This window comes from Taurulus bubalis (genome assembly GCF_910589615.1).
Source record: "Taurulus bubalis genome assembly, chromosome: 4".
Classification (NCBI taxonomy): Eukaryota; Metazoa; Chordata; class Actinopteri; order Perciformes; family Cottidae; genus Taurulus; species Taurulus bubalis.
In genome coordinates, this window is record NC_136592.1 from 31,208,671 (window position 1) to 31,278,531 (window position 69,861).

The 69,861-nt window shown below is 44.7% G+C and overlaps 7 protein-coding genes across 9 annotated transcripts in view; 5 read left to right on the top strand and 2 right to left on the bottom strand.

Moving 5' to 3' along the window:
- Positions 1-21,683: 21,683 nt before the first annotated feature.
- On the top strand, positions 21,684-26,093 carry syf2 (SYF2 pre-mRNA-splicing factor). The gene is made up of 7 exons (XM_079216499.1): positions 21,684-21,714; positions 21,953-22,048; positions 22,195-22,320; positions 22,509-22,626; positions 23,932-24,022; positions 24,607-24,705; positions 25,688-26,093. Exons 1-7 carry the CDS (start codon positions 21,697-21,699, stop codon positions 25,851-25,853), a joined length of 714 nt encoding a protein of 237 aa, XP_079072625.1. The 5' UTR covers positions 21,684-21,696; the 3' UTR covers positions 25,854-26,093.
- A 2,415-nt stretch (positions 26,094-28,508) lies between these two features.
- rsrp1 (arginine/serine-rich protein 1) lies at positions 28,509-31,671 on the bottom strand. The gene is made up of 5 exons (XM_079217584.1): positions 31,464-31,671; positions 30,496-31,012; positions 30,229-30,401; positions 28,966-29,043; positions 28,509-28,856 (listed from the first exon to the last, which is right to left on the bottom strand). The coding sequence occupies exons 2-5, from the start codon at positions 30,989-30,991 to the stop codon at positions 28,698-28,700; spliced, it is 906 nt and encodes a 301-aa protein (XP_079073710.1). The 5' UTR covers positions 30,992-31,012; positions 31,464-31,671; the 3' UTR covers positions 28,509-28,697.
- On the top strand, positions 30,929-34,790 carry mgst3b (microsomal glutathione S-transferase 3b). The gene is made up of 5 exons (XM_079217585.1): positions 30,929-30,967; positions 32,842-32,986; positions 33,121-33,243; positions 33,500-33,572; positions 34,129-34,790. Exons 2-5 carry the CDS (start codon positions 32,861-32,863, stop codon positions 34,227-34,229), a joined length of 423 nt encoding a protein of 140 aa, XP_079073711.1. The 5' UTR covers positions 30,929-30,967; positions 32,842-32,860; the 3' UTR covers positions 34,230-34,790.
- A 611-nt stretch (positions 34,791-35,401) lies between these two features.
- On the top strand, positions 35,402-38,176 carry tmem50a (transmembrane protein 50A). 2 transcript variants are annotated; one of them, XM_079216934.1, is made up of 7 exons: positions 35,402-35,450; positions 35,995-36,100; positions 36,271-36,383; positions 36,784-36,851; positions 37,044-37,136; positions 37,684-37,744; positions 37,857-38,176. In XM_079216934.1, exons 2-7 carry the CDS (start codon positions 35,999-36,001, stop codon positions 37,900-37,902), a joined length of 483 nt encoding a protein of 160 aa, XP_079073060.1. In that variant the 5' UTR covers positions 35,402-35,450; positions 35,995-35,998; the 3' UTR covers positions 37,903-38,176. The 2 variants fall into 2 exon arrangements, with proteins under 2 accessions (XP_079073060.1, XP_079073061.1); XM_079216935.1 differs by having other exon boundaries at positions 35,429-35,450; positions 35,935-36,100.
- A 626-nt stretch (positions 38,177-38,802) lies between these two features.
- Positions 38,803-41,556, bottom strand: rhd (Rh blood group, D antigen; the record flags this gene model as incomplete). The annotated part of the gene is made up of 10 exons (XM_079216830.1): positions 38,803-38,829; positions 39,025-39,098; positions 39,354-39,433; positions 39,509-39,636; positions 39,721-39,858; positions 39,990-40,162; positions 40,320-40,467; positions 40,546-40,696; positions 40,911-41,097; positions 41,406-41,556. The coding sequence occupies 10 exons, from the start codon at positions 41,554-41,556 to the stop codon at positions 38,803-38,805; spliced, it is 1,257 nt and encodes a 418-aa protein (XP_079072956.1).
- A 4,962-nt stretch (positions 41,557-46,518) lies between these two features.
- Positions 46,519-56,113, top strand: maco1b (macoilin 1b; the record flags this gene model as incomplete). The annotated part of the gene is given in 9 exon segments (XM_079216390.1): positions 46,519-46,598; positions 47,984-48,125; positions 49,424-49,550; positions 50,226-50,347; positions 53,545-53,702; positions 54,635-54,817; positions 54,969-55,089; positions 55,643-55,817; positions 55,911-56,113. Coding segments are annotated over 9 exon segments (1,311 nt in total).
- A 4,830-nt stretch (positions 56,114-60,943) lies between these two features.
- ldlrap1b (low density lipoprotein receptor adaptor protein 1b) overlaps positions 60,944-69,861 on the top strand; it is a 27,283-nt gene continuing 18,365 nt past the window's right edge. For both annotated transcript variants that reach the window (XM_079217422.1, XM_079217423.1), the window contains exon 1: positions 60,944-61,160. In XM_079217422.1, coding sequence (XP_079073548.1) covers positions 61,076-61,160 — 85 coding nt within the window. In that variant the 5' untranslated portion in view covers positions 60,944-61,075. The remainder of the gene's footprint in view (positions 61,161-69,861) is intronic.

Consider the following 69,861-nt stretch of genomic DNA (forward strand, 5'->3'; position numbering starts at 1 on the left):
TTTTAAATGTATTTGATGAAATTATTTGGTGGTAAAGGAAGCAATACATTTTTAACCAGCTGACTGGAAGTTATTGGGGAAGTATAAAGCTTTATATTTGTCACAGTTTATTGATGCATTTAATTTTTTTTTGTCAGATAAACTTGAATTTGAAGTGGAGTTTGGGGCTCCTGAGGCATCCGTCTGAGGCGTGGGGCCTGTTTTACGGAGCTCAGGTTTAATCAACACGTAAACTCATAAATCTTTCCACCGCCTCCAATATTGTCGAGTGTATGAGACGCAGCATCGATGCAGCATCGTGCCGAACGATAAGCCTTGTTTACGTTTGACAATCAGACGTCTTGGTTCATGCCCATAAAGAACCCGCATGTCTTCATGTGTGGGAGGACTCCCAGGCCTGCACTCATACCTCTGGTTAACCATTATCTTACATCAGGTTTAGCATGTAGGCCGCAACCCCAGATCAGGGCCGAACTGGGCGGATCGCCGTTAGCTGCGGCGGCAGCGGCACCGCTAGTCCTGCTCGGGGGTATTTTTAACTGTCAGCACTAAATGCCTCATTCAGCCCCGGCATACCCCCCCACCCACCTCGTAACCTCAGCCAGAATACCTTCACTTCTGTTTACACAGCACCACAGTCAGGCGTGCCAGCTGTTTACACACTCAGACACGCGCACACACACGAACGCACGCCCGCGCGCGCCCTTACGCGTACTTAAAAAACACAAATATGCAGCATGCTTTTTCTCTGCTACACACACAGACAAACACTCAAGCACAGAACACATCTATATAAACGCAGCCTCCGTGAAAACATATTCATATTCGCAAACAGACACGCAAATATGCTCCTCCACTCACACTGCACACACATCATGGGACTTGGCCCGGGCCTGTCCCGTCTGTTGGCGAGTTGGAGGAACGGAATGCGTAAGAAACGGTGCCCACACATGGAGCAGCCGCCCCCAAAAACGCTGGAGCTGGCATCGCACACACTGGGGAAGTGTGCGGCGTGGACTGCGAGGAATGCAGACAAAGAACTTTGTTTAACAATGCCGCTGCAATTAAACACGCTCTTTCTCACCTTGTCTCACTCTCCCTATCATCAGATCAGGGAGATAATGGGTGGCACTATGCGATGAGACGATGGTTATCTGCAGGGAGAGCCAGCCCGAGGCCAATCACTCAGTTTGTCCGTGACAGCTTTATGACTTCTAATGAATTTCTCCCACGCCACCACCAACGCTCGTTATTCCATGACAGCCCAGAAGACGCTTTTTGGTCTCCGGGCTGAAATCGTCACGCATTTATCTGCCGCTTTCTGAAGTTGAGCTTTTTTTTCCCCAAGTCGTCTCCTAGTCGGCAGCCATTCGTTTGCCTCACCTACCGGTCTGTTTTTGACATTGCATCACCCACCCCCCCCCCGCGGGCCCCGGCGCTTCTTTCCCTTCGTTAGCCCCCGAGTCCGTTCAGCGCTAATTAATGAACGAGGGGAGCTGTGGCTGAGCTGCTCTGTATTTTTAGGGCTGTGTGCCTGTGGTCTGTGTGGCCTGTCCCATTCAGAGGAGCCATAGGGGGATATTTTTGGCCACGGGCTGAGTTGAGTCCAGGCCCACACAGAATCGCTGACAGACGCAGGCAAGGAGGAAAGAGGGATGTTTTCCTATTGGGAGGAAACCAGGCCTGATTATGGAGGGGAGAGAGAAACCAAGAGAAAAGGCAGATGACTCTGTGTGTCTGCGTGTGTCTATGTGTCTATGTGTCTATGTGTCTATGTGTGTGTGTGTCTATGTGTCTATGTGTGTGTGTCTATGTGTCTATGTGTGTGTGTGTGTGTGTGTCTATGTGTCTATGTGTCTATGTGTGAGTGTGTCTATGTGTCTATGTGTCTATGTGTGTCTATGTGTCTATGTGTGTGTGTGTCTATGTGTCTATGTGTGTGTGTGTCTATGTGTCTATGTGTGTGTCTACGTGTGCTTGTGTCTATGTGTCTATGTGTCTATGTGTGCTTGTGTCTATGTGTGCGTGTGTCTATGTGTGCGTGTGTCTATGTGTGTGTGTGAGTGTGTCTGTGTGTGTGTGTCTATGTGTGCGTGTGTCTATGTGTGTGTGTGAGTGTGTCTATGTGTGCGTGTGTCTATGTGTGCGTGTGTCTGTGTGTGCGTGTGTCTATGTGTGTGTGTGAGTGTGTCTATGTGTGCGTGTGTCTATGTGTGCGTGTGTCTGTGTGTGCGTGTGTCTATGTGTGCGTGTGTCTGTGTGTGCGTGTGTCTATGTGTGTGTGTGAGTGTGTCTATGTGTGCGTGTGTCTATGTGTGTGTGTGTCTGTGTGTGCGTGTGTCTATGTGTGCGTGTGTCTATGTGTGCGTGTGTCTATGTGTGAGTGTGTCTGTGTGTGTGTGTGTCTATGTGTGCGTGTGTCTATGTGTGCGTGTGTCTATGTGTGAGTGTGTCTGTGTGTGTGTGTGCGTGTGTCTATGTGTGTGTGTGAGTGTGTCTATGTGTGCGTGTGTCTATGTGTGTGTGTGTCTGTGTGTGCGTGTGTCTATGTGTGAGTGTGTCTATGTGTGCGTGTGTCTATGTGTGAGTGTGTCTATGTGTGCGTGTGTCTATGTGTGCGTGTGTCTATGTGTGTGTGTGTGTCTATGTGTGAGTGTGTCTGTGTGTGTGTGTGTCTATGTGTGAGTGTGTCTATGTGTGCGTGTGTCTATGTGTGCGTGTGTCTATGTGTGTGTGTGTCTGTGTGTGCGTGTGTCTATGTGTGAGTGTGTCTATGTGTGCGTGTGTCTATGTGTGCGTGTGTCTATGTGTGTGTGTGAGTATGTCTGTGTGTGTGTGTCTATGTGTGCGTGTGTCTATGTGTGTGTGTGAGTGTGTCTATGTGTGCGTGTGTCTATGTGTGCGTGTGTCTGTGTGTGCGTGTGTCTATGTGTTTGTGTGAGTGTGTCTATGTGTGCGTGTGTCTATGTGTGCGTGTGTCTGTGTGTGCGTGTGTCTATGTGTGCGTGTGTCTGTGTGTGCGTGTGTCTATGTGTGTGTGTGAGTGTGTCTATGTGTGCGTGTGTCTATGTGTGCGTGTGTCTATGTGTGCGTGTGTCTATGTGTGTGTGTGTCTGTGTGTGCGTGTGTCTATGTGTGCGTGTGTCTATGTGTGTGTGTGTCTGTGTGTGCGTGTGTCTATGTGTGCGTGTGTCTATGTGTGCGTGTGTCTATGTGTGTGTGTGTCTATGTGTGTGTGTGAGTGTGTCTGTGTGTGTGTGTCTATGTGTGCGTGTGTCTATGTGTGTGTGTGAGTGTGTCTATGTGTGCGTGTGTCTATGTGTGCGTGTGTCTGTGTGTGCGTGTGTCTATGTGTGCGTGTGTCTGTGTGTGCGTGTGTCTATGTGTGTGTGTGAGTGTGTCTATGTGTGCGTGTGTCTATGTGTGTGTGTGTCTGTGTGTGCGTGTGTCTATGTGTGCGTGTGTCTATGTGTGCGTGTGTCTATGTGTGTGTGTGAGTGTGTCTATGTGTGCGTGTGTCTATGTGTGCGTGTGTCTATGTGTGTGTGTGTCTATGTGTGTGTGTGAGTGTGTGTGTGTGAGTGTGTCTATGTGTGCGTGTGTCTATGTGTGCGTGTGTCTGTGTGTGCGTGTGTCTATGTGTGTGTGTGAGTGTGTCTATGTGTGCGTGTGTCTATGTGTGCGTGTGTCTGTGTGTGCGTGTGTCTATGTGTGCGTGTGTCTGTGTGTGCGTGTGTCTATGTGTGTGTGTGAGTGTGTCTATGTGTGCGTGTGTCTATGTGTGTGTGTGTCTGTGTGTGCGTGTGTCTATGTGTGCGTGTGTCTATGTGTGCGTGTGTCTATGTGTGAGTGTGTCTGTGTGTGTGTGTGTCTATGTGTGAGTGTGTCTATGTGTGCGTGTGTCTATGTGTGCGTGTGTCTATGTGTGAGTGTGTCTGTGTGTGTGTGTGCGTGTGTCTATGTGTGTGTGTGAGTGTGTCTATGTGTGCGTGTGTCTATGTGTGTGTGTGTCTGTGTGTGCGTGTGTCTATGTGTGAGTGTGTCTATGTGTGCGTGTGTCTATGTGTGAGTGTGTCTATGTGTGCGTGTGTCTATGTGTGCGTGTGTCTATGTGTGTGTGTGTCTATGTGTGAGTGTGTCTGTGTGTGTGTGTGTGTCTATGTGTGAGTGTGTCTATGTGTGCGTGTGTCTATGTGTGCGTGTGTCTATGTGTGTGTGTGTCTGTGTGTGCGTGTGTCTATGTGTGAGTGTGTCTATGTGTGCGTGTGTCTATGTGTGCGTGTGTCTATGTGTGTGTGTGAGTATGTCTGTGTGTGTGTGTCTATGTGTGCGTGTGTCTATGTGTGTGTGTGAGTGTGTCTATGTGTGCGTGTGTCTATGTGTGCGTGTGTCTGTGTGTGCGTGTGTCTATGTGTTTGTGTGAGTGTGTCTATGTGTGCGTGTGTCTATGTGTGCGTGTGTCTGTGTGTGCGTGTGTCTATGTGTGCGTGTGTCTGTGTGTGCGTGTGTCTATGTCTATGTGTGAGTGTGTCTATGTGTGCGTGTGTCTATGTGTGCGTGTGTCTATGTGTGCGTGTGTCTATGTGTGTGTGTGTCTGTGTGTGCGTGTGTCTATGTGTGCGTGTGTCTATGTGTGTGTGTGTCTGTGTGTGCGTGTGTCTATGTGTGCGTGTGTCTATGTGTGCGTGTGTCTATGTGTGTGTGTGAGTGTGTCTATGTGTGCGTGTGTCTATGTGTGCGTGTGTCTATGTGTGTGTGTGTCTATGTGTGTGTGTGAGTGTGTCTGTGTGTGTGTGTCTATGTGTGCGTGTGTCTATGTGTGTGTGTGAGTGTGTCTATGTGTGCGTGTGTCTATGTGTGCGTGTGTCTGTGTGTGCGTGTGTCTATGTGTGCGTGTGTCTGTGTGTGCGTGTGTCTATGTGTGTGTGTGAGTGTGTCTATGTGTGCGTGTGTCTATGTGTGCGTGTGTCTGTGTGTGCGTGTGTCTATGTGTGCGTGTGTCTATGTGTGTGTGTGTCTGTGTGTGCGTGTGTCTATGTGTGCGTGTGTCTATGTGTGCGTGTGTCTATGTGTGCGTGTGTCTATGTGTGTGTGTGAGTGTGTCTATGTGTGCGTGTGTCTATGTGTGCGTGTGTCTATGTGTGCGTGTGTCTATGTGTGCGTGTGTCTATGTGTGCGTGTGTCTGTGTGTGCGTGTGTCTATGTGTGCGTGTGTCTATGTGTGCGTGTGTGGGGACAATAAAGAAGTCGTGCAAAAAGGCTTTTAATTTGACATTTAGGTCTAATGGTGACAACAAAAGGCACCTCTATTATTATTAGCTTTTAATAGTAATTCATAATTGTTACAATTATTCGGTGTGACACACCTAGGTGTGACACACACCTTGTGACACACGCCGAGGCCGAAGCAACCACACACCACAGCATGTTCGTATGCAAATTAAAACAAAATAATGATAATTACAGGTATTGCTTCCCAGTTTTATATTGTTTTGTTTTTTTCCCTCCGCAGTTGGTTTAGTCGGAATTAATGATATTAAAGATACCCAAAGTCTTATTTATACAGCTCTCCAGATGCTATTTCAGTTGGCTCACTGATTGGAGCGATTTGCATGCTCCGTGTAATGTGGATACAGCTCTCAGGCTATGATTCCCCGTATTAATATTTAATTGCCATCAAAGTGTGTTTTCAAAGTATAGAGTGACGCTCCGGTCTCTCGGCCCAGGCACGATGGAGCTGAATCCGGAGCGTGGTGTGGTTCCAAAGAGACGAGGTCTCGGTCATCTTATCCCTCCCTCCTCGGGCGCTGGCACCTGTAGCGCCTCTCCGGCAACAGTAAATCACGTGACCATTTCCTCGCCGAAGAAATCCTAATCCTCGAGCCAGATCCGTCCGGGTGCGAGCAGCTGCCTCGGCCCAAGACATGTTGAAACCCGAGGCGACGGCATTAAGAATTAAAAACGCTAGAAAGTGGTCCCTGTGCGCGCCTTGTTTTGTCATCAATGCTCCATTAGTGTCACTTTATTCCGCGCCTCCCCTCCTTCTCCCCTCGCTGCGTTTGAGTCAATATCGGGAAAGCCGGCCCGTTTCTCCCCAAATGGTTACAATACACCTTCTTCACGCCTAAAGAGCTGACAAAGGTTATTAAGCTGATCTGTGAGCTGAGCAGCGGACAGCGGCCCAGCAGATAAACCAGAGCTGCTGCAGATATGTTATCTCAACTCGGGGGATTTGCTCAGAGAGAGAGGGAGAGTGTGAGGGGAGCTGTAATGAAGCAGCAAACTGAAACCGTCTTCACATAGAATAAGTCAAACGCACATTGAGACGCCATCCGAGTCATCCTTTCCTCTGTCGTCCCCGTTGGACGTCTTGGTTTCAGAGCGTGGAACCGGACTTCCTGGACCGTGGCCTCTGTGTTTGGAGCGTTTGTCCTGCAGCAGGAAGTCTCCCTGGATATAATACCTATGTGCGGCTCCAGCCAGTGGCCAGTGTGGTGATGTTGATACAGAAGCAGACCTGAGGCACAGCTGTTGTTTATGATGTGGCTAGCCCAGGTGGACGGGCCACGGCCACAAGCCAACCTGACCCCGAATCCACAGATCTATAGTGCCAACCAGAGTTGCTTTTAAGTCTTTTTGGTGGAAGACGAGTCCGTCGGCTCCGTCCCAGCAAGTCTCAAGCAAAGTCCTGAATCCTTTCAAGCAATTCCAAGGCGTATCACAGCTACAACGCGGGTCTTGCAGCTGTTAATGGAGTTCAACCTTTGCTTTTAAAGCTCCTAATACTGTCAGTGGTTGAAACCAAAGTCCCTCAACCCAGGGAGGTTTTTAAAAATAAAGAACATTCTACAAATATGTGAGAATAAAGAAGAGGTGTTCTGATTTTTACAGACTTGATGTACCCTTTACTCTTCCAGAGAGAAGGGCTCAATAAAGTATCCTGATTATGGTGAATTAAGATATATGAATTTATATTGAGAACATCTTCTCTCTTTGTCTTACATTGTGCATGACAAGATAAAAAAAACTTAAATTTCACAGGTTACGTTTCCTATTTATTTAATAAAAGAGATTATACTATATGTAACTAGTAATCTACGAAGAGATTTTCTGGAACCAATTGAAAATTGAGTAAATGGTCAAGGTCAACCATCTCATTTAACTTTCTAAGAATGTTTCCACTAATTATACAGTCCTTGAGCTAGATAGAGATCAGAAGATGCTGTTAAAGTCAAAAATACAATTCCTGGAAAGAGCTGTCACGATGCTGGATTCATAATTGGAAGAACTGAGGCAGAGATCCATTGGGGGATCCATGTTGGTGAATTAAGTTTGTTTAAATGCTGAAGCACCTTTCTAGAGCGAGCATCACAAGTTATTGATAAAAAAAACAGCCATTGATGCAACAATATTAATGACAGGTCGGTCTGAACACGCAGGTCTTCAGAGGCTGTTCATGTCTAGAAAGGCTGTGCCAGAGGCCCAAAGCCTCAATGGGAAACGCTTTGTCACCCTTATTGTAGAATTACTTGCTGAAAAGAAGACCAATACACACTATTCACTCTGTACTGAAAAAAATGGCGGTAGAACCAGGTGACAATTAGCTACGTTTAGCTTAGCATAAAGACTGGAAGCTTGCCTGGCTCTGGGTTAAACAAACAAGAGGTATTGAAGAGTGCATGTAAGAGGTGCTGGGAATAATTATTTGGTACTTTATACTGAGCCAGGCTAGCTGTTACCAGTCCTTATGCTAAGCTAAGCTAAGCTACCCAGCTATAAGCCGTAACCTAATTGACCAAATGTTTGTTTTTTATGTTGACTAAAATTAGCACAAAATGCCAATAAATGTCTTAAAATGTTACCATTTACAAATAAACTAATTTATTGGCAGTTACTAAGAAACTCAGGAAATAAAGATGATTAACTGTTTTTAAGAGAAGCTTTCAACAAAACAACCCTTTTTTATTTATATATATATATATACATACAGTATATATACACCGTATACATACATACATTCCGTATAAATACAGTATATATATATATATATGTGTGTATCGTTTTCTCCTCGTGATATATGAGATTTGTGAAACCATATACGACAAACATCATAAAACATTGTTAAAGCCTGACGTACAGTGAATGCATTCAATTGTAGTGATGTGCATCTGCACACACAGACACACACACACACACACACACACACACACACACACACACACACACACACAAACACAAAGGCACTAAAAGAACTCTCTGCTGCCTGTCCTTCGAGTCATCTCACTGCATCAATAAATACAGCAAAATAGCATTAGCAATAACTTCAACTTTATGACCAGGCTCTAATATGATAGAATTAGTATCAGTGTTTTAAGGTTTGGCCATTTAGGTGAAATCCTAAGCCGGGCAGGGAGTAATTTGGACACAGGGAAAATTGATTTTGACCATCAGCACTTTCTCATTTTCAAACAGCGCCTGCGGCTAAATGGGTTAGCCTGTTAAGCACATTACACAGGTAGCTTCTCCTTTCCTCCCCAATGATTATGTGTCCGCCTTGAGCAATTGATATTTCTTGCAAATAAGAAAATTATCATATTCCATGACTGGAAAGAGAAATTAGGGCCTGCTGTTATGGAGTGGAGTCTCAAGACTGAGAGAGGCAGACCGAGGTACATTTTTCTCTTCTTTTTTCGTTTTTTAAGGGTGGGGTGCACGTATCAAATGTCCCAAGCTATATTGGAATTGGGGGCGCTGTCAGGTCTCATCAATAAAAATATACCGTGTTAGGCTATAAGTGGTGGAGGGGGGACAATGAGGGTTGGAGGGACGCTGGGAGAGAAGTACAGGCTTTTACTCTGTGCTGAGGCAGAAAGAGCTGGGAGCATATAGAGCCGGGTGTGTCACAAGAAAGCTGTAGCTTCACCACCAAGTGTGCATCGGTCTCATAAATCATAACTCATAACTGAATTGTTGTCTGAATAAAGAAAGAAACTGCATTTTCATCCAAATCAGATGTAGTTTTTTATTATTATTTAATTTATATATACAATCAAAATAATAACCATACTGGCTTTATTTTTCCTATCTTGTTATTCTAAGTAACGGTCAGTGGAAATATTCACCCAAAGAGGCCAGGAGGCACCGGTTGCTAGCGATGAGGTGTGTGCCGCAATGTGGGTTATTGAGCCTGATCCAGTCAGTGGGCCCGTCCCCTCACCGCTCCCGCCCTGTAGCCCGAGAGGCTGTCTGCAGACTGGAGCTGGAGCCCCTGGCGGTCTAAGTGGAACCACATGGGGGAACCTGATAGTGGCGCTTGGCCCGAGGAGAAGTCAACCTGGGCGGCTGCCGGCCCGGTGAGAGGGATGGTCACTGCCGGCGGGCTTGACCCGTTCACGCGCAGCATCATCGCGCAATGCCGTCCTAGTTGCACACATATACGTATATGTGTGTGTGTGTGTGTGTGTGTACGCCTCGTTGCATCCCTGCACAGGCACTTTCTCTCACTTGCCCTGATGTATACATCTCATCCATCCTACACCCTCTCAGGGGTTTCTGCGGCTGCGGTGCCCTCATGAGTGGCCGACCGATAAGCAGCATTTACCGTAGGGCCAGTCGGTATGCGAACAAACACCAAACACACTAATGGGGGCGGGGGGAGACAAAGCCACAGGCCACAGACATCCAGTAAACAGAAGACCACAGTCCACGAGATGTATACTCCATTTCACCATGCAGGTACATCTTCCAGAGTTGTGACTTCCACAAGTCTTCTGTGCGTTACCGCTTGCAGGGTAAGCCGAGTAACTGCCTACAGTCGGCTTGTACGTGTCATCAAAGGCCGAGCTACTGCGGGATAACAGTGTCATTAGGTCGGACGCCGTCTTGCACCTCGGCACCGTGAAGGATCTTTAATTGGCGGGTCGGTTGATAGGGATACTCAGTCTCTCTCCCCGCCTCTCTCCCTCCGTCGAAGCGCTCAGCAGCCATGTGCTTCCAGTTAAGTTGGCTCGCAGCCCTGAGCAGAGGTTAAGTGAAACTACCTGCTCCTCTGTGTCTGGCGATTATTTGCTTTGTCCGCGGCGCTGCCAGATCATAAAACACTTGCGTCCACTTTCCTCCCGCTCTCAAGAGTCCCCGAGGTTCATTATTGTTACGCCTGGACGTGTCGCTGTACAAGGCCGCCCTTTTAATGTCCCGCTGTGACAGCCCACTGAGGGGTCCGCTAACAACACGGACCGCGGGCCAATATTTCAGCAGCAAAATGCACTTCAAACCCTTTCCAAAAAGATTTCGCCGCCCCCTCCCCTCCCCACCTCCCTTAATTTACAGAATATTGATGATCATCAGTCTGGAAGTGATACAGTAAATAATGAAAAATGAGGTTTCTGCAGGCAAATGGGATGAGGCATGAAAGCAGACTGGAGTGCTGGCTCTGGTTTCCTGTCTGAATGGCTGTTAATTAATGGAGCAGACGGAGGCCATAATTCTTCACTGGCCCAAGACTGCCACAGCGCCTCGTGCTTACATTGTTTTAGTGTTGCATATGTTTTCATGTTGAAGAATCCATGTGTAGGAAACCCCAGACATGCTCTCTCTTTCCCTTTTTTTTTCATGTTTTACCCCCCACACACTTGCAGAAAGACAGGGCCCTATCTCTCCTCCCTGTGAAGCGGCATATCTAGCAAAGATCAAACCTTTTTCACCCCCTATCAGTTTGGAAAGCCAGTCCATTCTAAGTGATTTCCAAAACCGCAGGTGATTCGTCTCTGTCTCTCCCCTTGACTTCATTTGCAGGATTCCAAGATCAAAAGGGCACGCAGCTCCTCCAGGATGAGCTCTAATCGCCTGAACTCCAGCGCGGTCATTAAATACAGTAGTATGGATGTCTCTGCCCAAGTGCCAGCCGAAAACGGCCCGCTCTGAACTTCTACTCTCTTTAGCAGACGCCACTCATGGGGAAACATTGGCGCCTCCCATAGACTGTGATTAAAGTACATGGATGAAATAAGATACAAGGAAATTGAAATGATTAGTTTTTATAGCAACCACGACGACTGGCAAGGCCCCGCCGCCTCGGCACAGGAACAACTGAACCAATAAAGCTTTTGCATTCAACTGTAAACGAGGCGGCGAGAGCGCATAGCAGAGAAAGACCAAAATTACATTGATTGTGTATTCCAAACCATGGCTTTCTCCATGAAATATGGTCGTCTTTCAAACATGAAACCTGAACTTTAATTTCAGAGGGACAACCAGAAATCCCCGAAACAATGTCTGGTTTCAATCACTGACGGACACTAACATTTCCGTCACTCATGTTATTCCCTCCGAAACACAACATCAAGTGTTTTGGGATTGTGCAGATTTGAAACCTGCAGTAATTCCTGTTTGGCCACCTGGGGGCGGCAGAAACCTTTTAAGTTGATGTATTGTTCGTAAATAGTTGCATTTTTGTGAAAATATACATCTAGAAGATACGGTGCTCCACTGTGTTCGCTAGCTAGTCGCTAACTTTGTCTCCCTCTTGGTGCTGGGAACGTCGGGTCGGTACGTTGCTCGTTGCTTTTTCTCTGGAAACACGTACAATTGTAGTTGAGGGAAAATGCAGAGTTGGGTCATAATTCTCTATAACTTCATATTTTGAGTGACCCTTTCAAACTGAAGGCCACATAATAATGCGATCCATTGTTTATCTACAAATATTGATAAGAGCGGCTTTAATGTTTGAACTTCTTCAGGCAAAATTATTGCCATAATTCATCTTTGACCTCTTGTAGGAATCTTTGAACTGACTTAATGGTTAATTTTTATTAGTTGAGGATGTAATAAAGCTGAATTCCTCTCCACCATAATCCAATCTGTCACTGTCATAATCCATTCCCACAAGATGACGTCTCTTTTCATAGACTGAATTTATGCATATTTTAGTCAGGCTCTTCTGTCAGCTTCCCTCTTCTTGGCTGTATTTCTTACTAATTTATGTATTTTTACACCTCATTCTCCTCCTTTATGTCCTGAGGCATGGGCGCAAAAGACAGCTGGGACAGTTAAGTCCCTCGTTAGTAAGCATTCAGACCCAAACCTCCAAATGACGAGTGTCATCTCCTTCCCTCCCCATCCGGCCGGAGCCTGTGAGTGGTGGTTGGTTTGTCCCATCCTCACCGCTGCCTCTGGGCCGGGGTTCCCCGCCGAGAAGCCACACGAGAAGGGCTCGGATAATGAGACGCTACGGGGACAACAAATGCATCTGCCCCCGCTCTTAGTCACAATACAAGTATGTATGTGAAATTCCCAACCTCAAGCACAGTATGCAGAATCATAGTTTGGACAGTGACGCTGGTGACGGGCAAATTACAGACGTTGGTCATGCCGAAAAAGCGGTGTATTTCATAGAATGTCCTTCGCTAGCTGGAGTAGCTCTTTAAAACACAACTGACTATAAATACCTCACGTTAACAAGCGTCTTCCGTTTAGGAGAAGCAGCGCGGGATATATTTTCCCTTTCAGATGTTGCTTGTCATTTTGAGTGGAAATGAAACACAGCATCAAACATTTTAATAGCCTCAGTAATAATCCAAAAGCAGAGCTGTTGAACACTAACTGAGGGATGTGATTCATTACATTCATATGTAATGAATCACATATGAATTAAAACCGTCCAGTTAATTGACCCTCACACAACCCCCACCCTCTGCTGTTTGATCCCAGGCCTTTGTCCACCCACCAGCCTCCCAGTGCCCTCTTTCATCCCCCGCCCACCTGGCACGGGAAGAAAGAAAGGCCGCCTCTAAACACAGTGCAGAGTGGGCCGGGCCCAGCGGGCATCGTGCCATGCGTACATTTCCACATTCTCTCATCGCCTGCGCTGTGTTTCCTCTCCAGAAGCCATACATCAGCCACCGCTGGGCCTGCGCCTGGCCCTGCCCGGCTCCTTTCCGCCTCGCAACACCACTACAAAGCCACGGGGTAAATGACAGGAGTGGAGACCATGTACAGCGTGACGGAAAGAGGACCGACTGGGGGGAGGGAGGATATTCAACATGGAAGCATTAAAGTGAGCCCAAGTAGAAATAAAGACACAGCATACACAACACACGGCTGCATCAGAGGGTGTCTTGCTCTGAAACTGAGAGAGGGTGTGGATGTGGTGGCCGGTTGCCAAGTTGGAAGCTTCAGGGCTTCCTAGTAGGGCACAAGTTGTCACATGCACCAGTGGCCAAACCCAAACCACTGTGACCGAGGGTGGAAGTGACATCATTCTCTATGGCTTGGCAGGCAGGGATGATGGCATTATAATAGCGATGGCGTCGCACTGGAGGAACGAGCCAAGAGTCGGTTAACCGCAGAGGAAAAGACATGGGGATGCAATGAATGACAAGAAAGGGAAGGGAGGATGTGTCCTGTTTATCAGGTGAAGGTTAATCGACCTCGTTTTAGGCCACGCTTCTCGTGTGGGCGGTAACATCAGCATGGGGGCCGGCCCTGAAATGTCTGTCGGACGGATTGCCATGAAACGTTGTGCGGACGTTGATTAGGATGATCTCTAATGACTCTCTGGAAATCTGGAAAACAAATTTCACGCGCCGCTCAGGATGAATTCGCTTCTCATGTATAGTGCCGTCATTTGAAGGAAATTATCATGATTTCTTCTTGTCATAAACCTTTAATATTTCCATTCGAGAGTCTTCTTCACAAATCTAAATATTGAAGTATTACATGTCTTGGTGTCGCACTAACAAATAAAACGTATGAACGTTTTATCAATCCCATAACCCGATTGATACAGAGCTCCAGGGGGAATGTCTGCCTATCCATACCCAGCTGTTTTTGTTCGCCCAATACATTTTAGAAGCAGCCGTGTCAAACACCCCTTCTCGGGTTTGCTCTCAGGAACGCCGACGCCCCCGTGCTTCAAACGAATGATGCTCCCGAAGCATCCGGACTGTGTGTTTATAAACAAGACTCAATATTATTGTGATGTCTGAGCTGAATTCGATAGATTCCTCCTCTGTCAGTTGTGCTTCCGCTGCAATACGATCCGAAATTACATTCAACAGCAACAGGAGACGGGCACCGGCTCGTTCTCTCCCTCTGCTGTAGCGCTGCCTGCTGCCGCTCTAACTTCATCATGGGGGCTCGCGAGGGGCCATGGGAGTCTGCAAACACCCCGGTCCATTACTCAGAGTGAGAGGCTAACCTGGAGTTAGAGTGTCTTGGCTACCTCCATCAGAGCTCCGTGTCTGGCGAGAAAGCGTTCCCTCAGAGGCTTTTGGCTTTAATGGACTCTGCTAAACGCATTCTCTCTGTATATTACCTTCAGGATTGGCCATATCTGGTTTCTATGCTCTGTTTACACACGGCTGAAGCTTGTTCCGCCTAATGCGCTCCGTTTCTTTCCTTTTCATTCGTCTGTTTCTCCAAATCCCTTTTTTTACTCCTTCACTTCATTCCCGTGTTTTTATTCATTGTATGGACAAGATTTAGAAAGGGACCCCCCCGGTCTGAATTCACGCCGGACATTTTCCGCAGCACTCCTGCCTGCTCCTCCGTCCCGAGAGGGTCAGATTATGGCCCACACTAGGGGAAAACACCTCATTCATTCACACACATGACCCTACATCACTGCTGATTGTCTGGCCGGGACAGTTCATCGACTCTGGAATATCCGTCATTGTTTTCCCCGTGCCGCTCAGCACTCCCACGTGTGCGTCTGCTTTTAATGACTGCGAGTCGCCCACAGACGACTCCATGGGCCAAATGGTGCCAATACCACACTGGAAAATGTCGACACTTACTTCTTTTTGTTCAGCCTGTTCTCGCACCAGCAAATTGTCATTAATTGGGTTTGGTTGTCATGGTTTGGTTGCATGCCATCGCGCCGTCCTCCTCTCTTTCCTCCTCTGCCTCTTGATCTGATTCATCTTTTCTTCGTGCGGCGTTAACCTCTCTCGTCGTCTCCGGCCTGCGTTTCCTCACCTGTCCACCAGCCGTCACTGTTTGGAGACTCCTCCCCTTCCTGTGCAAGGTGACCGAATGCATTTGTGCACGAATTAGGTGATGCAATGGCTTCCTCCTCCTCCGTTCTTTTTTTTATATATATTTTTTCATTGGCTAAAACACGACACAAGACAACATCTACACACCTGGCCACGTTTGAGTATAGCTCACATATAATCAGACAAACTAAAACACACAAAGTATACAAACAGGATGCCAACGTAACTGAAATATCCTCAAGGACCTTTGACCTACTTCATTCCCCTTTCTCTCTCCCCATGTGCCCTGTCTATCTTGTCGAAAGCCAAAAATGTAAAAAAGTGACAGCTCATTTTCACAGTAAGACATTGCAGAAATATGTGCTTCCTATTAAATGTTTTAATTATATAAATTAATAAATAATTATTAGTATGAGTCATTGCAATCAGTGACTCAAAGGAAGATATTCATTTGAACGTTTCAGTTTTTTGGGGATTACACTTCCATTGCTAATGTGCCATTTTCAACTTTAAGTGGTGTATAATATTATCCTATTAGTGTGTTGTGTTCACCAAAGTGTAATTCCACATGATTCATCCATGGATAGCGGTGACTACATTCAGAGAAGGATTCTGTTTTTTTTAACCAAATACCAGATGTCAAAGCTGGACCAATGTTCTATCAAGATATTCTCGTTCTGGACCTTTTTGATGTGATCTTCATCATGTTCATGGACTTATTCCCAGTTGATTTGAAATGTCCTTTTATATATGATATGTACAGTAATAATTATTTGTATGTATGAGGGAAAGCTCTAAATGGTGAGTTTTCTGTGTCTCAGCTGTTTTTAATCTTCAAGAAGGAACTTTGAACCTCAATTTTAGATTTTGTTGTGTTTGCAAATTTGTTTGCAAACTACAAATGTTACGACATGATTTAATCGTTTCATTTTCTTACATTGCAAATCGTGCTTTGACACAATTCCCAGGGGAAAATTCTGAACGACTAAATTGCAATTTTCTGCTTAAAAAATAAATAAGATGAGTTAACGACGAATATAAAAGCAGCCTTTAAGCCTTAAGGATTCAGAGAATAAACCATGCTGACCACAAAGAAAGTTTTATCTCTGCATTTCCGTGGTGTTGTTGTTGTTGACACTTGTTTTAGATATTTGGCACAGGGGGTTTCATCATCTGATTTGGAATTAGATCCATTGCTTTGAACTGGAGATAAAAGGAGCCGTTTTTTTCCATCGTGTAAATTCTCAGAGCACAACATTGGGTGGGAATGGGATTCACTTTGCATGTGTGTGTGTGCGTGCCAACATGAATTTGGAAACGTGTGTGTGTGTGTCTGTGTGAGGTTATTTGATCTTGCAACTGATTTTGCGTGTCAGGTCGGGGACAGATAAGAAAGACTGTTGGCCCAAACAGCTGCATGGCCGGAAGCTGTTGACTGGCCACTTCTTATCTCAAGCCCTCTACAACAGCGTATTGTTTGGCCAAGTGAGAACTTCACTCTCTCATTTAGGTCACTGGGAAGGAGGATGGGAACTCAGAAGCAGAAACCCATGATGCTTTTGGGCCACGCTCAGGGGAAGGCACTCGGGTTGAACTTGTGTGTGTGGGCATGGTGGTGAGGAGATGCTTTGCAGCAGATACGGAGCCCAGCGCTTTCATCTGTGGTGAGAACTCAAATCTGTTGGTGACTGTGGCTGTGGAATACGGAAACACAAGTGTATAAGTAAGAATACACTTTTTATTAATATACCCACTCTGGTTCTGTAGGACCGGGTCATTTCTGGTGAACTATCAGGGAAATGTCTCCCTCTTGTGGTAAATGAGAGTTTAAAGGCCTGGAGGAGAATGGCTTCAGTCACTCAGTTTACTTTCATACTATATCTCAGGATGAACATCTCACAAACACATCCTCTCTGATAGTCCCACTTGGCTCGTTTTACCGGAATCTCTCAGACTTTTTTTTATTTTTTTATTGCGTCCTCCGAGTTTATATTGTTGTTGCACTTTAATTCTGATCAGTAATTATGATCATAAAGTTCGTGGATCAGTCTGAGTTCCTTTGGATGGCAACACAGGAGACATCTGTGTGCCCGCAATGTACGAACCGTGGAGCTGCTCTCCCTGTGGTTGCTGCTAGTGGAAAACCCATAATGGCCTTTAATTGGGACTTTAATTGTGTGTGGTGGAGCAAAAGCATTGACAACAAAACTGGTGGTATTTGAGTGCACACATGCGTCTTCAGTGCAAGTATACGTGTCGCTCACCGAATCCTCTTCCTCTCCGAATGGCTTCCGTTGAAAATCAGACCAGCTAGTAGCGTGTCAAATCATATTCTTCACAATCTGTGCAATATTGGCGTTATTCTGCCTCCAGGGGAAGCGCATACACGGCCATTTGTGTCCACGCAGAGATGCTGGGTGTCAGGCGTCTTTACGAGGACTCCCATCCAAATAATAGCTCTATGTTAACTCCATTCATCCATGCCCTTTGGATATGTCTTGAGCAGCAAATCAATGGGACACATTTTGACTGCAAGGGACGGCGGGTAATGATGGACTGTGAGGAATGCCTCAGCTGGAAATTAGCTTGATGACATATGACTCTGCAAGAGATTGTAATTACTCATTTAGGGCATACCAAGTATTTTGGCAACATTACAGAAGGATGGTACTTAATATGTCCCATTAACAAGCCTGCTATCCATGGACGGGACCAGCTTTTGGAGGAGAACAAAGGAGAGAATGGATGTAGGGGAAGAGTGGTATGAATGGGGTGGAGAACAAGGTGGCAGGGCGTGAGTTTAACGCAGAGAAGCAGCAAAGGAACAAGAGCAATGGTGCCGAGGGGGAGGAGAGATGAGACGGGACGGGTTGCGCCTGTCGTGAATGTTCTGGCACCAGTGGGAACATTTGGACGGGACGGAAAACAAGACGCCATCCTGTGTTCCATTCATGTCTGCAGCGCCTTGGCCTGTGTTCCCCACACACACACACACACACACACACACACACACACTCTCTCACGTTTACACATTCACACAAACAGCGAGGCAGGAGCTTGTGGTTCCAGTCCAGTGACAGCGGCCTGTAGTCAGGGTGGCGACGCTTCAGGAGCAGCTCCTCGTGTTGGAGAGGCGTGTTTGTGTTGGCCCCGAATTAATAACTTTTCATTTAGTGCGGAAATGACAGGAATAGTAATTAAGGAAATGGAATGATTTTATTGGCCATGATGTTTATATTAAGTTCCAGATGTGGAGCAGCTGTATGCGCAGCAAGACCCCCCGTCCATGTGCTATCTACAGTAACTCTTATTAAGAGCAAGATAACAGTGCCAGATAAATGTAAGTCTGTGTGTACAAAAAACATAGTATCTCAGTCACAGCGTGCAGCAAACTGAACTAATATCATGTCCGGTTTGATTAATGCTTTGAAAGGACCATGAGGTCTGCTACGAATTTAGAAATGTGCAATGTATTTGCACATATAATGTTACTCTATTTCAGGTCCTGATTTGCCTGAGTGGAAAAGTTAATATCGAGGAGTGACTGTTCAGAATTTTTGGGTGGCCCCAACACATGTGAGATCGGTGCCGCACTGCATCAAAGTTTAGTATCCCTTAAATGGCAACGGCAGCACTGCTTAGATCCTCACATCGCCTGTCACAAAGCCAGTTTGGATTTCAGATTCAGATCAAGCCGTCCTCCACTGTAACATGTGGAGCTGTCAGCGCTGGCACAGGAGTGAACAGAAAGACTGCTTTTCCTTTCTGTGTTGGTGTTGTCAAACTATATACTGGAGCTTCTAGGGCAGTGGGTGAAGGTGAAGTGTACACATGAGATACCTGAGAACTGTTCAGGATGTGTGGGCGACATTAACAAAGAGATTAACAGCTATTGAAGACAAAGAACACACCCATAAAAAATACTGTAACTTCTCCTGCTCATTTCGTCTTGGGGTCCGGAATTAAAAAAAGTAATATACACAACTCTATTTCTGTTGCTTTACAACGGTTTTCTGCCGTTGTAGATTTGACTTAAATACAGAGGAAATACTCATTTGCTTCCTCCGCTCCTTTCCTGTTGCTTTGCTGTTACTCTCCCTTCATCTGAGAGTCATTTATTATGGAGATGTTTTCTGTTTTGCATGGCAATAGCAGAGCCCTGCCCATTACTGGAGCCAATGATGTTTTGTTCTGTTGTGATGTGCTCCCATCTGGTTTCCAGTGAAAATGCATCACTCCATTAACATTGCCTGTGATCTAGGGGATGCTTTAATCTAAGACTATAAACTCCACTTAATTACATCCTTCCAAAAGAGCTATATTAGTATAATGCAATCAAACGGGGAGCACATCCATTTTGGCAAGTCAAACATGCCTCAAATGGCTCTGGAATGTGTTTACTTTTGTCTTCTGTTTTGATCACAGAATCATATTTGGAGGTCCAAGGCGGTGTCTGATACTACTTTTTCTCTGGGTAAAAATAACATGCATTGCTGATACATAAGACGTCCCATTTCTCTACAGCAAAAACAACCATAACAATTGAGTTTAGGGGCGTCTGAACGGACTCTCTGTGTGGCACACTAATGACTTTATGCTTGACCTTTCATGCCTCTCTCTGTATAACCTCCAGTCATATTCATAATTGCTGTCTGTGTGCATTGTGCCAGTTTCCACTAGTAGCAGTATTTTTCAATAAATTCAAACTTCAAAGGAAAGGAAGATGGCCCGTTTTAAAACTATACACAAAGACAGGATTCATGATGCCTGGCCATTCCTTTTGGTCAAAAGATCATTACACTACGGAAAATATAACGGAAAATAATTTAAGTGAAAATACGTTTTTTGTGGTGATGTTACAGGTTTAACTTTTTTTTTCAAGAGCCCTAGGGCTATAAAGAAGAAGAAGAAGAAGTATTTGATATTCATATTAGTATTATTAATATTTTTACCATTTGTATTAATATCATTATATCCACCCCTGGAAACTCTAAATCAAAAAAAGATTAAGAACATCTGCAGGAGTTGTGGGAAATGACAAAAAATACCATCTGTTTAACCAGCAAAAGCCTCCAGCTCTTTTAGAATGGAAAGATGTAAAAACCTCTTTCACATGACAGAATTTTCTAAATTGCCCATCGTGACAAGGAAGGCCATGGGCATGCTCACTTAGTTACACACTTAGTTATACCACTATATCTCATTTTCTAAATTTTGTGATGAACTCCTTTAGACACACCACTGATTCCTTCTTACACATTTCTTACTTAGAGTAAAACATAAAGTGTCAGCTTCTTGAAATGTGCACAAAATGTCATACAAAAACTTAAGGTTGACTAAAGAAGACATTTTATTCCAGGTACTCTCGATCAGAGGTTCAAACAATGGATTCCATATGGAATAACAGCAATATGCACAGTAATTCAAGATGGATGTGTTGTGAGTTTCCAGGAGCTGAAAGACAAATACTCATTAAATAACCAGGACCACTTCAGATATCTACAATTAAGGGACGTTTTTGACATAGAAATAAAACATAAAATTAACTTGGGGAAAAAATGGAATAATTAGAACCATAATAGGAGCCTATAACTCAAAGAAATATAGAAACATATCAACCATATATCAAAATCTGATGAAAAAATTAGGAAATACAACATTTTATGTCAAACTGAAATGGGAACAGGAGCTTGGTGTGAATATTACAGAGGATGAATGGTCGAATATTTGGAAGATACAACATTCCTCAACATCTGCGCGAACTTGGAGAGAACACTGTTGGAAAAATATAATTAGATTCTTTATTACTCCCCAAATTACAAACAAATGTCTGTTTATTGATCAACCATGCTGGAGGAAGTGTGGGGCAGTAAATGTAAACCACTCCCATGTATTTTGGCTATGTCCGGAAATTGTACAGTTCTGGGGAAATGTCCATATGGTTATTGTCAAAATTCTGGACTATGACACATGTATGACACATGTCCTGCATTTTCCTATACTTTGATAATATGACAACAGACACTGTGTTAAAGGAAGACAGATATCTGCTGAACATTCTGCTAGCAGCTAGTAAAAAGGCTATCACAAAGAGGTGGCACACAATAGAACCACCATCACAAGATGGATGGTTGAACATTGTGAGTGAAATATATGAGATGGAACTGTTAACCCACAGAATAAGAGCTCAAGAGGAGCAATGTCGTGACAAGTGAGAACAAGAGGACTTGTCATGTTTTTGAGAGGACAGAGCAAACCAGACCCTTTTTGTCGCAGAAATTATTGTTTGTTTTTCATTTCTGTATATATGTTTTTCTGTTCGCAGTGAAAAGGCAAAAAAAATGAAGTGTTAAAAAAAAGGTTGACCAAAGAAATGGACTTAATCGACAGATCTGTAAAACTATATACTTAGAGAGAGAGAGAGAGAGAGAGAGAGAGAGAGAGAGAGAGAGAGAGAGAGAGAGAGAGAGAGAGAGAGGGGGGGGAGAGAGAGAGGGAGGGAAACGAGAAGAATGAATATGACAAAAAAATGAACGCCAAAAGAATTATCAAGTAATGTTGTCAGAAAACTGAAATGGAGCATTTTATATTTCTGTTCAAATATTTTCTGACAAAATAATAAAATCTGAAATGTTGATGTTCTGCGTAATATCCGGTGTGAACGTCACACTTCCTGTTTCATCCTCCGTGGAGCGCAACAATGGCGTCCTATGTTGAGGTTAGTAGTTTCTCGGTTTTAATGTCAAATCTGCCCCATTTGTTTAATTGTGTGTCCAAATTATAGCAAAATAATATAATTCCTTTCAGGGCGATGTTTCAGTTCGCCGACGGAGACTGTTTCTGTTCCTCACTTGTTGTTTACGCGTCGTGGCGCTAAGCTAACCGATGTTAGCTAAGTGACGGTTAGCTAACATCCAAACAACGCTAACAACAACGTTAACTGTCGGTGTTTCCAGGAGTCTGCTACGGCCACAGGAGAGGAGGAACACGCAGAACCCTCCCAGAAGAGGGAAGACAGACTACGGAAATTTAGAGAGTTACATTTCAAACGGGTGAGTCGAAGAGTTTTTAATTAAATCACATTTAGTTACGTTATAGAGGCAGACTATTAGCATCATTAGCTACATGGATGGACGTTTGTCCCGTGTGTACACACCTGCGTGCGCAGCATGTCGTCATTTCTTATCTTTCATCCCAGAATGAAGCACGGAAGCTCAACCACCAGGAGGTCGTGGAGGAGGACAAGAGGCTGAAACTCCCTTCAAACTGGGAGGCGAAGAAAGCCCGACTGGAGTGGGAGCTGGCTGAAGACGGAAAGAAAAAAGTATTTATAAACTCTATAGTACTGTGCATGTTACAAATGAGGACATCTGTGCATTAACTTGAACCATCGATCAGACAACTTTGCACACAGTCATCTAATCGCATAATGTGTGAGATGGCATTTCGCAGTTTACTCATGAAATAGCGATTCATTTATACATGTGTAACATGTTAATGTTTTTCTTTCAGGAATGTGCTGACAATGGGGAGGACTATCACAGAGTGAAACTGCTCGAAATCACCGCTGAAGATGCGGAGCGGTGGGAGAGGAAGAAAAGAAAAAAGAACCCAGACACGGGATTTGCAGGTTTGTGGCAGGGTCTCCAGTGAAGATGCGCATACATTGTGTGCAGCGTACTCTTTGGTTGCACTTATGTGTTAAGTGTCATGAATTGTGAGTGAATTCAGTGCTCAGTAGAGCGTAGAGCTCCGCCAGGTGTGTCTGCAACGGCTGGTGCTTTATTGCGCTAATCTCAGTCTAGTGTCGCAAAACACCCTTCATTCAAACAAGCGGCGATGACTGCAGACAGTCGGCTCAAAGTCACGTATAATACACCTCATACAAGCTTTCTGCCCACCTAGTAGCTGCTGAGTGGCAGTGTGTGCACTGGTAGTTCTGGCAATAAAAGGTGTTTTGAGCATGCAGCCATAACTGGCCACTCAAAATATTACACAGTTGTGGACAAACACTCACAGACACAACTGGCGGAATTAATAAACCTCATTTTCAGTTGGTCGGTTTAAGTTTGATTTTTTTATTGTCATTTATTTAGCCACGATAATGCCATTTGAGATTTTGAATCTCATTTCCAAAGGGAGTTCTACAGCAGCACCACATGGTTTTGTTTTCAACCAACTTTTGATTGGTGGAAGGAACCGAAAGGATGCCATCTTTTAATTCCACCACGCAGGTTGGCACCAACCTCATATTCACTTAAACATATAAACGTCTGTCTGAATTAATACAGATCAAAGTACAGACTAAAGACTGGCCTTCTTCAAAGAAATCTAAACTAATTACACATTTCTGTCCCTTTCACACTGAAGTGGTTGTCACTGATTGTATTGACTCTGGAATCTTATTGTCGCCTCCGGAAGTAACATGGAAGCATGAAACTGCTTTATTTCAGGAGTGACACCAGAACCAGAGTCTACTCGTTAGTAAGTTGTAGTTTTAATACAGTTTACTCTTGAGGAAACAAGTGAGTTCTGTGGCATGTGAAAGTTTTTCCACTTTCACTAAACAGGGAAATGTTGCTGGCTAAATCCTATGTAGCGGCAGTGTACAGAGCAATACTGGTTTGCATGTAAGGACCTCTCGGGGATGTTAATCATCTTGAACTGCCCCCAATTTAATCTCCTGGGAAGAAAAAAAATGACTTCTCGTAAATATGGCTGCCATCTGTTGCATCAAAAACCTCCTCTGAATTAAAACCTCTTGGGAGAAAATTATCACCAGAGGGGCCTAAAGAGAGGAAGGGAGTAGGAGAGCTGCCTCTTCTTGCCTAACCAGCCGCAGGTTGTGTTGCTGAGCCTCGTGCCTGCTCACTGTTTGTTCCGGTAATTATTATGAACTTTTTTTTCTTCTCCCGTCTCACACAATGATCTGCAGGTTATGCCGAGGCCCAGTTCCGACAGTACCAGAGGCTCACCAGGCAAATCCGACCAGACATGGAAAGCTACGAGAAGCAGAGGGAGGATTGGTGAGTGACCCCCGGTGTCTTTTGCCGTGCCTTTTGTAACTCTTCATCCAGATAGACAGACAGCTCAACATGGATGAAGAAATCTGGCATTACTAGATCTTTAAAAAAAATGTATTCCCACTAATAGGGCCATGAGAACGATGGCATGGGACTCTGTTATTGGGACCGTAACTGTGAAACCTCTAGTCAAGCAAAATTAATTGTAACATTTTGCCTAACGTAATCGTCTCAGCATTCACCCATCACATGTGCACAAAGCATTTTCTATATGTTAAGTTTGGTACCCTCTCATTTGCCCCGAGGGCAGTTTTGAAACGCTCCGAAAAGCCATTCAGAAACGTTAAATGTGCAACGCACACTTAAGTTTGAGGAAGAGTTTGTTGCCTGCAGGTTATTTGCCCTCAAAAGACTAACGGTCATGCAGAACCGTGAAGGATGCACAGACACATTTCCCCCTGTGGCCACATTATCATACATTGGTATGACCGTAATCACAATGATGGAATAGAGAAGTCCGTTTTTAAGTATGTGCAGATCGTGATTCTCTTTGGTTGTACGTGTCTAATTCCTTTGCTGCTGCTCAGCGGTGAGGACTTCCACCCCACGTCCAACAGCCTGATCCACGGCACCCATGTCCCCACAAAGCTGGGCATTGACCGCATGGTGGAGGATGTCGAGAAACAGTGAGTCACACTCTAACAGATGCCATATCCTCTCCCGACCCCCGCAATAATTTCCCCCATGACTTTTTTCAAGTTGAATTATGATTCACCCCCAAAATGACTGTTTGTACCTAAATTACTCGCGCCGTGTCACCTTGGGTTTTTGAGGATTTTTTTTCCCCGTGCATGCCTCCACAGAGAAAAGTCTTGATGCGTTTAAGTAATTAAAAAAATTCACGATTTGAAGGTAACACGAGTAATTGCTATAAAAATGCTAATTTTGTGGGTAAAGTATTCCTTTAAGCAATTCTAACCCCCACACATTTATTTTGAATAAGACAGTAGGTTCATTCAGACCTTTTTTCCGGCACTGTTGCACCACAAACGCAGTGTGAAGTCTTGAAATATGAGATTATCTCACTCATAATAAATTATGTGTGGAAATAATGACTTTGTGACCGCTTTACCAATTTGGACGAGAGGGATGTTTGTGTGTGTGAACTGTGATTTGAAGAAGTGTTCATTCTTACGATGCTGCTCCACCTTCAGTGTCCCTCACATTGAACTGACCGCCGCTTCAAACAGTTTAGTTCGTCCACTGTTTTTTAAAGTTTTTGTTCTGGCTACAGAAGCCCTCTCTCCCCCTTTTTGTTACCCTGTTTTTTCCCCCTGAGCTGTTCTATATTTGAGACAGTCTAAGGCTTGTTTTAGAGCTGCGACTGTGGGGCATTAGACAAGGACTCTGTTGCCAGGGTATGACGCACAACAATGCTTTGAAGAGACAGCGAATGAAGACTGAGAGCTTGCAACTTGACAGTATTTTCCTCAACTATGAAAGCGTTTTAAGTTTTCCATCGCCACTCTCCTTGCCAAAAAAAAAAAAAAACTTGAATTATTCCCTGTAGCCAATTATTGTTATTGAATATGCCGTGGATGGTGGCCACACTAGGTTATGAAATCCCTTCTAAGCTGCTTCTTTTTTTGTTGTTGTTGCGATTGTCAGGATAGAGAAGCGGGCCAAGTACAGCCGGCGCAGGGCCTACAACGACGACGCAGACATCGACTACATCAACGAGAGGAACGCCAAGTTCAACAAGAAGGCAGAGCGCTTCTACGGCAAATACACCGCGGAGATCAAACAGAACTTGGAGAGGGGCACGGCTGTCTAGGGGGTCCAGTCACCTCCGGACGTGTTGTCTTTTTCTTCTCCAAGCTTGCTTCATAACTAGAATACATGTATTAAAATGCTATAAGCGGTAGTCATCTTTATATGATGCTGAGGTTATTGTGAGCTGAGAGATAATTCAGTCATCTGTAAAATGTGTGGTGTACTTTGCTGTGCTAGAAGTTTAAAACAACTGTTATGATTACTTTTATCCTTTCTTTTTAAATAAACCGCATACAGTTCATCTTGCACACTTGTTCTTTGTTGGCGGGCTTACTGTGTGTGGTCTCATGACGGGAGACGATCTCTGAGCGTGAGAATGAGTTACCGTTGTACGTCAAACCTCGGGGCGCATTTAGCCCGAGATGCCAGCCAAAAGCATGTTTTTCGATAAAGGACCAACAAGTGAGCAATTCAATTTATTCATTATCATCCACATCTCAGTCTAACTAACTTGCCCCCGAGCTGCGACATGAGCAGGAAGGCCTTGTGACTGGAGAAGAGATCAAGAGACAACACCGGTTCCCATGCAAGTCTCTCAATCCTCAACTCTGTCAGTGTGAGTCTAGGGGCATTGGCCCTACAGTCATTGGTTTGTGTAGTCACTGAATCAAACGCACTATTGTATACATATTTATAACGATCTGTTGGATCTAATCTGGATGAATCAATAGAAGTTGAACCTCCACAGAATACATTGATGGATCCCTTTTAAAGGGTGGTGTGCAAAGACGCCGTGACAAGTTGTTTACGTTTCACCGTTGAAGGGCAGGGGAGCTCCAGATGATGCCTTTGATACCTCACTCTGCTCTCGAGCTTTTAGGGAGTGGATTAAACATAATTGTGATATTTGTGTAGTCATATCTGATTAGCCTGTGGATGTTGGCCGGGACTTGTAAGGAACAACAATGCATAAATTCACTGTTGTGTCTCAGGAAAACCAATCTGACACCTTTGATTCTTTCAAAGCCAACTGCCTGTTTAAAATGGTTCCTCTGTAACGCAAAAATGGGACCGATGTAAGCCCAGTGAGCGTAGGAAAAGGTCTGGATAAATAATGTGTTAACGGGGCAAGTTGTTTCCATATAGACACAGAGGCCGGCCAGCGAGGATGTGGCACTGATTCTTATTACCGACCAAGAATGAACCAATCCTATGCGATGACTCCATGAGTCCTGACCGTGTGACGCTGCACTACAAGTCTGTCTTGTCAAAACGAGAGACTGCCACATCAATGAGCTCTGTGTATATCAAATAAACAGTGCCTCACCCTCTGCTCCAGTTCCACCTATGGTGTGTTTTTGCATGTCTTATCTCCCTGTCAAAGCAATTCATCAGGATTACAGGTCAGTCTACAGCAGGAGACTCACAGTCTGGGGAGTCAGGCGTAATTAAAACTGATTTTGAAACCTTGTTTTTATTACAACAGATTGTGACATGCATCTAAATATCAGCCTTGACATTCAAATGTATTATCCACTCAGATAACAGATAGCTATCTCACCCAAAATACCTTCAAGGCAATACAATGCCAGTGTTTTTAACACTGGCTGAAAACCAGTCAGTGCACACACACACACACAGCTTCAGGGTAGGTAGCACAGCAACCACAACAGCAGGATATATCAAGTCACTCAAGAAGGAACATGTACAAATCAGGTGTTGGCAGACAGACGATCACCTCACATCAATCACCACCAGCTGTGATTGGCACATTGTGACAGGTGTGTTGTACACAGGAAGAGCACAGGTGTTACTAATAACGTTAACGACTGCCCTGTTGCAGTTCCAAGTGCCCCAGTAAGCACACTTTATGCACTATACCAGGACCACTACAGATACATGGAACTCAGCCACCGGCAAGTTTATTATTCCTACTGCAACAAGTCAGAAATGTCTCCCATGAAAACTAAACGAGTTGCCATTTTGTAATCACACTGTTCATGTTCAAATCTAAGTTGCAGGCGGTGATTCACACCAACCTCAGTCTAGAACATGACGCATGGCCTAATGACTAAAGTGAGACGCAGAGGAAACAGATGGAACATTTGACAATACTGACACCGTGTGGTCATCATAAAGAATGCAGCCAATTTGATCCTTAAGACTTGAGAGACGTGGCAGATGTGTAACTGGTTGAAGGCCAAGAAACTAATTCTGGACATTGTCATGAGGCAAACATGTCACTTGATTGTCTTTATTTGCCAAATCTCTGTGTACCCGTTTATACATGTACTCACGGCAGACAGTTTGACTCCTCGTGGTAGGAGGACCACTGGTGTAAGGCCTACTAATAACAATAATGATGGCTCTGCTCTAGTGTTCCAATGAGTGAATGTCTGCTTACTCAATCCCAGGAAAGCACCAAAAAGTCAGCCAGGATTTATTTCAGTTACATTGCATCCTGTGGTTTATGTACCCAGCATTATTACATAATTTACCCCACTGGAAAATGTAAGCACACCATAATGTTACTGTAGTAAATGGGAAGTATGTTTTACTCTATGGAGTCCCTGTTAGAACATTACAATCTAATTTCTCTACACATATTTTAGTCACTTTGAAGTATCATTAACTTCCTATTCAAGCTTTTCCCTCAGTAGTTATCATGTGCTCAAGATGCAGTCACTGAGTAGAGAACAGACAAACACATTTTTTTTTAATCAAATAAATATCTTTATTGAAGCACAGTATACAACAAAAGGGGAAACAAAACAAATAATCCCACCTGGTCGACTTCTTCACTTCTTCCCACATAACTCATCTGGAATAAAACTTCTGCCATGAAAAGGTCAAACATATGTACAAAATATTTATAGTATTCACAGCGTCCATGTACTCTGCCACATTAGTGTGACATGGCAAGTGCGCGTTTGCGTGCACTGGCGGCGTGACCCGCTTTGACTGGCATCCAGTGGCCATAGGGCTTCCTGCTTTCATAGATGTCCACTCTGGAAGTTACCTTAGCACCAGATGGCGCCGCCCCTGTTGGTTTCAGCACGGCGTTCTAAGGAGACAAGATTAAGAAAGTATTAGACATTAGATCACATTAATGTGCCCGGGGGCATATTTTTAAAGAAAAAAATCACAAATACGCTGCAATTTAATTCACTTACATTGATGCTGAAAGAGATCGTTTTTCTTTTTGGAGACATCCCTCGGCTGAACACATCATCAGGCTCTTCATCATTGCTCTGTTTGAAAAAAAAGACAAGAAAAACAGACCTAGTGAGATATGCGTGTATAACTGATTGAGTCTGTGCTTTGACAGTTTGTTAAATTCTTATAGTTGGATTATAGTTCCCATTGCTAATATTGTAAAGCACTTCATTGCATAGTGAATTATTTAAGTTTGTTTCAATACCAACACCCCCCCTCCATCCCATTGCTGTCAAAGACTTGGCTCCACCATTTAAAATCATCCTACAAGGACAGACATTGAAACAGAATAAAACCATAAAATGCAAAAACAAACAAAAAATATCATAGTAAAAAAAGGATGTCTTCTCTGTCTACAGTGGCAGAATGATGGTGACGTAGGTTTCCCAGCCCTCAGCACACGGCTGGTGAACCAACTTATCTTTGGAATACGGAGAGGAGTTCTTCATCTGTTTTTAGCTCTCTTGACAGGGATAGTCACTATAATGCAGTCCACACGCCTTTGCTCCATCAGCGAGTGAAGGATTCTGCTAAATAACAACGACCCAGTTCAACTTCAAGCATAAATACATTGGAAATGTCAGAATTCTACTGCCTATCTATATCAAGAGGAGTCAGTGTAATACAATATCTGAATTGCTCATGAAACGTCTATGTGAGGAATTAGCACATATATTGACTGTGTGCACCATGTCTGATAATCTGCATATGTGTTTGTTTAATTGCTAACCTCTAGTTAATTTATACTTTTTGAACATTGCAAGGGTTATCAGATAAACTTTCACGCAAACACGTATTGTTGTCACCTAAGTCACATGACAGCCCTTTAATCCCAGGTGCCGATGAGTGAAGGAGACCACTGTCATGTTATCTATGAAGACAGGAATAAATACAGAGAGTGTGTATAATCTCTCAGGGGTCCAAAGGTTACACAAGACAGGAAATTTTACAACATAGCCCTAAAACTAATCAATAGACACCTGTAGACATAGCAACAAAGATACAGTAGATCAGACAAGTGTAACTTTGATCAAATAAGTGACAGATAGGATCAACTTATATCATTCAAGAAAATTCTCAACACACCTTACCTTATATTTAACAGTCGTCCTAGATGAGGAAGGATAGTGTGTGCATTTAATAAGAATCTGTGAGAAAGCCTTATTTTAAATGTATATTGTGTTCAATGTTAAGTGGACCATCGCTCTCAAGACACCCACCTGTGAAGTAGTCTTTTCCAGGTCTTGTCTCACCCATGTCCCTGTCAACACCAGTTTGGACTCTACCGCCTGCTCCGACAGGATTGGTTTTACATTCTCAGGAAGTTCGAGCTTCTCCACTCCTGGGATCGTGGCAACATTGACCTCCGCAGCCTTGATAGGGGTTCCTTTATCTGCGGAACATGCAAAAATCGATTTATTCACCTGTGCAATATATTTTTTTTAAAATGCCAGATTAATGACAATTCCCTCATCAAATCAACTCACCTTCAAAACTCAAGTCGAGGGAATGCTCTGAAGATCCGGACCGTGAGCTGCTGTCGTCATTTGTGGGCGGGGACTGGGAAGACCTGCTCACCGCCTTACTCTGCCGGCTTCGACGACTGGTTGGCCTGGAGTGGGGCCTGTTGCGTCGGGTGTGCCTGGAAGGCGAGGGTGAGCCTGAGTGGGCCTTGTGGCGCCGCGAAGGGGATCGGCAGCCACGGTCAGACCCGCGATGCTTGTCACAGCGACAGCGGGAGGCGGGTCTGTGGCAACGGGGGTGAGAGCGAGAACGGGGGTGAGAGCGAGACCTGCTGCGGGACGACGAAGACTTGTGGCCTCCCTTGCGGCTGTTACGCCCCCTGCGGCGACCAGAGCCGCCGCTTTTGGACCGCGATCGGGAGCGAGATGAGGCAGGGCAGTTCTGGTCAAAGACGACATTGATGTCATCGCTCTGACGAACGTGGGCAATCTCCAAGTGAGAGTCTTCTCCCTTGGCCATTGTTATATTTTCTGCCACGAGCTGAAATGAGACATACGTACTTTAAAAAAACTTTTAAACATCAGTAAAACAACGTGCGGTTACTACTTAAATATCGCCCGTCGTTATATCTTTTAGAGAAGTGCCATGATAATATCACGCATAGCCTGCTATGCGTAAGCCTGTGGTTGTTGTTTCATAACATGGCGAGTGGCGCAACGTAGCTGCAATGGCGAGCAGAGGCCTTCTAGAAATGCCTGGCCCGACGCAAGCTAAAGCTAGCTTGACTAGCTGGAGCTAACATCTGTTTTCACTCTAAAAATACGACATGTGCAGTTATTTCGCATATCGTTAAAAAAAGATGGTCACAACTTAAACTGGATATAATAATACAAAATTACATTTATATGGACAAATAGAAGATACACGGAGCGTTAAATCATGCTAGCGTGGCAAAACAGTTAGCCATGCTAGCGGAAGTCACGGGTCTTACCAGGCTGACTGGAGCTTGAAGCCTTTGTTCCGATAACGTCGATGTAAACGATATAACGCGAACGTTGTGGCAAAAAAAGTCACTTTCTACACGTATAGCGAGAAGATTAAACGCGAATAAAGCTCAGACGTGGTAGAAATGTGTTGTTTGGTTGCTGGATATTAGTGAAATCGCGACCGCTGTATCTTCCTTCGAGGTTGAACCGACTGCCGCCTTCGCTCGTGTCGACGGTTAGTTGTTGGGCGGAGCCACTTTACTGGAAATTTCCAGTCACGTGTTCCTGTTCGTGTAGCGAGCAGCTTTTATTTTAAATACAGCAGACGTAATGGCGGTCCTCATAATCATGGTCTGTGGTAGGTGAAGAAGCAGACCATCACAGTGTACGAACCATGAAAGACAAATAAGGAAGATATAATGTTGGAAATCTGATCTCGTTAAATTTTTTTTAACGAATTCAATAATTTGGTCCGACCTGTTGCTTCAGCAGTGCAGTACAATGTTGGGAGTTTTTGACAACAAATAAAGTATAACCCCCTCCAATGCCTGTACTGTCTCTAACGCTGGTGTGAATACATATGTTGGAAAACGATGTTATGTCCTGTCATGTAGTGGAGGTACGAAAAATCTAAATTCAGAATCAGCTGTCATGGCCAAGTATGTGAACACAAGGGATTTCACTCCGTTTATGTGTCACTGCTCTTGATGTAGTCCCGCTTACACAGTGTATATATATATATATATATATATATATATATATATATATATATATATATATATATATATATATATGGGGGGATTTGTTTGTGGCAGCAGCAAGCAAAGTTACAAAGGAGACATACAAACATTAAGTATGAAAAATACTCAATATATACGATACAATAACATAGCAGAGCGTATTACATTTAAGAAAATGAAATAATAAAGAAAGTGCCAAAATGCAAAAAAAAAATGCATATACAGTGTATATGAAGTGTGTATATAAAGTATACACAGTGAAATATAAGTATGTACAGTGACTAACTAAACGACAGAAGCGGTGATAGGGTTATTGATGTTGATTCAAGTGAAGGAGGATCAAGTCTGTGTTTCAGTAATGCACTTAATACAATGCCATTAACAATACATTCAGTTATGAGCAAACAGCGAGCTTCCTACGTGCAACAAAAGAAACGCATCATTGTTAGTATTGTGGCATTGCCCTTTAAATTGGTTACGACGTCGCCAGGCAAGCGATCTCGCGAGATTTGTTTTATGTAACCTCGACTTCTGTTTACTTCGTTGCTTTCCGCCTCAAGAGCCGAGTCTCCTCCCGTCCCACCTGGCTGCATAGTCGCAGATCGCGTTGTGCGCCGTTTTCTGAAAACTACTTGACACACAGGGAAACCCTCGGTGCAGAGATGGACATCCTGACCGTGTTGCCGTCCAGCTTTGGCTATGTCATATTTACCTACCTGTACAGCTGGATCATGCTGGGCTACTTGGGAGTACAAGTCGGGTCCGCCAGGAAGAAGTACAACGTCCAGGTATTTGACTTTACTACGCAATACTTTAAATAAGTACACGTGGGGTTAACTGAACGCTCTTAAGTGCATTGTGAGTGTTTTTCACAAGTTTTCCTGGCTATCATTTGATGTGTTTTTCTTCTTCTTCTTTGCAGTATCCCACAATGTACAGTGACAAGGAGCAGGTATTCAACTGTATCCAGAGAGCGCACCAGAACACGCTCGAGGTGTACGCGCAGTGGCTCGTGTTCCAGACCATTGCGGCTCTCGTCTACCCGGTATGTATCATTCATTTGTACACCTTTTTTGCCATTTGGGGCTTGGAACTTTGGAAGTATGTATTTTAGACTGCCACAATTGTAACCACACGCCGTGTCGGATTTGTGGGAGGAGCAAGCAATCCGCATGATCTTTGGCATACATTCTTCAGATAATTATCACAATGATAAAGCATTTTTTTTCTGGTCAAACTTGATCATCCCTGCTTTCCCCCCAACTGACTGTAATAATTTGTTTCTGTGTTTCTAAACCTAGTTGTCGGCATCGGTGCTGGGGGCTATTTGGGTGACCAGCAGGTTTTCCTATGCCTGGGGCTACTACACAGGAGGTAAGACTCACATTCTGTTCATGTCACGTGAAAGGCCTTTAATGAAGGAAAGGTTACCCCACTTTTCATCTGTCTAAAAGATTTATTTCCAAATATTTTGATGCTGACATAATGCATTTAAAATACAATACCACCAATATTATGTATTAGCCTTTACATTTATGCAACATAATAGTGCGTGGTTCAAAGTTACAGTTTGAGTGGAGTGAACCTCAAGGATCAAAACGCAATCTAGCACTGCTAGTAGTCACAGAGGTGACAGTGGTCGCCAGAGCATTTGTGTTGCTCCTTGCCCAGTTGTTTTGAATCATTGACAGAATATAGCATTGAGCAAAAGATAATAATAAAGACATGCACGGCTGAGGTCTGAATTAAGGTCATTGTTCAAGATAAGTGGTTTTAAAACAGTCATAGTCATTCAATGTGTTATCAATAACATTTGAATTCCAATGTCAGAGAGTTAGAAGAGTCTATAAGAGTTTAGTATTCATTGTCGTTTCATATAATTCTGCTTTGGTGAAAAGTTAACATTGTTCTGTTTTCTGTTTTGTTCCAGATCCGTCCAAGAGGATGAATGGCGTCTATGGCTACATTGGATACCTTGGTGTCATTTTTCTGTCCATATCTGTGGCCTTGCAATTGCTTGGAGTCTTTTAAGACAATTGTCATCTTGTTTACTCATTCATACTGGCTTCAGAATCAGAATCAGAAACCGTTTATTGCCAGGAATGTTTACACAAATAAGGAATTTTGCTAGGTGGAAGGTACATGGCCTTTTCAAATGTGTCAACTCAAAAGTAGTTGTACAATGCTTTTGTATACTGATTTCAAATTATGACGCTAAACATATTTTTGTGGACCACTAACTTGCAACTCGATATCTTTTCAATCCATGTATTTTTTTGTGAATGTCTCTCTGTGATTGTGTGAAGTGGATGATACAGCCCCCAGGCATTTTCTCTTGTACCCTGTTCACACTTACAGGCATTACTATTTGTGAGTAATGAAAGGGTGAAAGGCCCCATGTGACTCACATGACGTCCCAGGCACAGATCTCGGATGAGATTATACAGCGAACGGCTTCAAAAACCCTACACAAGTTTTGCAATCAATAACAGGTCGAAGAGAATGTTCTGTTGATTGTGTCAAGTTCGTTCTTCTGAGATCAAGTATATACTTTTCTCCCTTTTGTTTCAATAAACAGCATATTTCAAACAAGCTTTTAAGATGCTCTACACCAGCACCACTGAAACACAGATTAAGAAAATAGGCCCAAATAAAATGCTCATAAATCCATTAACAACCTGTCTCCTAAGTATTTTGTTGTTCTTTTTATTTATTTAATCATATGTAAGAGTGTTTGTTTTAGACATGTGATTATTTAGTTACAAATGTAACCTACTCTTATTATTTTCGGTATCGATTCCTCTGGAAGTAAACGTCGTCTCGTGGTCTACAAAATGCTCATCCACGGTGCTTCCTTCATGAAGTAGAACTAAGCTCGTACTTTAGTCGTCACCCGTAATTTACGCGTGTGCTACCATTTTATTTGGAATTAACAACGAAGTCGGCTTTATATCGTTTGGCTGCAACATAGGCAGCACCATGGGTGTATAAGGAAAAGGGTAGCACATATATTGAGTACCGTATTCTGAAACTGTTGCGTTACACCGAAGAAAATGTCCATTCGCTTGTGATGTTTCACGAATTCCCATTTTGTTCACAACACCATGAACGCACCGATATCAAACCGTCTCAGTGGTTCCCTCACCAGGCGCGCGTGTGTCTGTGTGTGACTGCGCATGTGCACGAGCGAGCTCTATCGGAAGTACAGTCGGGCTTATCGAGGAGGTTCGCATCAAAAACCGAAAATAAAAGGTAAGAAATCCTTCAAGATAGTGACATTAACGTACCGACCCGGTGATTCCGACGGGGCGCGTGTTTCAGCTCGTCACTGCCGGTGTCTTTTGAGTTACGCTGTTATTTCTAGCAACTTCGTAGCGAGAAGAAACCGTCAAGGAAATGTTTGCTAACGCCACAAGCGATGAACAAAAGAAATCCCAACGAGTCGAGACAGCCCTGTTTTTAATCTACCGTAAAGTTACGCTGAGTGTTTACAGCCGTAAACCTCGACATCCTTGTTTGGTCTAATGGCGGATATGTTACCGCGCTGTAGTGCATAAGTATGCGTATTGCTGCTTGGTAAATACAACATGTTATTGACCATCACCCTACAGAGATTGCGCACAAACAGAGAACGTGAGCCCACTTTTATATTTTATTTTTAATGTATTTTGCTACCAGATAGTGGATGGAATGGATCTGTTTATATATCTATATGCATGTGTTATGTCGCTTTGAGCTTTCCATTGTTGTTGTCCCACTTGTGTACTCGTTGTTGCACATGACGCCCTTTCCGCAGAGTCATGTCTGGTTTTCTGGACGGGATCCGGTGCGGAGACTGCGAGTGCAACGTGGACTGGGCAGAGAGAAGAAACACAATAGCGTCCGTAGCCGCTGGAGTTCTGGTATTGCCCTCATTGTGTCCGTTAAAGGCCTGATAAACATAGCTAAGGGATATTTAGACAGGCACTGATTTGTCTTCCTGGTCTGTGATTTCTCCCCCCCATGATTTAAATGACCAGGATGCAGATGTATCACACGTTTGTTGACACTCATGCTGTGGATCTCTTTGCAGTTCTTCACCGGTTGGTGGATCATCATCGACGCAGCGGTGAAATATCCCGACGAGGGCCAGTTCCATCATGCCTATCACACCTGTGGGGTCATCGCCACGGTGGCCTTCCTCATGTAAGGCCGACTCCGCTCACCTTTTTGTTTTCTGTCACGGGATTTGATTGATTTCTTCAGGTTTGACGAAGTGGTCTCTCGTCGTGTGTTTTCAATCATTTGGTGTTTCTCAAGCTCCCAGCCCCGGCCGTGGCCTCCCATCGTGTGACCCCAAAGTGTTGAGTCACGTTAAGATTGGTGAGGGTAGAGGGCGGTTACCCCCTGCCTCTGTTCAAGAATGGTCTCTGGTGTTTTGGTCATATTGGTATTTCCCAGCTCGTTAGTTTGTGAGTGTCGGCCTTCACAGTGCTTATACTTCCAACAGTATCCAGTTATCACCATGGGGTCTGTCAACATAAGCAATCAGGTACAAGTAGCTTCAGATATGTTTGTAAATGTTTTTTTTCATCAACACCTCCAGGATAAATGCTGTTTCAAATGGCCAAGTGAGAGGAGACAGCTACAGCGAAGGCTGCATTGGACAGACGGGTGTGTATGATGAGCTCCTTTTATTGCCGGATGAAGACTTCCACACAAACGCTTATTTTTCCCCATTAATATGATGGTTTCCTCACTGTGTATTTTAAACACCGCCACATCTGTTTCCTACAGTACCCATATATAAAGTATTGCTGTGCGGCGTCGCCCAGTAACTCACACGTTCTCATCTCTGTTCTGCAGGCGCTCGCGTGTGGCTCTTCATCGGCTTCATGCTGGCGTTTGGCTCCCTCATCGCCTCGATGTGGATTCTGTTCGGCGGATTCGTAGTGCCTCGTGAGTCCAGTTTCTTTTTTCTTTCTCTCTTGCAACTTGCACTGATGGACAGTACCGTAAACGTCGGGTTACGAGCCGCCCCTACGGCCGGTCAGTGTCCCCGCTGTAGCACGCTAGTAGCTGCTAGCTAGCGCTGCTGCTGCTACTGCCCGCGTCCCCTCTGCCCAAGTCGGGTGTCGAGCCTGGTCCCGCTACCTTCGGTGGTTTTCGGGGAGCTAGCGGAAGTTAGCGGAAGGGAAGTAACGGAGCGCTAGCAGGAGCCTCAGTTGGCTACAGCGGGGAGCTAACGGGACACTGACCGAAAGGTAGTAGCGGCTCGTAACCCGACGTTTACGGTAATCAGTTCCAGAGTGTGAGTTTTGAGAGTTGCAGGGAGGAACAAGAAGCCAGCATGATGTGCAAACTTCATTTACAGCTACTGTGTAAAGCATGCTCAGTGTTGTACAGCCCAATCGCGAACGGCTCTCTTCATTGACCAAATGTGGCGCTCTGTCAAATTTTAAATGCAGCCTCATTTTGTAAGCGGTGCATCTGTTGTCTCTTGCAGAAAAGCCCATCGTGTACCCCGGCATTGCCGTTTTCTTCCAAAATGCATTCATCTTCTTTGGGTAAGTTGGTGGTCCTACTCCAGCGTCTTGCATCGAACTCATGCTCACACTTTGTCAACGGTGTTGTGTGGAAGTATATTTCTCTTACACTGTCTTCCTGTCCTCTTATTAGGGGTTTGGTCTTCAAGTTTGGACGTACAGAGGACCTGTGGCAGTGATGGACTCTGTGTGTCTTCATGTCCACTGTTTATACACTCTGCTTTCTATATTGTATGAGACAGGATGCTTTAGTGGTTATCCACGTTATCTAAACAACTTTTTAGCTTTCAAATTAAAATGTTTAAGTTATTTTGTTTTGCTGCATAAGTTTCCTTAAAAGGTTTTTGAATATTTTCAAATGTGGCACAACATATTTAAATGTGTCTATCTGCACTCAGATTGTAATAATGGTTCACAACTAATGTGTAAAAAAAAAAAAAAAAAGTTTTGGAAGCTACGTCTGTGAACGGTCCACTTTTCCTTTCGGGTATACTTACTTTTATGGCATCCTTTAATTTGAACTGTCTTTTAAGTGGAAACAACATAAATTATTATGGTACAAAACATCCTTGAGGGCAATATGTAATAATACTGTACACATTTACTGACTGTAACCATATAGGGTTGCTTGTGTGTTTCCTGAAATAACAATATGTCAGCTCTGGCAATTTGCAGTCGTCCAGATTTATTGTTGATGGTTAATTAGCTCACACCGCTGACATGATGTCGACAATGGTTTGACTGTAGGTTGCCAGACTTGTACCGGAGATTTGTATTTGACTGCAACACTCACCCTTCTGCTTGTGTAACACCCGGGCCATGAGGTCAGTTTATGACGACCGCGGCAGCATTAAACAACGACATACTGGGCAGAAAAAGAGTCTGGCGTTTATGTTTCCACAGTTTCAGAGTTTGATTTAATTTGTTTGTATCCCAATCTTTCACACACATTAAAAAAAAAAAAAATCTAATAATTGCTTTGCATGAAAGTAAGAGGAACTGTATGAAATGATATACATCACACCAGAAATAGTTTGTTCTTCTGGGATCCCACTTGGTCCACTTCCTTCTCCGTCCTCTTACTTCTTCACGGCAAGATGGGGAAACTGCAAGACATGAAAACATTTCCCCCCCGTGCTGATTTAAGATTCTACCTTAAGTATTGCATGGCCCAATACAATACAGAGTCCATTACTGTCTAGTAGCATTCTTGATCATGATAATTGATCTTGTTGGTGCAGTGAAAGAATTATGTTCAGCTCCATGTTTGTTTTTAGGAAGACAAAGTCTTGATTGCCTACCTCCCAGAAAGCCTGGTCATCACAACATTTCTTGTCTGGAGACAGTCTCCAGAAGTTCCTCTTGAGTAGGAGTCCTTTAAACAATGACGTAAAAGTAATTAGGAAACCTTAATGTGGCGTAGCTGCAGCTGTGGTGGTCAACCTGCATGCTGTTAGCACTGTGAAAAAAGGTGACCTCTGCATTTCTCTAAAATCCTGAAAACCTAAAGTAGGACACGCGGCAGTTCAAATTTCCCTGTTGTTGGCATTCTTTTGCGACTGAATAATTAAAAATGGACCTTCTGTCTTGTGGTTTGATTGTGCCAGACGGTTAATAATAGAAGACTTGCCTGTAAGGATTCCCATGCACAGACTCAGACTGATGGTGATGAGGAGTGAGCAAACGTGAACTATGGCAAACCGGACCGCCCTGTGAGATAGAGGACCGATTACTGAGGGTGTCGCCCGCTTGTATGAATGTTGAATGACCAAAAGGCGTTCTTACGCTGGGTGATCATCGCTGGCCTTTATGTGTAGGAAGAGCTGTGCGAGCCATCCCAGTAGACCCGGGAGTCCGTGTGTGCTCAGGACCGCACGGGTGTCATGGCACTCAAATGCAAGCAGCATGTGAGTCTGCAAAAATAAGATCTTATCACGAGCTGCGCTGTACAGAGGATTTCCTTAATTAAGTGGGAGGGTGGGTATGGTGATCATCACCTGCAGGAGTCGCAATCCAATGGCCGACAGAACAGCAGCAGTGAATCCGATTGTCATGGCTTCCCATGGCTGATGGACCGCTGACATAGAAACCCCGACAGCAACACCACCAGCAAGGATGCATGACTGCATGTGGATCTGACAGAGGAGTGGAGATGTTGTTGTTTTTGTCCCATGTTGTTGAAGCAGATAAAAGTTCACTAAAGCCCACAGTGACGCTGTTCATGGGAGAGAACAACGTCGCGTTGACATATCAAGAGTCAGAATACCGGGTTGAGTTTTCCCTTGGGGCAGGACAGCATGGACACGGCCGCAGCTGTGACGGCGCTGACAGCCAGGGCCAGGTAGGTGCTGCACACGGCCCCCAGCTTCCTCCCCGGGCTCCGATTGTCCACGAGGACTGAATTAAAACTGGGCCAGAACATCCAGAGAAACACCGACCCTGGAGGACAGAGGACATGGGATTCAGATTCTTCTTTTAATAAGGTGGACTCTTCCTAATGCAGGGTTTAAACTTGAATCTCCAGTTTAATAATCCCACTTGCCACGCCAATCCGAATGAATCCCAATCCAGCAGCAACATGAAATAAAACTATTACCCAACATGGAGAATAATCCTGTTCGGCGGTCAAACTTCTCTTTTTCAAAAGGCTGCAGGGATCCTTTCCGAAACAGGATCCAGGTCAGCGTGAGTCCAAAGAAGGCCCCGAAGATGTGAAGCAGCATGATGCTGTTCACTGCCGGGACCTAGAAGTTAGAAAGCATCAATATAAGGCAAGTTACGAGCTGATGGAAAGGTTGCGTGCCGGATTGAAAGCTGCTCACCTTCAGCAGACTCTGGAGGAGCCATTGATTCAGGACGAACCCTGATACCTCCAGCAGGGCGATGAGCACGAGTTGGACCGGGTTGGTCTTCCCCAACACGGCTCCAATTGAAATGAGGGCCGAGGCTGCGCACATCTCGGCAACCACTAAGCTGTATCAAAACATTGACCATTGTCTTGTACATTAGTTCTGTTAAACGTGTATATTAGGTTCATAATGCTTTCTGAATTGTATTGATTTTCAATTAGGTGAAACTTTATGTTGCTGTGGACAAGCTGTAGATATACGGGGACAAATGGATTTAGTAGAGATCATTTGTTCAAACAGAAGTGACATCAAAGTAACTGCCTCGGCCGGTGACGTACCTTCTCAAATCTGCCCTGATCTTTCCCCTGTAATACCAGGACTCCATTCCATTGAGTATGACAGCCCATTGGGTGGCCATGACGGCTACAAGGAGGTTGAATCCAGTGGCACTGTAACCATACCGCACTAGAAAAGTGCCCAAGAAGCCAAACCCAAGAATCACCATCACATTCACATCCTGGAACTCTGCAAAGGAAATAGTAGAGGCTCAACAAGTAAGTTAAAACCTCTCAGACACTTGAATTACAATACAGTTCTGTACAAAAGTCACAACCCAGGTCATCTGCTCCTAGAGAACCAGACGCCGGTTGGTCTTATCACTGCCTAACTGCCGCCCCTCCCCATTTTCATGGATTCTCATCTTTTTTTCTTTTGTTGTTGTTAAAGAACCTATATAGCTTTGAAGTTATGTTTCGTTGATGAGTCATTCACCCTTCAACCCCTGTTGCCTTACCTCCTGACCCGCACCCATCCCTACGTACTACTTGGCCTACCTGGGTAAAAGCTGCTGAAGGTAGTCCCATCTGCTTTTATATTGCTCCCGATCTCAATGTAAAAGGCATATATGACTATGAAGCCTATCTGCAGAAAAAGCAGCAAAGGTGCCAGAAGCGATCGCAGACTCGGTGCGTACCGAGGAGCCATTGGATACGTTCCATGCACACTTCACTCCAACTGATGCAAGTGTGGCTGCTGCAGCAAGGCCGAGCTCCTCCTCCACCACAGTGGCAAGAATCAGCCTCTGACTACTGCCCCCTAGTGGAGGCACCTCTTTGACTGCTGACTACTTCAAAACCAGCAAAATGAGTAATAAACAAAAAAGTATTCCTTCATTGTAGATTGACTCCAGTGTCATACACCTCAGGACAGATGACAGCTTAGAGTACCTGCCATCATATGGTGAGCGCCTGGCTGTTTTTGGATGCTGCAGGCGGAAGGGACCAGAACCCAGCAGTCAAAGTTCTTTGAGCCACTTAGAGGAAAGCGCTCAAGAAACTAAGATGATCATGTGTCTCAGAGAAAGCACTAAACCCTCCAAAGAATGCTCAGAAGAATCAGAGAAAAATTGAGATGGGATAGATGAATTTCAGAGAAGGGGAATTTGTTCAGTTACGCACCAAAAAGGGAGGGGGAACCAGAAAAAAAGAGTGTGCCGAAGGACAGGATCAAATGGAAGTTGATTGAAAAGGCTGCCCTCGTGTTTTTTTCCGGTGGAATACAATAGAGGGGAGCCTCACCTATTTTGACATGGATTTATCTGACTTTAGTAGTATCACTCTGGGACTGTATGAAAAGACAAAGTGACCTCTTTTACGTTTTATTCAACAACCAAGAAGAAAGACATTGTCAGGGACATCAATCTTGAGGAGGAGAATAGTGATGCCATTGCGCAAGACGGGGAAAAGACACACAAAGAGACGCATACCTTCCTGTCAAACTTGCACCTGTACTTCTGGAGCAAGCTGTTTTGGGCTTTGTGGAGAGCGATCTTGTGGACTGCTTTTTCCAGTATCTGTCGGAGTCTGAGCGAGTGGTCTTTGAGTCTTGGTCTAGATTTTGAAGGTGTTGACCTAAGAATTGTTGGAAAAGATGGATATTCACAACTGCCGGAGTGACTGACATGAGAAGAGTTTAAAAAAACATCCAGCAGGTGGCGGTATACACTCAAATGGAAACTAGAGACCTTTTATTGCATAGTTCTGAGTTGTTGAAGCGTGATATCTTATTGTGAAGGACAGAACTACGGTCCGGGTGTGTTGACAGCATTGATGGTCATTTTGGTGACCCTGCTAAAAGTTAATACCCCCGAATAACCAGCAGCGGCCAGTGTTTACTACGAGGATGGAAGACCTCATGTGTAGAATCAGTTACACATCGGTGTGTCGGAGGGTTCAAACTCTTGAACCCGGTGTGCTGTATCTTATCCCCTGAAGAAGGCCGAGGACCTTTTGAATGCTCCGTACTGCAGAAGGAAGCATGGAGCATCCTAGTTTATTCTGAAATATACCTTCTTTCTCTTTGCACACAATTGAATCACATTTTAAATGTTGGCACTTTTTAAAAGGTTAACCTTTGGATTTTGTAACAGTTGTGCCTCCTTCAGGCCAAACTTCATCCCTACTTTACTTTATTTTAGCTGCCTTGTGTTGGCCAAGAATAGCAATGTTTTTTTAATCTATTTTTCAATGAGTGCTCTGTATTCTACATTCTTCCAATATGTTTTATTAAACAACTCTCCTCTCTGAAGCGTTTACAACCTGTCCACTGTGTTCATCTTCTCAGAACTCATGAATATGGGGACGCTTTAAACCTGGATTGATTTAGAAAAAGATCTGCTCTTTGCTCTACAACTCATCCAGATGACACGTTGTGTTGGTGAAGGAGGTTTGAGCAGCTTTTTGTCAGCATTTTTTACGACACCTGTGAACGATTCACTATTTTAAAACCCATGTTTTAATTGTTTATTCAACAGTTGCACATGTACAATTTCATAAAGTGTCAATTAGAGATGGCAAAATGCATTTAAACTAACATGCCAGTGGTGCCAAACGAGTGACGTTTGCTTGCCGCTGGCCTGGCACTTGACTGACGCTTGCCACAGACTCGCCGCAGACTTGACACACGCTTGCCACTGTCAGTAATCACACTCGCTATCTCTCGGCCGCCGGGCTTTTGAGTGCGCAGCCCCAAACACATGCACATGGTTTTCGTATTCATCAGCTGCTTGGCACGAACTTGTCTTTCATGACCGATATCGGACCGAATCGTCAACACGTTACAACTGGGTGGAGCGGGTTGATTCACAGGTATGGACCCAATGACTGGTCATGAGTGAAGTTTATTTGGATGCTTATAGAAAACGGCTTTAGTCATTTCAGCCAGACAACAACAATGCAGCCCCTTAAAACTAATTACAAATGGATTGAAGTCATGAAACATAACTATGTATGAAATAACTGCAGTCATGTTTAGCTACTTTATAAAAAGGGGAATGGACCAAATGCAGCATCGTTAGCTGATAATAGTACCATATTTAGACAACATATAGAGAGTTAGCATTATTTGGCTGATTGACACCCCCCAAAAATGTATGACATGAAATACAATTACAGATCGCTCAGCAAATATTTGTAAATTCTATGTGTATTTTTTACCATTCAATTTTGACCATACATATATACATATATACACATATATATGTATATTTATATATATATATGTGTGTGTATATATATGTGTGTGTGTGTATGTATATATATATATATATATATATATATATATATATATATATATATATGTATATATATGTATATATATATATATATATATATATATATATATATATATATATATACACACATATATATGTGTGTTTGTGTGTGTGTGTGTGTGTGTATATATATATATATATATATATATATATATACACACACACACACACACACAAACACACATATATATGTGTGTATATATGTGTGTATATATATGTATATATATATATATATATATATATATATATATATATATATATGTGTCTGTGTGTATATATATACTCACCTAAATGATTATTAGGAACACCTGTTCAATTTCTCATTAATGCAATTATCTAATCAACCAATCACATGGCAGTTGCTTCAATGCATTTATTCAGAATGGGAAAGAAAGGTGATTTAAGCAATTTTGAGCGTGGCATGTTTGTTGGTGCCAGACGGGCCGGTCTGAGTATTTCACAATCTGCTCAGTTACTGGGATTTTCACGCACAACCATTTCTAGGGTTTACGAAGAATGGTGTGAAAAGGGAAAAACATCCAGTATGCGGCAGTCCTGCTTGTTGATGCTAGAGGTCAGAGGAGAATGGGCCGACTGATTCAAGCTGATAGAAGAGCAACTTTGACTGAAATAACCACTCGTTACAACCGAGGTATGCAGCAAAGCATTTGTGAAGCCACAACACGCACAACCTTGAGGCGGATGGGCTCCAGCAGCAGAAGACCCCACCGGGTACCACTCATCTCCACTACTAATAGGAAAAAGAGGCTACAATTGGCAAGAGCTCACCAAAATTGGACAGTTGAAGACTGGAAAAATGTTGCCTGGTCTGATGAGTCTCGATTTCTGTTGAGACATTCAGATGGTAGAGTCAGAAATTGGCGTAAACAGAATGAGAACATGGATCCATCATGCCTTGTTACCACTGTGCAGGCTGGTGATGGTGTAATGGTGTGGGGGATGTTTTCTTGGCACACTTTAGGCCCCTTAGTGCCAATTGGGCATGGTTTAAATGCCACGGCCTACCTGAGCATTGTTTCTGACCATGTCCATCCCTTTATGGCCACCATGTACCCATCCTCTGATGGCTACTTCCAGCAGGATAATGCACCATGTCACAAAGCTCCAATCATTTCTAATTGGTTTCTTGAACATGACAATGAGTTCACTGTACTAAAATGGCCCCCACAGTCACCAGATCTCAACCCAATAGAGCATCTTTGGGATGTGGTGGAACGAGAGCTTCGTGCCCTGGATGTGCATCCCACAAATCTCCATCAACTGCAAGATGTTATCCTATCAATATGGGCCAACATTTCTAAAGAATGCTTTCAGCACCTTGTTGAATCAATGCCACGTAGAATTAAGGCAGTTCTGAAGGCGAAAGGGGGTCAAACACAGTATTAGTATGGTCTTCCTAATAATCCTTTAGGTGAGTGTGTGTGTGTGTGTGTATATATATATATATATATATATATATATATATATATATATATATATATATATATATATATATTTATATTTAATGCCGCTTTGTTATGGTCAAAAAGGCATGGGTTAACAAAAAGCCATGGGTAAAGTTCATCATACTAAAAGCAACGACAACTGCAAGTCACACTTTCAGTCAAACACACCTGTGAGCGTACACTACATGCACATATGTCAAGCTGTGAACAAAATCATAGATGGCATCCAAGGCCTCGGGGCAAGTCTGTCAACGAAGCACAAACAAAGGGCCTGATATAAATAACCCCCGTATGCTGGAAGGGTTGTTTTGTGTCTCCCACAAAGGGAATTATGTCCCAAAGACCGCATGTTTTCTGTCTATAATAAACCAAAGGCAGAAAAAAAAAACTCTCTTAGAAAACAACCCGCCTCCGCGATCAGCTGATTGGTCAACCAGCGATGCCCGATTAGTCCAGATTAATCTGATTGGTTGCGGCGAGACGTTGCGCGCAGCGGCCCCGCCCCCGCTCTCCCCTGTTGTCTTTGGCGGAGGAGAAGTGAGCGACCGGCCGCGGTGCAACGTAAATGGCTCATCACTGCATCCGTCAAAGAGACATGCCGAGGCCGAGGCAATTGATTGGATATACCAGCCGTCTGACAAGCGGACGGACGTAAAATACAGCGCTGTCTGGGCTTATTGAGTCTGCGCTAACAGAAAAAGAGGAGGTTCCCGAATAGAGTCCTTTATTTATTTCTTTGTTTCCAGTGGGGGGAAATAATAACAGCGACATATAACACAGGCCACTTCATTTATTATATTTGTCCGAATACACAAGAAAACTGGATAAGATTACAGTGGTTACTCGAAGGCCAAAGCCAAGGGGAGGAGGATGAAGCGGCGCAATGCGGACTGCAGCAAACTCCGACGGCCGTTAAAACGGAACCGAATCACTGAGGGTATATACGGCAGGTAACTTATGCGGAGGGGTCCTCCTCGCGACCATAACGGGGGGGCATGAATGGGGGTGTGTGCCGCTTGATATCTGCAGAATGTGAAGCTCCCTGACGTCAGTGCTGATATCAATGGACTGCCTTGCTAGCCTCCAACGGCCGCGCAGTGTATGCTAGCGGTGTGTTGTTGTACATGAGCAGGTGACGTTAGCCGGGGAGCTAGCCGCGGCGCTAGGCCCAAAAAAAAACAGCCCGCCTGGAACCGTGTCACCAGGTGTCTTTCAGGGCACCGTTACTGCTCCAGGTGAGCCGCACTGTGCTCCTCGACTCTCGTTAAACCACACCGACTGGCTGCCGGGTGTCCACGTCATGTTGTCATCCGCCAGCCGGGTCAAAAGGAGCAGCTTCCCCTGTTAGCTAGCTAGCTGGGGGTAACGTACGTTAGCTAGCACAACAACAGCTGTCTTGATTACTTCTAACCTCGCCACACGTGCCTTGCGTGTGCAGTCATGGCGTAACACATACTGACGTTAACCGTGACACACGAGTTGACAATATAGTTGGCTGTGGGGCTTCTGCAGACCTTGTGTTTCACTGTCCACACAACTTTAAAGTTGCTCTGTTGTTCTTCACAGCCGCACCTGACAGGTCCGAACAGTTGGCTCCATGTGACTTCCTATTTATCCGATGGAGCAAACGTGAAAGACACCTAGTTTCACGCGTGGCCTCTAGACCTGGAGATGCGGGGCAGCTCTTGAATAATTAACCAGCTGACCCATCACAAAGCAGCAGTGCTTTGAGCTCAAAGGACACCCCTACTGTGTCACTTTCTAACAGCAAAAATGTCAAATGCGATCAAATGCATCTATTATATCAACTTTTAATTGAATTGTGGCACTGGGAAAGAACCGGCAACACATTAACACATTCTGTGAGTAAATGTAAATGGACACAACTCTTTAGAAAAGTATTAACACTGTAGTTTGGCACATTTGCCACATTCTAATGCCCAAAGCATCATCACGGAAGAACACGTGAAATTATGTGGATCAAAGTCTGTACTTATTCTGTATATATGCTGTTACATCTGATAAGATAAGCCACTTATAATCAGTGCAATGCACACAGACATTTCATCTGTCAAAAAGCAGCAACAACAGGCGCCAGACATTAAAACTTTCACTTGATTCACACATACACGCTTACAATAAAGCAGAATCTCTTATGATGGATTGACTAGTGATGATTTTCCACATATTGACTGTTAAATATGTACTGGCTAAATATGACTACCATTCTTGTTGCCACAAATCACATTGACAATATAAAGTACACTCTTTAATGTTGAAGTGCATTTGTGTTCCAAAACCTTTTGTGTCATCCAATGCTTATTATCATTTTCAGTACCTTCCTGTACCTGAAGTTCCTGTTGGTGTGGGCGCTGGTGCTACTGGCAGACTTTGTTCTGGAGTTCAGGTTTGAGTACCTGTGGCCATTCTGGCTCTTCATCCGGAGTGTATACGACTCCTTTAGATACCAGGGGCTGGTGAGTGGCTGTGTCCTTTCATATTTATTATGATTTTATATCGGTCAAGAAAGAGCATAGATATTTTGTTCAACTTTCTTTGGTTTTTTTTTGTTCACAACTCAACTTTTAGATGTTGCACTAGTTTAGATTATCAGCACCACAGTCACTGCATTTACATGTAAAATGTAGGGAACCAGGTCATTGTCGCCCTTCTGTGGTAACTTGAGTTCTTCATGTCATGTGAACATGAAACAGTTAACAGTAGGCTTGATAGCAGTGTGGTGAGATGAAAAGAAACATTAGCACACATCGTGGTGCATCTTTGTATCCAAAGTAATTAGATCAAAAATCAGGCTAAACCTGAATGATAACAAGTCTCACCACTATTTGTCATTTGCCACGAATGTTTATTTGTAAAATACAGACGCATGCACAAAGTAACATGTCTCTCACAAAAAGCTTCGACCTAAATTTAAACCACTTATTACTGAATCATTATGTATCAATTATAAACTTAACAAATGTCAGCTTTGATTTAAAGATGGGGTTTCTTGCATGCACATGGGCACAAACATAATCAGGGATTCATTTAGTTAGCAAGAGGAGAAGTGAGAGTGTAGACGAAACACTCCCAAACAAAAGGTGAAGGAACTTCTTGAGAACTTGGAAGATGATTTAACAGGAGAGAGCAGCTGTAAATATCAGAGGCAGAGACGCTGCTGCATGTGTACAAAGGACAACGCATGTCAGATCATGAGCGTGCAGTAGGGCCTTCCTAAACAAAACTTTCAGTCAGTCTTTACCCTGTTTGCTGCCTTATGTCATCATAACTCTAATCTGACAGACTTGATCAGACTATCAAGTTATTGGCATTCCTGTTGTATTAATGCTATACGTTAATGTTAATCTGTCATAGTTTTATTTTGCCGTGGGTCCATTATTGACGCTGTAGAGCTTGTTCTCATTGAAATGCATTGTGTAGGTGTGTGGCTGTGTCTCACAGAGATGCAGAAAAGGACAAAACAAAAATGTAATATTCACAAAACCATTGATTGTGATATAATTCCAAGATGAAATATAGAGTTCAATAACCCATAACGAGATCACTCTCATTTTAATGCAATAAGAGTTGGTCTTCTGTGAACTGGTGTCTAACGCTTTAAGGCTGGTTGAAACATTTCCTTTTTCCTTTTAAGACAATGTTTTAGGTTTCAAGCATGAATAAATAACGGGTTCAAACAGCAACCAACATCTTTCCTTGCTGCATATGTTGCTGGTTTGATCATTATCATAACCACGTCTCATCTCTCCTACAGGCCTTCTCAGTATTCTTTGTGTGTGTGGCGTTTACCTCGGACATCATTTGCCTCCTATTCATCCCAGTGCAATGGCTATTCTTCGCTGCCAGTACTTATGTATGGGTGCAGTATGTTTGGCACACAGGTAAGGCCCTCTGCCGTATGGGTGTCTTTTATAGTTGTCAGTATAAACACTGGTTAATGTGATCAACGTGCTCTAGCATTGGTCTCTACATATGTTCTGTTTAACAATTCAAAAAAGAAGGAAGGAAGAAAAGTTCTTTGTATTTACAAGATTGGCTTTTAAGACGATTTCTCGGATGACTATTTTCAAGCCATCGACCACACGCATTCTTAGAACTTGTTTGGCTTTGTTGTTCCACTCAGTGTTTCGGGGAAAGCCAGGTGTGAAAAGTGTCGTGCCGTTCCCATGCGCATTGTGTTATGTTATTTACAAATAGACTTGCTTCTTAGAATTTTGCATGGTGTGTAAGTGAGCTGCGCGCTGCGGACTAGTTGTCAGTTTGATTTAGTGGTGTCACCCTGCGTTGACCAAAGGCCAGGTGTCGGATGGAAATCCTAGTGCCAGTTGGGGGAGGGAGCATCACAGAGTGGTTCCCAGTCGCTTTCTCGAACAAATCCAAATCCTTAAAATACAATCGCAGCTAATTAGCTTTAATGTATTAGCTTGTTCCAGTGAACAATGACCAAGCACTCGGTTCTAATTTTTCCAGTCATTGCTATGGACACAATTCAGCTAGTATTTGTAGTGATGTTCAATGCCCATTTATAACACCTTTGTCCTGCATTTTTATTTCAGAGAGGGGTGTCTGTCTCCCCACCGTGTCGCTATGGATACTCTTTGTGTACATCGAGGCGGCCATCAGATTCAAAGACCTGAAGAATTTCCACGTGGACCTGTGTCGTCCTTTTGCTGCTCACTGGTGAGCCACTGCTCTGTTTGACCTAGTGGAACGCATGTCGACGGTGAGGGACGACATCATGGTGGAGAGGAATGCTGTGTCAACAGACTTCATTAACTAATCTGAAGTTTCACACGGCTTCAGTCATTGCTGCACACTACATAAAGTCACATGATCGGTTTCGTGGTGGGCCTCCTGCCTCTCTTTTTCTTCCCTTTGCTCGTTTTCATGATAAGTCGGTTTAAGCCTGGTTGCTGTAAATGTTTTAAAGAATAAATTAATTTAAATCAGCGTTATTGTACAAGTAGGAAGTGTAAAGATTTATTCACCCCCCAGCTCCCCAAAAAAAAACCAGCTTTGATGTTTCTCTTGGATTCTTCCCAAGACTCTACATGTTTCTTAACAATCATGTGAGAGGTTTAAAGTAGCACCTTTTTTAAAGTTTAGAGATATGCAATTTAAAAAAAGAGTCCCAAAGAGCTTCAAGCTGATTTTGGCTGTGCTAACCTAAATTATACCGTGAAGTTGAGCTGTTATGGGATGGGACCACAGCAGTCCCGACGCCAACTCGGGCCTTTCCATTCCTGTATTTTTATTCCTAGTAATAGAGTAATTCCAAATGATCGATAACACGGGTGTATTTTTGCAGCAGGGTTGATAGAATCTGTACTTTTTGGATCTGTGACCCAACAGCAGACTTATGAGTGTTCTTCTTGCCCGTCTCTGCAGCATTGGCTACCCAGTGGTCACGCTGGGCTTCGGCTTCAAGAGCTATGTGAGCTATAAGATGCGCCTTCGGAAGCAGAAGGAGGTACAGAAGGAGAATGAGTTTTACATGCAGCTTCTGCAGCAGGCCCTGCCTCCAGAGCAACAGATGCTGCAGAGGCAAGAGCGAGAAGCAGAAGACGGTACGATTCAAGTGTGTGTCAGGAAATGTGAGACTCATATACACCATCTACTATGACTGAACAATACAATCACATTATTTGATTCACCTGTATCAAATAATGTAATTATTTAAAAGATAGTCCCATTTCCATATTTAAATCAAAACCAGGTGTCTTGTCCAACATACGTTTGCAGCATTTCCCTGCCTAGTCAAAGTCTGTGGTTGAAGGTGTACCTCATTGGGGGGGGGGGGGGGGATTAGGCAAAGAATTGAATGGAGCTCGCAGAGCAAGAAAAGATGAAGGGTTTTTTTCACCAGCCAACCAATATAAAAAAGATAATTTGAACTGCAACGCAGCTGTGTGGTTTTGTTGTGCCGTAACGGGCAAAGTCAGGTCATTTCACACAAGTAGCACTTAACCAACCAGCATGTGACTCCTCACAGCCAGTGCTCCCACTGCTTACATAAAGTCATGATTCATAAATAATATATATCCCCTTTTTTTTTTATTCATGCAGCAGCAGCAGCAGCAGCAGCAGCAAAAGGAATATCTGAAGTAGACACGCCTCCAGTGTCACAGAATGGCGCCCCAGCCAATAAAAAGACATCGGCGTCACTGCCGGAGTTAGAGTATAGGGAAAAAGGGAAAGAGGGAAAGGGCGGCGGCGGCGGCGGGGACGCTAAAAAGCAGCACAACAGCAACAGCATCCTGCCATCATCTGTGGACTCTAAACTCCAAGAGATGGAGTACATGGAGAACCAGATGAACAACAAGAGACTGACCACAGAGCTGGGCAGCACAGAGAACCTGTTGCTTAAAGAGGACAACAATTCCTCTTGCTCGTCCTCGTCCTCGTCCTCCTCCAAAAACTACAAAAACGCTAGCAGCAACGCCGCAACGCTCAACTCCTCGCCCCGCGGCCACAGTGCCACCAATGGCAGCGTGCCCTCCTCTGCCCAGTCATCCTCCTCTTCCTCAGGGAAGAACGAGAAGAAGCACAAGTTAGCGGTGGGCAAGGGGACAGCGGGGGGCTCCCACAGGGATCCCACCGACAACTGCATCCCCAACAACCAGCTGAGTAAGCCAGAAGCACTTGTTAGGTAAGAAGAACACAATACTAGCAAATTAACTGTTCTGACAACAACATTACGGTCACATACTATGCAAGAAAATCATTTTGGAACCAAAGCCACGGCGTTTTGAGAGCATATGCGGATTCCCTGGTGGCCTTTTTTCCTCCTGATACTGATCTCAAGACAAATTCAATCATAGTCTTTATTGATTTTTCTCCCCTGTGTGATTCAGCCACAGTGTGTCCTCGTCATGCAGACCTACATTTCGTAAAGTAAAACAGCTGAAGAGCTCTGCAGTCTGCATCACAGCTGACCTTTAGTGGCTTCTTGTGATGTTGTGTAGTGTCCCACAGCCCGGTGGTATTTAGTATAACATCTCTGGTCAACAGAGGAGTGTCCCTGTTGATCTGATCTGGCACAAAAAGAAATACTAAAGTTCAAAGCCTTTTTATCTAATGGCAGTAATTTCATGGCATGATATGTTCTTTTTTGTTTGTTTTCTCTGGTGTATCGTGACCTAAAACTCTTTATCAGCCTTGTTTTTCCTTCACTCGCAAAACTAAGTGGTCCCAGTGTCTGTTGTTGTTGTTTTTTTATGCAGTGCACCAGCTTGCCTAGCCTAAACAGATCCATTTGAACATGTCCTGAATCATCCGCTATTCTGATCCATTTGAGACATCCTCAGTTGTGAAAATGCATTTGCAAGCAGATGGTCGTTAAGAGGGTCTCTAGCTGGTGCCATATAATTGAGCGGAGTGATTTTAAAAGGCTTAGTTTTATTTACAAATCGAGTTTTAAGGGAGCCATCTCTCAGGCGTTAAATAGGGTTTTGTGCGGCCAGATAATTAAAAATGTCTCAGGAAATATGAAGGTTCTTAGAAATGATGCTGAACGTTTCACGAGGAATGATGGTATTCTGTCTGAGTAGGAAATAGAAATGGTGACGAAGCTTCCTTCACCCACTTTCAATTCAGAATGAAGGCCAACACCATTCACAAAGCACTTAGAGGCACAAAGCAAGTGTGTAGTTTCTGTGGTTATTTGATCATCTGTATAGATTTGAATATGAACATGCTTTGGCTGCAGTGATAATTTAGGGACGGCTTTTTCCGAGGCAGCCGTTTTGCTCCACAATATCTGGATGTATGTATCCACGCGTTGAGGCACTGTTTGTGAAACCTCAGTCCAATGAATTCTGTTGAACGTCATAGAAGCAGCAGGTCAACGTGTCTCTCCTCTCTCCGTTCTTCAGATTGGAGCAGGATGTTAAAAAGCTGAAGGCAGACCTGCAGGCCAGCCGGCAGGTGGAGCAGGACCTGCGCAGCCAGATCGGCTCGCTGGGCAGCGCTGAGCGCACCATACGCACCGAGCTGGGCCAACTGCGCCAGGAGAACGAGCTGCTGCAGAACAAGTGAGTGGGGCTGCTATTCGTTGTATCGACGCAAAGTCACTCCAGGGGTTCTCTTGATGTTGGATCACTCATAACTGGGTCAATGGGGTTAAAGATCATCATATGAAAATAGCTTCGCTTGGGAATGTCTGCAAGAGAGGTTCTTCAGATTAGGGGAAAGCTTTTTAAATATAATCACAAATGCTAAACAGTTTGAATGGGCTTCTCAACTAAACTCTATACATGCACAGGAAAGAACACCCTGTGTTTCCTCCTTGTTTGTTTGCTCTATCCTGCCAGATTAGCACTCCAGTGTTCAATTAGAACTAACACGGCATATATGCATCTCGCCTGTCATGGTTCTCAGTGGAAACTCAACTTCACTATAGCTTCCTTACGTTTTTCAGGAAGGTAGTATTTAATCACACCTGAATATTTTTTCAGTTAATTACAATATACATTTAACAGACATAACCATCTCACAAGGAACGCTAGCTCAGGTCACTTAATACCTCCAACCCCTAGAACAAACCTCCTCCTGCACAAAACTATTTTTCGTGCAATTACTGCTTGGAATTCACTACCTCCTCATATAACTCATACTGGTAATAATCTGTCATTCAAAAAACAATTAAAGGCGCACCTCAGGACATCAATCACTTGACGTTTTCCTTTGCTTTTTAGTCATCTGATCTTGTATAAATTATGGTTGAACTGCATATTATACACACTAGCCCTCAACTGCACTGGGTATCTGACTGTACAATTATTATTTTTATTCTGTTTGTATTATTTTTAACTGTTTGTTTCACGCCATGTTTTGCACGTTTTTGTATGTATTTTGTCCTTTCTGTGGACCCCAGGAAGATTAGCGGCCGCTAAGGCGTCAGCTAATGGGGATCCAGTAAATAAACTAAACTATCCCTTGTGCGTGCGCGTCTGTGCACTTGCAGGCTCCATAACGCCGTGCAGGCAAAGCAAAAGGACAAACAGGCAGTGGGCCAACTGGAGAAGAGGCTCAAAGCAGAGCAGGAGGCTCGAGGCGCCGCCGAGAAACAGCTGGCGGACGAAAAGAAGCGGAAGAAGTTAGAGGAGGCCACGGCAGCCAGAGCAGTAGCGCTAGCAGCAGCCTCCAGGTAGGTGCACACCTGACGTGCGTCGGAAGTGTAATTTGCAATCACCGTTTTTACCTCTGATTTGTTGCTCGTTTCTTTCGAGTTATGATCCGTTATGATAGTACATCCAATATGTTTTTTGTTTTGTTTTTCCCCTCCCATGTTTTGTCAGAGGGGAGTGCACAGACACGCTGCGGCGGAGAATCAGTGAATTAGAAACAGAGTGTAAGAAACTAACAATGGATATCAAGCTAAAGGAGGACCAGATCAGAGAGCTGGAAATGAAAGTTCAGGTAAGGTTTGAAAAATGAATAATAATGTATATGTTTGATATGAACGGTCGACATCAAGCGCAGTAAAGCTTTTCCAGTATTATTGTGTTTGAATGTCTTTGATCATTTGGTCATGTGTCATGCTTTTATGCTAGGTTCAGTAGTTACAGTGTGGGATTTTTAAACTTGCGGTTTATTCAGAAGCTTTGCTCAGCGACTCATGAGAGCTTGGATTCCTAAAAATGTGAACCTATCGCGGTCTTGTGTACGTGGCCAGTTCTGCTTTTGCCAGTGAGCGAGTTCTTGGAAGTGTGACGAAGCTTCACAGAGGACCGAAGTGATGCAGAACAAATGTGACAAGCGTCAGTCTATATCGTGATTGAGTTGGGTAATACCAGGGGCGCTCTATTTGTTCCTCATGCAGCACTGAATGAATTTTAGTTCACATCAGATTTAAAAATGAATCTGATTGGTTCTGTCCTGTTGCTGTCATTAGTTTGCTCAAGCATCCAATCACAGGCCGCCTCCTCCTGACTTTGAGCTTAACCGCATCTGTTTTCCTCCGTCCTTGCAGGAGCTTCATAAATATAAGGAAAACGAAAAAGACACAGAGGTGCTGATGTCGGCGCTGTCAGCCATGCAGGACAAGACCCAGCACCTTGAGAACAGCCTGAGTGCAGAGACCAGGATCAAACTGGACCTCTTCTCTGCACTGGGAGACGCCAAGAGACAGCTGGAGATTGCACAAGGTCAGTCTGTTGATATTAATTCACGCGTCATACTCTGAGAATATGGTTCAGTCCCCCACGTCGGTGTGCTCATACGTCGGTGTCTGGTTTCAGGTCAGATCCTGCAGAAGGACCAGGAGATAAAAGACCTGAAGCAGAAGATAGCCGAAGTGATGGCCGTCATGCCCAGCATCTCCTACTCGACCGACACCAGCAGCATGACCTCCGTGGGCCCCCACTACTCCTCCAAGTTCATGGACACCAATCCCTCCGGCCTAGACCCCAACGCCTCGGTTTACCAGCCACTCAAAAAGTGAACGCTTCGCCCCGCCGCTCCTCCATCCTCCCATCGTTTTTATTTCCCCCCTGCAGGCCCACCACCTTCCAATCTGCTCGGCCCCGGAACGTTGTTTTTCCTCCGCTTTTAATTTGTTCCCCCCTCCTCGCCAGGTCAGAAGGATGTTGTATTGTGTGACTGTATTTGTTGTAGTTAAAACAAAAGACAAAAAAAACTTTAAACGGACATCACATGTCAACTAGGAAGTCGCATTTTTTTTTCTTTTCTTAAGTGTCTAGTGAAACCTCACAGAATCGGGTATGTATCTTCATCTCAAGGGTGTTGCTCTCCCGTCCCACCAATGCAACCACCTGCCACCAGTTACCTGCTCTTTGGTCCTGGGCAATAGCTTTGTTCTCATATTAGGTTGATTTTTGCCTCCTAAACCTTGGAAAAGAAGAGTTCTCCTTTTATCATACAGCCTGACGTGTATCTCAATTTCTTTGACAGATTGTTTTTCTCCCAAGATAGTCTGGTGACATCTGTACAACCTGAGGAATGTAGTGCAACGTTGGCACAGACTCTCACCCCTGTTATGTTGTAATTTTTTATTTTTTTTTAAAGGCATCAAAATGAACCCTGCTCTCAGCTGCTTTTGGGTATGGTGGTACATTTTTATTTTTTTTAATTTTTTAAGTGTATTGTGTGGTTCTATTTGTTCACTCTTTAAGATTCAAGTGTTGATTTCAACAGGCTGGAAGTGTTGATGGCAACAAGTTGGAAATATATATTGTGTTATAAGCAGAGAACATAGACCTTAAAATGATATGAACCCAAGCAGCTCCTAAAGTCAGTCCTGAAGTGAGTTTTTGAGTTGAGGAAAGAGGTGTGTGTGTGTGTGTGTGTGTGTGTGTGTGTGTGTGTGTGTGTGTGTGTGTGTGCGCGCGCACAGGTGTACCGGCTTCTCAGTACTCTGCATCGTCTTCCATCGGTTGTCATGATCACAGTGCCTTGAGTTGAGGACATGAAGTGAGGAATGAGATTACGGCCCAACCCTTAATGAATTAGTCACGAAACATCTGGCTAAGCTGGAAAAGGAAGAGAATTTGCCGAGTGACATAGGACAAAGCCTTCAGATGCTGATTTTTGTTTTGGCTGGTCACATTAACGGATACCTAAATGAATTGTCCTCCTATTTGCCAGACAGTCTAACGTTTAAATGTCCACCCACAGGAGCTCATCTCTTCGGCTGTTAAACTCCCAAACCCCTCGGGGTTGTTTCCTTTTTTTCTTTTTGATTTCCCCAATTAAAGTTGCACTCTAGAAAACACTTCGCAAAAGGGAAATCCGTAAAGATGGACTCGTGCAACGTAAACGACGCTACGGAAACGCCAACGCCAACTCTACGACGGCAGATGCATATTTTTTTTTTTATTTAATGAATCCTCCACTTCAGTTCGCGTGCCAAGACTGGGAACGCTCGTTCCTCCAGTAAAGTGTTCAAGAATGTACCGCAAATACATTTGTTCTGACGTGTTCGTCAAACATCCGATGGAATATCACTTCATGAGAGTTTCTGTTGAGCGTGAGAGGAAGCGGTCACCTGTTTGTAGTAGACTGTGTAGGTAAAAGTAAGGGACTTTAAAAAAAAGTCGCATTTCTTTTTGTGAATGTTACAGTATTTGCATCGGTTGGGGAATTGGCTGTTTTTTTTTTTTTTTTAAGCAGTTTTCCTTACTCCTGTTTCTGGTAGTATTGTTATTTCCCTGCAGGGAGAAAAAAACGCTAAAGTCTGACGTGGTGTCGCCATCATCTGAAACGGTCATTGTCGTGCGTTTGGTTTTCACCGACTGTATATGGAGAAGCGTGTTTTTTTTTTGTTTTTTTGCTCAGATCGCTGTCGTTGGTTCCGGGGGTGGTGTTGTGAAACTTTCAGTTGTTTGCGCAACTGATTTTTTTGAAAGTACAGAGAGGTGTTTCGTTGTTTTTTTTGTTTTCCATGCCCACAGTCAATGCTCTGTTTCCAGGTCTGACCTTGGCTGTGCTCTCGCTCTGTGAGGTTTACAAGGAATAAACGTTTTTTTTCTTGCAAAATGATTTATTTTCTCTGCTTGTTGTTAATGTTGCACATCAAGTTCAATTTATTTGCCTTCCAAACGTTTGTCATCAGGGAGCTTGACTACCATCTCGGCCTCAGTTGCGTCAATTGTGACCATTCTTTTATCAATGCGTCTCTTCCGAGTACCTAAACTTTCTGAAAGTCCCCCGCTAAAATGCTATCATTTGTGACGTGTAATTTGCCAAAACAAAGGTTCATAAAATTTGGTTTTCTGGTATTGGAAATCAGATGCACTACTGCTGTTGCCACTAGGAGGCAGTGTTCATCTACACAGTTTGTCTTAATCTCTGTCCACAAAGACTGGTTTTTAATTCTGTCAAGAACCACTAAGTCCCTCTTTTCAAGACTAGAAAATCCCATTTAGCTCTGACAAAAGGAACCGATGAATAATTTGTTCATGCTAACCGCTAATCGCCGCTCGTCAAAACACGGGGACCAGTGGAACTCCCACTAAATTGTACGGCGGCATTGGGTCGGTAAATGAAGTCCGTAACGTGCACCGTGTAAATAACGTTTAAAATATGTCTCCACTCGGCTCTTTGTCTCTGCTTTTCAAATGCGGACATGATTGCTCGGCGCGAAGCTGACCTCTGGGCTTTAGATTTCAGTCACGAATGGGAGCCAATTTTGTGGCGTTTTGATTGGAATGATAATTCATTCATTTAATGCGCTTGGGGGGAATCTTTGGGAGGCAGATAAGGAATCCCTGTGCCAGGGACGGTGACTTTCAATGCATGAAAGAAGCCCCCACCTCAGCACTCTGTCACACATGTGGGGTAAAGCTCCTTCTCTCCACCTCCACCCGGTGTCTGTAACTGGGCCGTGAATCTGCTCTACACTCAATCCTCAGTAGTTTATTGCTCCCCTTGTCACCATTTGGCACCACTCTGTTTTGGCAGAATCAAGTGTGTGGAATTAACAGATTATAATGGGTCTTTTCTAGCAGTCTGCATTTGGCACAGCTGTACTCGCGATGCCATTAGACCTCACTAATCTACAGTAAATCCAGCTGTTTGGAGAGAAGGAGCCATAATAATGAGAAAATTCCAGGTATGGCTCTCGTATTTCTCTTGACCGATTAACCATGGACCATGGGCGGTTTCCTTGGCGGACATGGACTTCCCAAGTGGGTCAACAGATGTAATTACTTGTGCTCATGCATAAATAAATCCTTTTTGTATTTTGTCTTTCATAAGAATAATGTTGCCTCCCCCTCTCTCCTCCAGCTGATGTCTTCCCAAACACACCTACTGTGCCCATTACCCGTGTTCCTGCTGTAAAAGTCAGGTATGTCTCAGTAAGTGGCAGATTTACGAGCAGAAAACGACATCTTTTTGTCTCCCGGTGAGGCATGGCTGCTAACAAAGAAGCAGTAATTTTAAAAAGGGAAGCACCTGCCTGAGAGCAGAGGGATGGTTTGGCTTACACTGACGTGGGGATATTTCTCCCTTGGAGGCATTTTAAATTTTTCCTGCAGAATAAACTCAATACTGTGTAATTGCTACATGCTTCAGATTGAAGATAGTGGTGGTGTTGCCGCTGTGTCCTTGGGAACATATTGGCCCGTCGCCCTCTTGTATCCGAGCTCGTCATCTCCTGTGAAATCTGGAAGTGCGAGATTTGTGTTGTTGAAAGCCATCCTGAGTGACTCATTTAGCGTGAGCGGTGATGACGGCAGCTCAAAGGAATGCAATGTGGAAATTGTGCTTGGTGTCATTTTAAAAGTTTTGGACTGGAGCCAACACAATGCAAAGGCTCTCGGCGCCAACGCCCAAATAATCTTTTACAGTCAACTGCAACATTATTTAGGTTTAGATGTTATCAAATGACTAAATTAGACAAGTTATTGTGAATGTTGAGGTTCCCACAGTTTCCCTGCATCATCTCAAGACTCTTGGCACTATAAAAGGTCACAAAGGGTCATTTTGATCTCAGAAGTTGACGATCTGATCCTTTTGGCCATTCAACATTTTATTTTTTATCCTGCACAACTAGAGATCAATGTGACATGACATGCTCTTGAATGGCTAGCAGGGGTTTCCTCTTCCGGACTGAGAAATGAGGCATCTTTTGTCCACAGTCCAGATCTCACTGACCTCATGTTTCTTTCATCAGGAAACCCCTTTTTTCCTCCAAATGCCCAGCAGGGACTCCTTGGCTTTCAATGTATTTTTGGAAAAACGACTCACTGACAGTGTATTTTTCCAAGAAAGGACCCTAACACCCCTTCCTCCCCTGCAGCTATAAGGCAGAATATAGGGGCTCATTTATTAATATCAAATGAGTATGAAACAGTCAGAGCATCCTGCAGACGATAAATAGGACTGCGGAGATTGGCCGTGACGAAATAGTGGGTCGTTTTTTATTCTGATGCATAACATTGAATGCATCAACCTGTGTTTGTTTGTTTTTTATGCCCTCCGACCTATTTTCTGCTCGTGACAATTCCGCTGGATAGACAGAGAAGCGGCCACGTGGCTGAATACAACACCAGGGGTTTCACCACAGCCCGTGATGTGACTGGCAAACCATTGGCCACAAAGGACACCGGGTGGGAGTGAAGAGGCGCCGTGTTTTTCAACAGGAACTAAACACCGCCCGCCTCTCTCTGCTGCAACAACCACCACCACCTCACTCGCGTGATTCCACAACCCGGGCGTCACGCACACTATCCGGTTAATTTACATACAAAACGCCGCCCAGGGGGACGAACATGATAATCTACCGTCGACTGAGAGCCATCCGCGCGGAGGGGAGGAAAAGGAAACAGCAGGGAAAAAGTTTGAACGGGAGAGGGCTGATCTGAGCCGAGCGGAGTCCGTTTCCACACCGACACGAAGCGGGCGCGCGCCGGGCTCTTTGCCCCACTTTTTGGATTACGATATGGACGCTTTGAAATCCGCCGGAAGGGCAATTATACGGAGCCCCAGCATCGCCAAACAGTCGTGGGCCGCCGGCAGGCACAAAAGTGAGTATCGGGCTGTTGGATGCGTGACGGCGGAGGCGTTAGCCGTTAAGCCGAGGAGGCGAGCTAGCTTCACGAGCGGCTAGCCGGTGTTTACCGAGCGGACTTTACTACTCGGCTGCGGGCGTCAGCGGCAGTAGTCCGGGGGGAGAGCGCTGTCAGTGGGGTACGGGGGAGGGAGGGGAGGGGGTGGAAACACCAATAGTTCAATTCAAGTATTTGAAGTCATCGATATCTTGTTATGATTGAACTTGACACTAAAGCTGACAGCAGCGCCACGCAGCCCGTAAACCGACTCCTCTCCGAGGCTGCGGTTCAGTCTGAAGAGAAACGAGAGCTCCGCTTTCTACGAGGCGAAGAGTCGCTGTTTTTTTTTTCTTTAGTTAATTTTTTTGGGATCCCCTCGGACCAAAAGCAGGCAGTGCCGTGATTATACAACATAAAGTTAGTAATAAACCCTCTGCCACGTCACTCTGCTCACACGGTTGTGACATTTTATAACAGGGGCGCTGAACCACTTCTGTGGACTGTTGAGCGAGGAGGGGGTCAGTGAAGGAAAAGAAGTGGAGAGGGGGTCAGTGAAGGAAAAGAAGTGATGAGGGGGGTCAGTGAAGGGAAAGAAGTGAGGAGGGGGTCAGTGAAGGAAAATAAGTGAGGAGGGGGTCAGTGAGGAGGGGGTCAGTGAAGGAAAAGAAGTGAGGAGGGGGTCAGTGAAGGAAAAGAAGTGAGGAGGGGGTCAGTGAAGGTAAAGAAGTGAGGAGGGGGGTCACTGAAGGAAAATAAGTGAGGAGGGGGGTCACTGAAGGAAAATAAGTGAGGAGGGGGTCACTGAAGGAAAATAAGTGAGGGGGTCAGTGAAGGAAAAGAAGTGAGGAGAGGGTCAGTGAAGAGAGGGTCAGTGAAGGAAAAGAAGTGGAGAGGGGGGGTCACTGGTGGAAAAGAAGTGAGGTCAGTGAAGGGAAAGAAGTGAAGAGAGGGTCAGTGAAGGGAAAGAAGTGAAGAGAAATAAGTGGAGAGAGGGGTCACTGGAGGAAAAGAAGTGAGGTCAGTGAAGGGAAAGAAGTGAAGAGAGGGTCAGTGAAGGAAAAGAGGAGAGGGTCAGTGAAGAGAGGGTCAGTGAAGGAAAAGAAGTGGAGGGGGTCACTGGAGGAAAAGAAGTGAGGTCAGTGAAGGGAAAGAAGTGAAGAGAGGGTCAGTGAAGGGAAAGAAGTGAAGAGAGGGTCAGTGAAGGGAAAGAAGTAAAGAGAGGGTCAGTGAAGGGAAAGAAGTGAAGAGAGGGTCAGTGAAGGGAAAGAAGTGGAGAGAGGGTCAGTGAAGGGAAAGAAGTGGAGAGAGGGGTCACTGGAGGAAAAGAAGTGAGGTCAGTGAAGGGAAAGAAGTAAAGAGAGGGTCAGTGAAGGGAAAGAAGTGAAGAGAAAGAAGTGGAGAGAGGGGTCACTGGAGGAAAAGAAGTGAGGTCAGTGAAGGGAAAGAAGTAAAGAGAGGGTCAGTGAAGGGGAAGAAGTGAAGAGAGGGTCAGTGAAGGGGAAGAAGTGAAGAGAGGGTCAGTGAAGGGAAAGAAGTGAAGAGAGGGTCAGTGAAGGGAAAGAAGTGAAGAGAGGGTCAGTGAAGGGAAAGAAGTGAAGAGAGGGTCAGTGAAGGGAAAGAAGTGAAGAGAGGGGGGTCACTGGAGGAAAAGAAGTGAGGTCACTGGAGGGAAAGAAGTGAGGTCACTGGAGGGAAAGAAGTGAGGTCAGTGGAGGGAAAGAAGTGAGGTCAGTGGAGGGAAAGAAGTGAGGTCAGTGAAGGGAAAGAAGTGAGGTCAGTGAAGGGAAAGAAGTGAGGTCAGTGAAGGGAAAGAAGTGGAGAGGGGGTCAGTGAAGGGAAAGAAGTGAAGTGGGGGGGTCTCTGAAGGGAAAGAAGTAGAGAAGGGGGGGGTCTCTGAAGGGAAAGAAGTGAAGTGGGGGGGTGTCACTGGAGGGAAAGAAGTGAGGTCAGTGAAGGGAAAGAAGTGAGGTCAGTGAAGGGAAAGAAGTGGAGAGGGGGTCAGTGAAGGGAAGAAGTGAAGGGGGGGGGGTCTCTGAAGGGAAAGAAGTGAAGGGGGGGGGTCTCTGAAGGGAAAGAAGTGAAGAGGGGGGGGGGGTCTCTGAAGGGAAAGAAGTGAAGAGGGGGGGGGGGGGGTCTCTGAAGGGAAAGAAGTGAAGGGGGGGGGTGTCACTGGAGGGAAAGAAGTGAGGGTCGTCTTGGCATAGCTGTGCGATCCTAGCAACGCACTGTTGCTAGGCGATATAATTCGTCCCTGGTTGCAGGGACTACATGTTATGGGGTGGGGTGTGGGGGGCGTGGGGGGTTGATTGGAGAGCCGGGCTCGACTAGAGGTGTAATCACACGGGAAACCCACATTAGTTCTCCGTGGCGTTTCCTTGTGGCGCTCGGCTCCAACAACAACCACAATGTGTGCGATCCCCTCTCTGGCTGCCACGCGCCCGCTGAGCTGCCTCCACGCTTTTATGTTTTGATTTACACCCCCTTTTATTTCATAGACAATGGAGCAGCAAGATGTTGCACGTGTGCACAGTGCAATCCATGCTTTGTTTTGCTTTTGGGAGCGATGCACAATCTGCATGGTCACTTCACATCTGAGGTCAGTGAGGACTAACGACCAATCAATCCCTGCTGCAGGAAGACGGACTGACGCCATGACGCCAGTCAATCTGTGGCAATAGTCGCATCCTCTCCGCTGACAGGCAGACAGGAGGCCGTGTGACTGTCAACCAATGTGATATATATCGCTTCTTTTCTTCACCCGCAATGCTTATTCATTTGAGCTTCCTGTTTCGTCTGTGAACAAGTAACTGTTCATCTTCCTCTTTTCTCCCTTCTTCTTCTTCTTCTCTATAATTGCAGGCGTAGCCGTGTTTCTCTTGGCACCAGTGAACTGCAGTCATGATTTTAAGAAGGCCACTTGTTTCATCTCGTGGCGTCAGAAAGCTTCTGCTTTAATTGGTGCATCCTGTTTTCTGCACCAGACCAGATACCGTGTGAATTGTACAAACAATGTCGTGTGAATTGGACTAATTCCCTTTTTTTTTTTTTTGTGTGATTTCTGGTTTGGGTCGCATTTGCAGATTTCAGACGGGTGCATAATTTGGGACAAAATGTCTCCAGTGATGTCTATATGTTAAAGTAAGCTTACATTAGCACCTTGTTTCTGTTGCTTTTTCCTGTGCCCGAGTCTGCACGGGCAAGAATGTGTCATTTCCTGCTTGGGTTTTAAAAAGCTCAGTTGTTTTTTGGCAGTCTGCTGAGCTGACAAAGTTATCCTGTGTGCTGCCCTCCCATTACGTCTGAATAGTTCCTGTTTAAAGCGGGGTGGTATGCAACAGCAACCATATTTTTAGGTCATGAAGGCCTGTTTTTTTTCCCCTTCCCTCTGCCTGAAAAGTGTGGGAGGCAGAAAATCCCTGTCTGCATTGAAGTGAGCCAGTTCCCTCCCACGTCTCCGGTCAAGGAGCCGTCTACTGTGGGGTTGTCAATACTGAAGCAGCGACACACGAGGACGTCAGTCCACCCATGGCAGAGGGCTGATGATGGGGGAATGATCTTAAACCGCTGCAACGGCATCTTTATAACACCTAGATGTGCCGTTGACACAGCTACTGGAGACGGCATTTAACATTTGATCAGACGGCGTTACTGCAGTGAAATTATACATCTGTAGCTGTAATTTAAAAGGCGTAATTGTTAGTGACAAAATCAGTCGGCCTTTAAGTAGCTCTTTACCCTGAGTAGCCTCCCTTTTTATTCATTATTTGTATATAGAATAAGACTGTGGTCTGTCCCCTGCATAAAGTCACCCAAAAGAGGGCTGCGAGGCTGTAATGGAGATTGCTTCCAGCGGGACTCCTTTATGGAGTTGTAAAGCCCTCACTGATTTACAGCCCTGTTTTAGATCTTCTGTATATGTAAGGCTCTGTGTGCGGCGTCAGTGTGCTGCACAATCATGCTCTGTCACCGTTTCTGCTCCCGGGCAATTTATAATCAAAAAAAAAAGTCCTGCAGGGGAAAATGGATGTTTGCCTTTCTCTTGCTTCGGCTGACGCAGCAGTAAAAATAGGATTGTTTAAACATCGGGATTGTTATCGTCACACCAGTAACTGGCACAGGCCAAGTTGAGCGGTAAACTGCAGTATGATTAATTGGTGAGGCAATCTATTTTCACCTCTTCTTCACTGTGCTCTATTGCATTCAGTTGCCTGTGATTATAGAAATGTACATCAATTCCCGTGTGTTATTATTTCAGAGACTCTCCCTCTTTCAGTGTAAATTGCTCCAAAAGACTAATTAGAATTAAAAATACACTAAGGGGGAGAAAAACAACAACAACTTCCCACTAAGATGGATTTTATTTTCTTATTCAAGCCCATCTTTTTGCCCCACTTTTTCACAGTGGGGAGTGGGGCTACTTTGAAAGATTATGGCCTTCTGTGAAGCCAGAAGGGAAGTCTGGGCAGGATGCACAGTGGCTAACCAGTTCACCTTCCTGGTGAGAAATAATTCATGTAATCCTTCAGCCATATGCGTCGACATATGGTCAGTGTGCTACAGTTCACAGTTCCTCGGACAGCGTCGTCAGAAGGAGGAGATGTCGGTGCCATCTGAGACTTTTACAGCAATAAGGGGAAAGCTCAGGAATCCCAACTGAGTATTTTCAGACCACTATTCACTGTCCCCGGCAATCACAAATCCTTTAGTTTGGAATCTGTTGCGCAAGGAGAGTTAATAACACTATATTGTACTGCGGGCATGTTAAGACCACATGGCTCTGCAGCTACTGAAGCGTGAGCAAGACGCTGTTGGGCACTGTGAACACCCCCCCCCCCCCCCCCCCCCCCCACACTGGTGAGCATGTAATTCAGGTAAAACGTGCTTTTTCTTTCTCGCACCAAAACCTCCAGACATCCCTGTTGTTGCCCTTCAAAGGTTGTGAAACCTCATGAAACCTCACACGACACACCCTGAACTCAGCTCGGAGACTCAATCCTGAGGAATGCAGGGGAGTTTAAAAAAAAGAAGAAGATTCCATTACCGCTCATTAACCGTCTTCCTCCCCTCCACCTGTACGTCTGCCATTGCTCCCCAAAATGACCTGTTGAAGCGTGTCTCTGCGAATAGGTACATGAAAACCAAAATATTGGAGCATGGACGCCAAGCGGAGCATTGCGGAGACACATCTCCAAAATCTCAAGGGGCCTCAGTGTGGAACTGGCTCAACAAGAAGTAGACTCCTCAGGGCTGTTATGTGACTAAACAGTGAATGGCTCATTTATTTGTCATTTCATGCTGGTATTCATTGTACTGGTTTGGTGTAGCGGCCCTCGTGGGTCCTTTCCATTTTGGACCCTGGAGCCCGCTTTGAAATGCAAAAATTTGAGGAGGGGTTTGAGCTGAGCTTATTTGCTAGTAGAATGTCAGACGCTAGCTCTTCCTGGTTAGCGGGGCTGTGCACAGGGCGCTTTTTAGGATCCGTTTCATAACCCGGCCTCCTGTCGAGAGTACATTCTGGCCTCAGCTGTAATCCCCGACTGGCAGGACCACTCGTTTCACCCCCCCATCCTGCCTCTCATCACTTTCCTTCTATGAGTGGATTTAGCCAATACTGACCCACCTGGAATGTGTTTGGGATGGCCATCAAAATACACGTCATAGGGAGTCCTGCAACCACCTCGATGTTTAGGATTATTATTATGATTAGATGATGAAATGCGAGGGAAAGCGGTCGCAGGCTGCTGGACGTAAAGGGTTCCCCACGGACTGTTCATCTTGCTTACTTTATCGATTGCTCCTTCAGTGAACCGGCCTGTAGTTTATGTCTTTTGTGGTTGTTAGTATAGATTGCTTTTTGTGTATCTTGCGCAGAGAGGCTTTGACCTGGTTTTTCTGATGCTATGTAAAAACGTTTCCTGTGTCCCCTTCCACAGAAGCTGACATTAATTAAGAAGAACAATAGAGCTGTATCGTTTCTTTGCACCATTCAGGGACAAACGGCGGAGATCTCCCCATGCGTATTCCCACACTCTGTCTTTCTCCTCCTAACAATGCTCCGTCTCTGCCTTTTCCCGAAACGGTGACGGCGGTGCTCATCGCTGACCGCTACCGCCCGAACTGAACACAGAAAAATCGTCCGCAATAGAAATGGAGGAGCTCACTTTTTAGCGGCACAGTTAGAGGTTGTCCAAGACTCTCTCTCCCTCTTAACAAGCTTTGTACTGTGTATCCCTGCAGGCATCCTTCCTCATCTGAGTCTGCAGTTTCTAAATTAGCCAAAGTGTCCTGATTGAACCCTGGTACAAGTCTTTTTTGATTTTTTTTGTTGCACGCGTCTTGTCGCTGTGAGATAAGAGGATGGTCATCTCACCCCAGGTCCAGGTCAGCTGAGGCCTTTAATGAGCACATTTTGCTTTGGTGACTGGTTGCAGTTGAGTTACTCCATATTGGGAACTAGGGATCTATAGAGATGTGTCTAAAAGCACACACAACAACCCTTTGGTGACATGTTCATTATGAGGAATATAATAGTTCATTTTGTGTTTGTTCCAAAATACACTGTTCTGCTTCTTGAAGTGCTAGCTCACCAAATGTGTATCAATTCCACACACACACACACACACACACACACACACACACACACACACACACACACACACACACACACACACACACACACAGAGAGCTGCTCTGGAGAACAGATACTGTTTCCTCTGTCCTTAGTTAAACACTGATCCTCCGAGAGGATCACATGAGGGTCAGCTGGAGTACACACCTTTTCCCAACATCCCACCGTGACGCACATCTTGAACCGAAGCAAGAAATGAGGCCCCGTTGTTCTCCAGGGTCTCGGTGCTTGTGTGTCTTTGTTTTATAGAACAGAGAAGGAGCCGCCGATGCGTTCGTTAAACTTGTTCAGGAGGAAGTTGGGCAGGTGGGCAGGTGAGCAAGTGGGCGTGTCCAGCCAGACGCAGTCGCTCACAGTTTGGGGTCCGTCGGGCTCGGACGCATCCGCTGGGGATTCGCTCCCCTCGCTCATCCACTGGCACCGATGCTGCACCACGGGGAGAGCTTTCAAACCTCGACAAAGGGGAAATTGTTGATGCGGCGGGCTCAACCCGCGGAGCCGTGGAGCGTCGGTGGGGCTTTGACTGTTGACCTGATGGCCTTTTATTTGTGTCCGTTTGTTCAACCAGGCTGGGCCTAGTTCCCCCTCCCCTTCCCCTAGAACCCATGACTCATGCCGCTGTGCTCGCAGCTTCTCGCTGACATCATCTGGTGTCACTTGGTACCACTGCCAGAACATCCCCGCCTCCTGTGTGACGCGGCGGTTAATCACTGCGTGGGTCTTTGGGTCGCACCAAACTCCCATCACCTGCTCCGACTTGTCCCCCCGTCAAATTGGTTTTCGGTTGAGAAGCGACTCCTTTTGTGTTTTTTTTTAATCTCTGTCTCAATACTGGGCTTTTATTTAGGGGAAGCGTTCATTAATTCACTTTCAAGAGCAACATGAACATCAGCAAGAAGGAAGCCAGATCACGCTGACTAATCCACCGAGTTGTCAGGAGTGCGCTGTGGTGATTTGTGTTTTTCATGCCGGTAGCGACCACATGCACGCCTCCCTCTCTGCCAGCCCCACAGTGCATTATTTAGCCTGCACCCCACGGCACAGACGAGCACTCCCACTGTTTCCACGGTGACCGAACTGTTTCATCTCTCCCTAATTGTCCGTTACATGAATTTCCAGGTGGGGGTTTTGACTCGCTGCCAACAACCGCATATCACTGGTATTTGACTTTATTTCATGATCCCCTCGCGTGTTTTGTTTTTCTTTCTTTTATCCGCTCTTTCCTCATTTGTGAGCGTCTTCCTCCCCCCTCCCCTCCCCCCTCCGGATGCCCGTCTGTCGTCTTCCTTTCTGAAAGTGGAGGCGAGGCCGGGAAGAGCAGAGCCTCTCTCCTCATTACTGTCACTGTTGCTGGGTGTTGACGGGGAGAGCGATGGTGATCCTCTCCGACCCGCCCGTGTCCAAATCGCCTCGTCTCCTTTTTGTGTTGGCTTTGACCGAAATACCCACCACCGCTTCCTCGGGCTCATCCCTCAAATCTCTTGACTATAACTCCCGAGCCCTCTGTGGCGTCTTGCCTCACCAGATCTCTTGTTGCAATCAAAAGGGGCGCAGCTGCCTCTGTAGTTTTTTTTCGCTTCATTAAAACTTGTTGACGAGTCCCATCTTCGGCATAGACTCAAATGATTGGCTAAAGAAGAGGCCGAGACCTTTTTTTTTGGCTTGTGTAGCCAACAGAGGGGTCGGATGAAGGCGGCCTGGTGTGACACTTGGAGGTCTCTCTGGGTTTCTGATCACAGCGCTGGTAACCTGCCTGGCTTGTGGCGTCTGTTGGTCGCCGGCGGTAACCGTTTAATGCTGCCGTCCTTTTCCACAGTGGCAAAACGGATTACCACAGATACCACTGATTTTTAGGATCTTGAAATGAGCTAAACCCTTTGTGTCTTTAATACGGTCTAAAATGCCATCAGACACATTATTTGCAAAGAAACCTTTTTGGCTTTAATGACCTCTCTCTTATTGCAACAAGGGATCTAGAATCAGGAATTTTTCGAGGCGGAAGGTGCATACATGAGACGTTAGACGAGACGGACAACAATCAACGACGAC

Bases quoted from the DNA above. Each gene is read 5' to 3' on its own strand.
- mgst3b (XM_079217585.1), top strand. From the start codon at position 32,861: ATGGACATCCTGACCGTGTTGCCGTCCAGCTTTGGCTATGTCATATTT. The intron at 32,987-33,120 runs GTATTTGACTTT...TCTTCTTTGCAG, and splicing joins GGAAGAAGTACAACGTCCAG to TATCCCACAATGTACAGTGA. The intron at 33,244-33,499 runs GTATGTATCATT...TTCTAAACCTAG, and splicing joins TTGCGGCTCTCGTCTACCCG to TTGTCGGCATCGGTGCTGGG.
- rsrp1 (XM_079217584.1), bottom strand. From the start codon at position 30,991: ATGGCCAAGGGAGAAGACTCTCACTTGGAGATTGCCCACGTTCGTCAG. The intron at 29,044-30,228 runs GTGGGTGTCTTG...TTTTTCAAACAG, and splicing joins TGGAAAAGACTACTTCACAG to AGCAATGATGAAGAGCCTGA. The intron at 28,857-28,965 runs GTAAGTGAATTA...TTGTCTCCTTAG, and splicing joins CGATCTCTTTCAGCATCAAT to AACGCCGTGCTGAAACCAAC.
- tmem50a (XM_079216934.1), top strand. From the start codon at position 35,999: ATGTCTGGTTTTCTGGACGGGATCCGGTGCGGAGACTGCGAGTGCAAC. The intron at 37,137-37,683 runs GTGAGTCCAGTT...TGTCTCTTGCAG, and splicing joins CGGCGGATTCGTAGTGCCTC to AAAAGCCCATCGTGTACCCC. The intron at 37,745-37,856 runs GTAAGTTGGTGG...TCCTCTTATTAG, and splicing joins AATGCATTCATCTTCTTTGG to GGGTTTGGTCTTCAAGTTTG.
- syf2 (XM_079216499.1), top strand. The intron at 22,049-22,194 runs GTGAGTCGAAGA...CTTTCATCCCAG, and splicing joins GAGAGTTACATTTCAAACGG to AATGAAGCACGGAAGCTCAA. The intron at 24,023-24,606 runs GTGAGTGACCCC...GCTGCTGCTCAG, and splicing joins GAGAAGCAGAGGGAGGATTG to CGGTGAGGACTTCCACCCCA.